Below are 72,089 nucleotides of genomic sequence, written 5' to 3'. Positions count from 1 at the left end.
TTGGACCTGCCCAGGCTCACTGTACTGGTCTCTGCTGACTCCCCATGGGAGACCTCGATTTGGGGATGTGGGGGATGCAGGGTGTCTAGGGAAAAAGAGCATGGAGTGGGAGGAGGGAGGAGGGGGAATCTGTGGGTAATATGAGGAGTAAGTAGAAAATATTTTAATAAAGAAAAATGAAAAAGAAAAGAAAATGCCAAGGAATGTTAAGAGCCTTAGCTAATGTCTGGGAAATCTGAGAGGTTAACTCTGGGCCATTGTCAGATTGAAGACAAGCATGAACCCCAAACCGAGGAATAATTTCTTGGAGAAGGAGATCTGCAACTGTCTGAGATGGCTTATTAGAAACTGGACATGCCTCCACCCAACTTGAAAATGAGTCCACCATCACAAGAAGATATTTAATTTTCCTGATGGTGGGCATATGGGTAAAATTGAGCTGCCAGTCAGTACCTGGAAGGGAACCTGTAACCTGGTGGGTGGGTAAAGGTTGATACCAAGTACAAAAGTACTTGGTATTAGGATCTGTTTGGTTTTTTTGTTTTTGTTTTTTGTTTTTTTTTTTTTTTTTGGCAGATCTCACAAGAGGCAGTAATAGTTCTTAAGAACTGTAAGTCCTCAGAGGTGGGCTGCAGGTGGGCTTTTACAAATTAAGACAGAGTAAGATTATTATGGTGAAAGAGCTGGTGTAGATAGGAAAGAATTTGCCTAGTGTCATGGGTTCCTTGTGAGGGTGTAAGCTGCATTGAAAGACAGAATTTCCTGTTTAGTAGAAGGGACTGCAAGAGACTGGATTAGATGCTTTTTGTCTATAGTAATAGCCTTGTGGTTTGGAGTAATGGTTAGACTCAAATAGGTGACCTGGGGAGTGGACAGCTGAACTTTAGAAGGAGATACCCTGTAATCTCAGCTGGATAAGAAATGTAGAAGAGCAGAGGTGTTAGTTTGGCTAACTTGTAAGGATGGGCTATAGAGTAAATTATCATCTACATACTGTATTAGTTTGGACCCAGGGAGAGTCAGAGAAAGCAGGACAGAGGCCAGAGCCTAACCAAATAGGTTTGGACTGTCCCTGAATCCCTGTGGCAGAACAGTAAAGGTCACCTGTGTGGACAGGTGAGTGTCAGGGTCAGTCCAGGTGAAATCAAAGGTATTTTGAGACTGAGGACTGAGAAGAATAGAAAAGAAGGCATCCTTGAGATCTAGAACTGAGAAGTGAGAGGTTCCTGAAGGGACAGTGGACAGGAAAGTATAAGGGTTAGGCACTACTGGGTGGAGGGGGACCACTGCAAAATTAATGAGCCAGAGGTCTTGAACCAGGCGGTAGGTTCCATTGGACTTTTTAACTGCAAGTATGGGGGTGTTAAAAGGTGAAGAGGTTAGGCAGAGCAACTTTTTTCTGAGGTCAGAAATGATAGGTTTAAGTCCTCTTAGGCTCTGGAGTGAGAGACGGTACTGAGCTTGGGTGATATATCTGGTAGGGTCCTGTAGCTGGATAGTAATAGGCTGGTGGTGCCTAGCAATAGAAGGGTTCTGGGTATCCCAGACTTTTGGGTCTACCTGAGAGGCTGGCAAGGAAAAAGAATCGTTACAGTCAGTAGAGTGGGTGTCTAGGAGAAGAAGAGGAGCTGCTGGCAAGTTGGGGTGAGGCAAATGTGGGGAGCAAAAGAAATGGATGCTCCTACCTTAGCTAGAAGATCCCTTCCCACTAGAGGCACAGGGCAGGTTGGTACCACTAAGAATGTATGTGTGAGAGGGATGCCTCTGAAAATGCAATTAAGTGGTAGTGTCTGATGAGGTAGAAAAGGCTGTCCCCCAACCCTGACAATAGGAAGATGAGAAGGAGAGGTAGGCCCCCAAAGCTTTCTCAGGACAGAATAGGTAGCCCCAGTGTCCAAAAGGAATGAGATGGGGCGCCCATTTACTTTAATCACTACCCTTGGTTCCCTGTGTGAGATGGGAGTGGCCGGGGCAGAAACTGGGCAGCTTCAGTCATCGCTGTAGGCCAAGCCTAGAAAATCAGCCAGAGGATGGTCTTTGTCTGGCATTCCTATGCTGCTAGATGCATTAGGACAGTCAGCTGACCAGTGACCCTTTTGGCAACATTTTGGACAAGGCCCCATCGGTGCCCTTCATGGGGTGGTGGTGCAAGCCCAGGCCCAATGGCCATCTTTACCACACTTAAAACAGGGACCAGAGGGCTTTCAGGGAGCCAGTTGGATAGTGTGTACCAGCATCTGGCAATTCCTTTTCTGGGCCTTCTCATCTCTCCCATGGTAAACCTTGAATGCTACCATTAGCATATCTACCTGTGGGGTCAGAGGGACATTCTCCAAACATTTAAGTTTTGCCCTTATGTTGGGGAAGCTCTGTGAGACAAAGTGGGTCATTAGGAGCTGCCTGCCCTCAGGGCTCTCAGGGTCTAAGCTAGTGAACTGAAGTAGAGCCTTGGTGAGCCACTCTAAAAAATGAGATGGATTTGCATCCTTATCTTGTATTATCATCTTTAGTTTTTCATAGTTTCCTGGTTTTAGAGCAGCCTTACAGAGGCCTGTCAGGAGACAGGTAATAAACCTATCTCTGGCTAGAGACCCACCCTGGGTGTTATAATCGCAATGTGGTTCTTGATCAGGAACCACCTCAGCCCCTGGAGGTTGTGCGGGGTTAGTCTGGTGAACCTCATCTGCATGAGTCCTAGCCTGCTCCCACACCTGCCTGCACTCCTCAGGAAGTAGATTATTAGCAAGTATCATATATCCATCATGAAAGGTGAGACTATAAGACTGAGTTATATATTGAAACTGTTTAATAAAGGAAGCAAAATTAGAGGTATAAAAACCCAGCTTCTTTTCTATCTGAGAGAGTTCTGCAAGAAAGAATGGAACATGGACCTTAATCAGTCCATCCACACTGGCCACCTCTCGCAAAGGGAGAGTGGTTGGTGGGTTTGAATGGCTGGGGTCGGGCCCTTTAGCAGTCCAAGAGCAAGAGGCAGGAGGAGTGAAGGTTGGAGCCAGGGCAGGGTCTTTGGAAACAGCCGTTGCTAAGGAAGAAATGGCTTTAGAAGAAGAGGAATCTGGAGGTGGAGCTGAAGAACAGATGCCCTGGGAGAAGGGGTGGATGCAGAAGGTCAGATAGGTCAGGTTCGTTAGCAGGATCTAGAGCCAGAAATTCTGGAGTCAGAGAATCATCCGGTTCAGGCATAGCTAGGAGTATATGAGCAGGAGAGAAGGAATCCAGACGAGATGGTTTGGCACTGAGAAAGAAGAAAGCTATGACATAGGGCAACTCTTTACATTTGCCTGTTCGCTGGCAGAAATTAGATAATTCCCATAAAATATCGGCATCTAAGGAGCCACTCGGCAGCCAATTTTTTGTTATTTTGTAAGGCATATTTGGGCCATCTCTAAGTACAGAGATGGATAAGCTTAGGAATCTTTAAATAAGGCATTAAGCTGAGAGGTTTTAAAGCTTCAAGAAGACATTCTAGGGGAGAAGTAGGACTGATGGAATTGGAAGCCTTATTTCCCATGTCTGAAGCAGAGAGGCAGAAAAATAAAAATAAAAAAATTAAAAAACAAACGTGATCCCAAGCCAAGGCCCCAGGCATCCCTAAGGCCAAGGACAGAACTTTACCAAGCACAGACTGCCACACAGCTCATCAGCTGAAAGACAGGGGCCTGCACTGTGTGAGGCAAGCATTCCCCAGGAATCTGGAACAGCATTCACCGCTTTGTCAAGCCAGAAAAATTGTGTCGGCCTCACACAGCCTGAGGATGCACCTCAAGGCAGTGGTCCGAAGGGAGGAATATCTCAAACTGCAGATGTGGGGATGGCTAGATATTCAAGCCTGCAATAGGGTCTGACCCTAGCCAATAAAGACCATGGCCAGGAGTTCCCCCAGTTTCAAGAAATCTCAGTGGGATGCTGGAGGCTCAATGGTCATTCCCACAGATTCAGGAAACCGCTTACACTGACTGAAAAGTGGGAGGACTCACCAATCGAAGCAGCGGTGTTGCATGCAGGTCCTGTGGCCAGGTAAATGGACAGTGGTCTGTTGCAGATGGAGGGGACTCCCTGGTTTAAGGTCATGGCTCCAGATGTTGGTTTTTACAGCACTCTTACCTTCTAAGGAAAAGTCAGGAAACATGACAGAATCCACTAACAAGAGTTTTATTGCCGGGCGGTGGTGGCACACGCCTTTAATCCCAGCACTCGGGAGGCAGAGGCAGGTGGATCTCTGTGAGTTCGAGGCCAGCCTGGTCTCCAAAGTGAGTTCCAGGAAAGGAAGGCGCAAAGCTACACAAGAAACCCTGTCTCAAAAAACCAAAAAAAAAAAAAAAAAAAAAAAAGAGTTTTATTAAGAAAAAGGAGAGGAGGACAGATGTGCATAGGCCTGCAAAAAGACACATGTATGAAGAAGGCCTGGGAATCACGGCACCAGCTTATAAAGGTTGGGCTGCACCTATGCACACAGGCCTATGTAGCTATTCTACGCATGTGCATAAATCATGTGGTTGCGTTGCACGCTTTACGCAACTGCATAAAGCCACGGTCCTGGGTCATGCAAGATGTTTGACCCAGAAATGACTAGGCAGAAGTGACTAGGTCCCACTGGGCATGCCCAACCATGCCCAACTGTGGGGGAGTGTTGTGAATTCATATCAACCATGGCTGGGCATACCTCTGCCTGTAAGAGTACCAGAGGGGTGCTGGACACTCAGGTCATTTTCTCAGACTCAGGGAAATGTTTGCACTGACCCAAGGGAAAACTTTCCTAATTGCTACTGATGGATGGGGTGCTGAGAAATCTGTTACAGGCAGACTGGAGATGAAGGATAGGATCCCAGTGCATCTTAAACCATGAGGGGAAACACAGGCACTAAGCGAGTCTATCCAAGTTAGGACACCAAATGTAAGCATTGCAGCTCAGATAGAAATGTATCCTGGCACCAGGAGCCAAAGAATACCACAAAGTCACACAGAAAACAAACCTCACACAAGAGATTTATTAGAAGTGGGAAACAAACAAAACAGGAGGGTGGCTGTTTCTGCTTGGACCAGAAACAGCAGCAAATTGAACAGGATACAGGGCTTATGTTGAGTTTCTTGGGAAAGGGGTTGGAGCTTTCCAGGGTGGAGACTGGTGGGCTTTTAACTCTGGAGGGTCGGGGCAGGGTTCAACAGTGAGTACAATTTGAATATCCGGTGGGTAGAACCTGCCAGTTAGAGGTCTTCACAGAGGGGCCTTACCACTGGTGTGGCTCTGGGCTTACACAGACAAAATCCACTCTTAAGATTTTCCTGCCTCCACTAACCCATACTAGAAATTTCCTTATAGTTATATCCAGAAAGTTGACTGTAGTGGTATTTGCTCCACCAATGACTTTGGGCTATATCACCTGAAGGAGGCAGTGCTTCTTGTTCTTTTATATGACCTCTTACAAGGAGAGGAGAGAGCAATCATGATGTCCCTTCTCCCTGCTTCCTGCTTCCTGGTTTGATCAAACTGTCAGGTGGGTTTGCTCCTGGTCAGATCAGAGAATGACTTAAGTTGTCTACTTGGTTCTGTATTTGTGAATTTTCTTAATCTATATCCTAATAAATTCCAAAAGTATTTCTTAAGCAGTCTCCTGTGGATTTCTTGTATTATCTGGCACCCAGGTTAAGAGCAATGACTGATGTTCCAGAGGACCCAGGTTCAATTCCCAGACCATTGGATATTCAATCACACCAGGATAAAAGGAAGAAGGAAACATATGACCCCTCTCTCCTCTTCTTTTAAGAGGTCACATACAATGGCAAGAAGCACCACCTCCTTTGGGCCCTATAGCCCAAGGTCATGGGTGGAGCAAATACCACTACTCCTGACCCCTATTTGATTCTATATACATCAAAGTGCAATTAATATTAACTATCTCAACTCCAGATTCTCAATAAAAACAGAGGACAAAGAAAAACCGAACCAAACCTTTAGGCCTTTGGAACATTATCCCACATATGCATTACATTACTATTTGTCTATCATACACTACATTCTTGCTTCTGTTTCACTTGTTGAACAAACTAATAAAACTATTAAGTGTTTTGTTGCAATTCAAAATCCTTTGTTAAAACTCCCTCTTTTTTAAGTGAAATAAAACTAGTTTAAAGAGAATGGAAGGGAATATCTTTTCTCAGAAAGTTCACCCACAATTTTCTTTCAGCAATGAATTACAAAACAAGCAAAAAATAAAACAACACAATTTCCTCCATTTCTCAAAGAAAGATTCTAGATTTACTATTAAAAATATCTTTATTTTAGAAGGGAAAACCAAATTTATTTCTGCATGTATTTCTATATAATTCTCCACAGATGGATATTAATAATTCAATGAAGAATGGAAGATTCATTATGACTTATTAAGTTGGGGCCCTTGTGGGTATCCCATGTGTGCAGGGAGTCATGCTGACATGCTGTGCAAATTCAGTGGTAGGCTGGTGGGCATGGCAGTGGTGCAGCAGGTGGACATTCACAACCCAAAGGCTATATACAAGTGGAAATGGTTTCTTATAATGAGGGATGAAGAGAAAGATAGGAAAAGACAGAAAGGAGAAGGAAAAGGAGGAAGGGGTGGGTTCAAGGGTGTGCACCTTGTGGAAGAGAAGCAAAAGAGAAGAGAGAAATGGGTGGAGTTTTTCCTTAAAAAGGAGACTTTTATGTCAGGACACAGGGTGGCACCAAGGGGTGGAATCAGAATATTAACATTTCTCCAGTTTGATTATTATGAAGAGGTGAGTTATGGAAGCAAATGGCAAAACAAGGATGCTGAATCCTCGAGACTATGTCAAGCTGGCAAAGGATGAAGGGGCAGGAGGTGTGAGTGAAGAAGCACTATTAGCTGTCATTATAGAAATCTTCTTTGAGGTTTCTGAGCCTGGTAGAGGTGGTACCAGTAGTAAACTGAGGGACGTGTTCTTCAGGACTGTAGGAGCCATCATATCTGTCATTTCTCTGGATATAGAGGTACATCCATCCCAGTCAGCATCCTAAGTTGGAGATTGGCATCCCCAGAGCTGGTGCCAGTTGTTGCAGAGGCGTATTAGAGAGCTGCTTGACCCAGGCAGGAGGAGGGAAACTGAAAAATATTCTTGAAAATGGATGAGGTTAAAATGGGCTCTGGAGACTGATTTTATCAGACCTGATTTTTTGATACAGTAGCAGAACTTTTCCCAGGGACGTGTAGGTATCTGTAAGACAGCTGAAATAGATTTATATATCATAGATAGATAGATAGATAGATAGATAGATAGATAGATAGATAGATAGATAGATAGATAGATAGATAGATAGATAGATAGATGATAGATCATAACAAAAGGGTTGAAAATCCATAGAAATTTAAGGACTCTTAAGAACTGTTTGTAGTCAATGTTCTACCAGTTTATCAAAGCTGCATTTATCAATATTAAAATTTTGAACCTCTGAATTAGGCATAACTGTCTGTAATTTTAATAAGAAATTTATTAATGAACTGTCAGTAATCTTGGGGTTGAGGCTGTCAAATTGATACACCCTAGTCATCGAACATCATCAGATCTGAGGATAAATGCAAAAAGTAAGACAATTTTCCAGCTACCTAGGCAGCAATCCCAAGACTCTCTGTGGTTGCCGGGGAGGGGAAGAAGCTCCAAAGGAAGCGTTTGTTCAGCTGATAGGCCCCAGAAGACCTTACAAATTTTTTTCTGTGAAGTAGTAATTTGGGGGAGGTCATTCTACCTATCTTGGCAGAGAGGACAATCTATCCCTGTTGCTCCTCTTTATTCATGGTCTGGACAGGATCTCTCCTTTCTAGATATTGGCCATTCAGTATTGAGTACTTGGGGGGCATAGCCCCTCGATAGTCCCCTCCCAGGGTCCAGGAAGAATATACAACCAACTGATAATGAATCTTTTATGAAAGAAATGAATCTATGTACATGAAACTCCTTAGTCCATATACTAAGCAATAGCAATCCCCCAGTCGAGCAAGGTCACCAGGCTTGAATTCTATGGGGTCATAAAGGTAAGTAAGAATTTTCCTCAGCCAATGTCCATCAGGCTTTCTTTTACAATCCAAAATGGGAGTGGTAAAAGAGGAGGTCAACTGAGTGCTAATGACCAGTTAGTATATGAAAAAGGGGATCTATGTGCTCACTCTATATTCTGAGAAGTGGTTAGGTAAGAAGATAGGGGTCTATAAAGTTATTAAGGCTGTAAGAAAGAAGGGCCTGAGCTAAATTGTGTAATGCTATTATGTTACATCCACCTGACTGAGGTAGGCGGTGTCTCCTTGTGAAATTTACCTTAAATTAAGAGACTAGCATGTAGACTGTTATTTCTATCAGTCCTTGAAAGTGGCTAAGGGAGATATCTGATTCCAGTGCTGAAAGGGGAGAAACAGATGAGCTGGGGGGAAGGAAGCCTTTCCTGAGGTAGTTCTTCAAATACCTTGAATGTGAATGTTCAGAGAGTGATCAGTCCACACTGTTAGTCATTCTTAAGGAAAAATCAATGGGAAAACTATGAAGGCACACATGATTTTCATAACAAAAGACAGCTGATATATAACAAGCCAAATAACACCAAAAGCTCCTTGGAATTTGGCTTCCTCTGAAGGAATTCCTTGATCCCTTCAGGTGGTGACTTTGCCATAACCAGCTGAGTTCCTATAATATTTTCCTGTGGCCCACAGCATATATGGTTGTCTGACCTGGCTGTAGAGGCCAGGAGACAATTACATTTGGCTGTGGTCCACATCACATAGACAAGAGTCTCTGTTGGCATTCATGGCAGGGAAAGTGCTATGGGTTCCATAATTGCTGCTTTGATTACCAGCCTGCTGGAATATAGACTAGAGATGGGAGTTAAAATTTATTAATTTATTTGGAGTCTTCAGGTCTGTAGTTTTGGTAACTGGAGACCAGGAGAGAAAAAAATGCCATCTTCAGGAATAGGCATGAGGCAGGGATGGGGCACCTGAAAAGCAGCAATAGACTCATACCTATAGGTTTAAAATCCTGAGCTTGTGACCCAAATAATATCAGAATTGTATTAATGTTAAAATCAGAAATGTAAAATATGGTGATATTTTATTTGTGCTGAAATGTGACTTTATTTGTATGTTAATAAAGTTGCCTGGGGATCAGAGCTAAGAGAAAGCCATTAAGCAGAAGTCTGGTAGTGGTAGCACATGCCCTTAATCTGATCACATGTCAGGCAGAGTCTCTGTGTGTTCAAAGACACAGCCAAGCAGTGACCTGAACCTTTAATCTCAGTACCAACCATAGAGACCTGGAGGTCTGTATAGACAGGCAGTGATGAGGAAGTCATGGGGTTGGGTTTACAGCCAATGAGAAGGCAGAACAGAAAGGCAATAAAAATACAGGGCACAGGAAGAACGTCTCTCTCTTGGGGGAAGGGCAGCAGCGAGTGGTAAGATAAGGTGGTCTTAGCTCTTGGCTACTGCTCAATCTCTGGGCTTTTAACTCTTTATTTGGCTCTATATTTCTTATTTAATAAGACCATTTAGAATTACAGCTACAGTAAAATCTTAAGCATTAGTGCTGCTATCATATTCTGGCATAAGAGTGTACTCTCCCTGCCCACCCTAGTGGCTGTAGGGGAAGAAATGCCAGGATGAGACTGAAATTCCCTCTGCCTGCTCAAGGCTGAGAGTGGCAACTGAGGACTACCAGGCCAATGAGCTGGCAAGTTGGCTATCTGGGCCAGAGGGGAGCTCTGGGCCCTACTCACATGAGAGAACTAGCTGTCATGGAGGAATGAACAACAGACTGAGACTGGACCTCTCTTCTGCCCAGCCCAGACAATTCAAATGCCTGGTGCCTTGCCTATGCTGCCCTTAGTAAAGATGGCGGAGAGATCATATGACCAGCCTGTTTTGACCTTAGCCAAAATGGAGGCTAGACCATGTGGTTGCCCTTATTTAAATGGCAGCTTAATCATGTGGTTTCCCTTATATAAGATGGCCTGCCTGATCATGTGATTGCCCTATCAAATATGGTGCCTAACCATTTTTTTTTTTTTTTTTGTCAAGAAAAACTGAACAGATAAGGAACAGGTAAAGTGGAGCATTTAAAATCAGTCAGAAACAAGTTAACATGGCCATCTCTCAAGCCCCAGTAATGGCAGCAACACCAGAGGAAAGTGAGCTGCAGGAGAATGAGGCCGGAGGGGGGGGGGGCGCAAAAATACAGTCAAGTAACCAGATATTTTTAAAGCTAGTCCTTGGGCTGTTGCAGGGGCAATTTTACATGTTGTGCAAAGGAACCCTTTGACGGGTGATGATGTAACTGGTTAGCAGACTCTGGAGGAGCATGGGGAGGGGCCTGAGATAGGGTAGATGCATTTTTACATAATGAGGTATAGTGGCACAACATAACCAAAGGACTATCGTTACAGAGGCTATGGGCTGTGGAATTCAGGGTACAGGCTGCCTCCATATGCCATCACAAATGGGCAGCCTGACAGCAAGCAAAACAAGCCTCTCCTACATTGTCCCAGAGAGTCCGAAAGAATGAACAGCTCAGGACAGCTAATGGACCATCATCCAATGGCTGTAGGCTGTGGAGGAGGCATAGGCCTGAGGGGCATACAACCTGAAAGAGAAGTGGTCAGCACCAGGATCAAGAGAGAGGAGTGAATCAAGTGAATCCTCAGTTATGGGAAAATGGTCAAAAAGGAAGGGAAGAATCTTACCTATCCAATAGGGTAAAGAATTTCCAGTGGTCTTCCAGCCAGAAAAAATGGTGGGTAGTACAGGGTCCCAAAAGCTCCTCAAGATTTCCAGTGGGCAGGAGAAAGCAGTGGGATTGCCTGGCAATGCTGGGTGCCAATGTTATGAATTATTATGTGGGGGTTCCCCGTGGGTATCTCACATGTGCAGGGAACCATGCTGGTATGCTGGGCAGATACAGCTGGCAGGCATGGCAGTGGGGCAGCAGGTAGACATTCACAACCCAGAGGCTGCATCCACATGAAAATGGTTTATTTTAATGAGGAATAAAGAGAAAAATAGAAAAAGACAGAAAGGAGAGGGAGAGATAGGGAAAGAGAGAGGGGAGTTCAGGGATGCATATCTCATGGGAGAGAAAAGGAAGAAGAGAGAGAGAAATAGGCAGAGTTTTTCCTTAAAATGAGACTTTTATATCAAGATACAGGGTGGCGCCAAGGGGCAGGATCAGAATATTAACAAGATTAATATTAGAAAATAGAACAGTCTAATCTTCACACTGCTATACAAATATTATTAAAGGGCTTGTGCAATGTCTTAGTGGTTAAGAGTGCTTTCTGCTCTCCCAGAGAATCTGAATTTGACTCCTATACCCATGTGGGGAAGTTCAAGATTGAGTAAGTCTTAAACTCCAGGGGAATTAAATGTCTATGATGACCTTGGTAGGCAACCACAGTAACAGTCACACTTTTACACACATAAATACATGCACCCCAAATAGTTGAAAATAATAATAAAATTAATTAAAAACAAAAATTTTACAGAACATGATTAACTTGTATGCATGCCAATAAATAGCATGCTAAAAACTAATACTGGAGGCACATAATAAAGCATAGTTTTCTTCTAGCCATACAGTCACTTCACATATAAGTTAAAATTTAAGAAATACTAACTTGCTCAAGTATGTGTTTTATGTCTAAACTTTTGAATTGAGTTCTTGTCTGGTCTTAACAAAAATAATGTAGCGTTTGGGGACAATGATACAACCTAGCAGCCCTACACTGGAGGCCAGAATAGAGAACATTTCAACTGCTACCATGACTTTCCCCTTGGTGCTATGGTAGACAGGGAGGAAGGTGATACAGACACTGGAGAATACCAGCATGCTGAATGTTAAGAACTTGGCTTCATTGAATGTGTCAAGCAGATTTCCAAGAAAACCACTGCGAAGTTCCCTAGGGCCAGAGGTCCTAGGTATCCAAGAACAAAATAGAATGCTGTGATTGAGCCTTTGCTGCATGTGATGATAATGTAGCCATGTTTAGAGTGTACATCAATGTCAACAAAAGGAGGTGATGTCACTAGCCAGATTCCACAGATAGTAATTTGGATCAGTGTACAAATGGGAATTAATGCATTTGGGTATCTTTAATATCAGCAATCTTTATGTTCTCCCTAGAACAGTGATCCTGAAGGCCAAAACCACAGTAATAGTTTTGGCCAAGACTGTGGATACTGCCACAGTGAACAGAATTCCAAATGTGATTTGCTGTAGGATGCACATGGTAGTATTCAGATTTCCAATGAAGAGCAAAGAGCAGAGAAAACAAAATGTGAGGAATATTAGCAGAATGTAGCTGAGAGTTCGGTTATTAGCCTTCACAATGGGAATATCTTTGTGCCTCACAAAGACCTCAAGAACAAGAGTGCAGAGAAGCTTAGGGTGAAGCAGTGGAGAGTCATCCCCAAGGTATCTTCATAATCCAGAAATGTCACAACTTTTGGCAGGCAGCAGGTTTGCTCTGTGTTGGCATACCAATCATCTGGACACTTCACACACTATTCCACATCCATTGGTAAAAGAAAGGGGTCATCAGTATATTTTTATACTGTCTCTTAATTATATGGTACCTCAGCCAAATATTTGGAAGAACCTTAACACAATTTGCCTTTTTTGCTATAAATAGCCATTGACATAGATAGCTCTAAAGCAGCATTTCATACCTCATACTGTCTTTTGTATTTTTGATATGAATAAAACTTTATTTACCTTGCATATTTATGATATTTTTTCACTATCTTGAAATAAAGCAAAATTATATTGCATCTTAGTAAACTCAGTATTGTAAAAGAACATAGCTTATAATTGTTCATTTACAATTGTCTAAATTTTACATATAATGTTTATGAGAATGTGTCAGTTGGGCTCTCAGAGAAAGCTGGATTTATGTTAGGTGAAATCTAACATAAATCTGTGTTCACATGGTCACAGGGATATAGAAATATGATTCCCTCTAAATTCTATTTACAGGGGGCAAAGATTCTATTGTTGAAGATTAAAATCTTGGGAAATGACTGCTGTACAAAGTTCTACTTCATGATTCCATCACTTTGGATTTCTGTTTACACATACTTATTTTAGGGAGGCATAGCACATAGGTATATCTTTAAATTCTACAACTATGAACTTTGATCTGTGTTATTATATAAGAGACATGAACTTACTGAAAAAGAACAGCATGAAAATAATTTTCTAAATTCTAGCAGAAATGACATGTAAATACCTTTTAACTGTTATTGTTCTTATCACCTGGATATATCTGATGGTCCTTAGACTTTAGTTCTATGGTGATGCTGTAACAATTAGTTAATTAGAAGAAAGAATCTGGAATAGAAAACCTTGTTGGGTGAGACCTCATTTTTCTGGAATTGGTGACAAGGCAGTGGATCCTGTTGTCTTCTGGAACTTGAGAGAGAGCAGGGCCCTGTCTTTGTCACTGTGCATGCTGCTGACTGGTCTGGAGTGTGACACATGGAGGGATCAAATGAAATGAAAGCTCCTACTTTAGCTGGAAAATCTTTTCCCATTAAGTAACTCTGAAAGTACAATTAAGTCTGGTGAAGTGGGTAAGAGTGTCCCCCTATCCTGACAATATGGAAATGAGGAGAGGTAGGACACCAAAACTCCCTCAGGAATGAGTAAGTGACTTAGTGTCCAACAGGAAGGAAACAGATCACCCCATGCTGCATTCTGGGTTCCCTGTGAGCCTGTGGCCAAGCCTAGGAGGTCTGCTGGAGATCTTAGTTTGGTGTCTCCATGCCACAGGGTGTATGGTGCTGAGCAGCTGAGCAGTTATCTCTCCAGGTGGCATTTTGAACAAGGCTCAATTGGTGGCCTAACAGGGCATGCACTAGCCACTAGCTGGTGTGGTCTTCCAAAACAGGGACCCAGAAGCCCTTTATGCAGCTGCTTGGATAGCATGTGCCAGCATTTGGCAATTTTGTTCAAGGGCTTTCTCATCTCTCCCATGGTACACCTTAAATGCCACAGCTGAAACTTCTGCCTGTGGTACCAAGAGACCTTACTCTCCAGATGCTTAAGTTTAGCCCTAATGTCAGGGAGCTCTGGGAGACAAGAGACTAATTTTATTCTGTATCTTGAATTGTTCTGATAGTTTGCTGGCTTGAGGACAGCTTTAGGAATACCTGTCAGGAGGCAGGCTGTAAACTGATCTCTGGCTAGAAAGCCATCTAGATTATTATAATCCCAGTGTGGGTCCTGATTGTAAACTTATTTGCATGTATCCTAGCCTGCTTCCAGACCTGTCTGTGCTTAGCAGGGCAGCAGAGAATGGGTGACAGTAAGAGTGAAAGTGGAAGCCAGAGTTGGAGAGTTGGATAGGCCTGACCAATATCAATATCAGAGAAGAGAGTGGAGGTCAGATGAGTGAAGATTTTTGCAGTCAGGGATCACTTAGGTTGAGGAATGCAAGTGGGCAGGAGAGAAACACTCAGAAAGGGATGTTTTAGAGCTTAGGTAAAAGTGTGGGGATAAGTTAATTCTTTTCATTTGCCCATTTGCTGGCAGAAGTTAGATAATTCCCATTAAATATCGGGGTTCAAGCAGCCATTACATGGCCAAATTTACTTGTATCTGGGTATATTTAAGGCATTTCTCAAAGGAAGAGTGGAATCAAGAGGAGGAAGCCTCCATGTCCCATGACAGCAGCCAAGAGAAAAATTCAAATTAAAATAACAAACGGGATCCTAGGATTCCATCTCAGCTATCGCTGAGGATAGGTAATCTCTGGACCAGCATAAATTATCAGCACAAGTTACCCAAACCATCATCGTGAGAGGGGCAAGGGCTGAGAGGCGTACATGTGAGAAGGACTCCCTGGGAGTCCAGACAGCATTCAATACTTTGTCAAGAGAGAATGTATCATGGTCTGAAGCTGAGGGCTTCCTAGGGGTCCAGCATGAGAAATATATCTCAGGCTACAGTTGTGGGAAATGGTGGGAGATTGGTGAGTGATGCCAGCAGCTGGGCAAATGAAAAGAGTGGAGGTTGCAGTCATAGGTCCAATAAACCTTGGTACAGGGTCCCGGAACCAGAGCCCCAGATGCAGAGCACTGGGAGAGCCTGTCTCATCACAGCACTATGTTGGTTTTAAAAAATGGTAAGCGGTGCTGTTACCAGGCAAAAAGGTCATGAGACATGACAAAACTCAGTATCAGAGCTGTATTAGGAGGAGAAGCGGGGGGAGGGGTGGTTGATGACTGAAGAGAGTAACCAGGCTCACGTGTGTGGAGAGAGAGAGAGAGAGAGAGAGAGAGAGAGAGAGAGAGAGAGAGAGAGAGAGAGAGAGAGAGAGAGAGTTGGGGGAGGAGAGAACAGAGAGAAAAGAGAGGAGGAGTCTGTGTCTGTTTTTAAAGATTCCCATGCACATGCACAGGTGGGCTTATGGAGCTATGCCACTCATGTGCTGATTGCATGACTGCTTTGCACTTGTTTGCATGATCACGCAGCACACCAACGATGCAGGATGTAAGACCTCTTACTTAGCTACTGACTGGGCATGTGAGGTCACACAGCTGGAAAAGTGGCCTGAATTCTAACAGTCAGGATCTCACTTTTTTAGAAAAGTTAACTTGTAAAGAGTAAGTATGGTGTCTTATGTTATAAGGAGTCCAGCTGTGTATTAAAGCTATACCTTAATCAGGCCAAGGGTCAGTCAAGTGGGAAGCCATCTAGCATGAACTGTTGGGTGTTGCACAGCTTAATATTCAGCTGTGCCTTTTTATGAATTTCTTGTGCTCACAATTCCCATAGAATGTGTGTGTGAACTTCCTGCTTGGGCCAGTACTTAGATAAGGTCATATAGGCAAAGCCAAACAGACCATTCCCTTGCCTTGAGGCCTAGTGGCTCTCAAGAGCAATTGACTGAGGAAAAAGAGGTTTTTACCTATCAAGTTGGAAGGTAGGGTAGAACAACATTCCTGAGGAGGCCAAGAACTGTGTGGCCAGGGGAAGAAGACAGGCATTTTCTGTAGAGGCAGACAGACTGGCATGACCAGAGAGAAGGGAAGAACACAGAGGTTTTGTAGATGGTAAGGCAGAACTCTTGTAGGGTTCATCAGAGCCAGGAGTAGAGAGCAAGTAGAGATGCAGGGCAAAGGAACAGAGGATAAAGACAAGGCTGAAAGCATAAGAGCTTAGCTTTTAGCAGGACTATGAGAGGGCAGTAAAAGCGGGGACAAAGAGGAACTGAGTGTCAGGATGGACCTGAAGCTATATAGACAGGATTTCATCCCAGAGAAATAAAGTAGATGGACAAAGAGCTTGGTGTATCTAGATTTATTCCTGCCCTGAATGCCTGATGGAACTGTAGCTGTTTTGATAGAATTTTGTCTTAGAGGAATAAAGTTAACAGACATAAGAGCATAGTGTACGTGGATTTTTTTTTTTTTCCTTCAGATATCCCCCGCTGGATGCAGTGTCTTCCCCAGACTCTGGTCAATCCATGTCTGGTGCCTTGAACAGGTTACTAATAGAACCAGGGGAATAGGTAAACAAATACATCCAGGGAGAGATATCACTTGGCGGAGGCTGTCCAGAGAGAGGCAGTTTCCCAGAGGTGATCATAGAGGTGATCTCTGAAGGTTTCAGCTATGTTGCAGATTTCACCAAGGGTGCTGCAGACCGGGTATCTTCATATCTCGTGAGTGGTAACTATCAATAACCCTTTTCGCTTTACCAATCTCTTCCCTAATAATATTAGTTCTTGCACCATTGGCCAGAACCACTCAAAAAAAAAAAAAAAAAAAAAAAAAAAAAAAAAAAAAAAAACAGTTTTTGATAGAAGTTACAGGACACAGACTTAAAATGAAAGGCATTTCAGTCAGCTCCGGCCAGTTTACAGGCTTAGATATGGAAAAGCCGCTGACCTTATGGAATGGCTTTAGCAACAGAGATCCTAACACCTCCCTTCTAGGGAGAAACTTGCCATTATTTCCTTAGGGATCTTACAGAGAGATTACACCACAAGACCTCCTGAGAATGTGTACTAGAGTAAATGAGATTTGCTGTTTTCTCTGAGATGGCAATTCATGTTTCAAACAAATTTTTTTCTGCTAAAACTCACTGCAAAACTGAAGTATTAACTTGAGCTGAAACCTCCCTGCAGCTAGCTAGGAGCTTGGTTCCAGCAGCCTTCATTTAAATAATAATACAAGCCTCACAACCCCACCAGAGTCTGTTTAAAAACTAATGGCAACCCCCATCTCTCCTATCACTGTTTCAAAAAAAATGTCTTTTTCTCTATCCTTCTCTTTCTGGACTTCTACAAAGTTCTTAATTAAAACCTTGGCCAAGTCCCAGAATCTCTAACTATCAAATATGAAGGAAGGGACACCTTCCGACTATCTGAACTCTTACAGGTTTTCTCGGACATCCGGAGATGTCTGGAGACTAAAAAATCCTACCTAAATAAGTGCTTATTTCTCTTTAAACATCTGCTTTCCTTTTTCTCTTAGAATCTAACTCTCTGCCACATGTGCCTCAGCTCAACATCTCCATCCCTATCTCCACCCCTTCCCTCACATTGCCATTACTGGCAACTGGTGATGAACTTTATACAGGCTGCAACTTTACAAATGCAACTTGAGGCTGGAGAGACAGCTCAGAGGTTAAGAACACTGGCTGTTCTTCCAGAGGACCCAGGTTCAATTCTCAGTACCCACATGGCAGCTCACAACTGCCAATGCTAGCTCCCCAGGAACTATTTGTAACTCCAGATCCAAGGGATACGATATTCAACACACAAGTGTACATGCAGACAGGACACCAATGCACATAAAATAAACATAAAAAAGAAAGGGACCCTCTCCCCTTTTTTAAATTCATATAACAATTATTTGGGGTTTTTACTATGCTTATATTAATTCATGATATACCATAGAGGATTTATAAATTGTTACTCTCCTTATATGCTATATTTCTATATAAGAGCTCCTGTTTATGTTTTAAAGTAACTTCAAGTACAATGTTTTTAAGCCTAACCTATAGGTATAAAACTTAAAGTTCTAAGTTTATAAGAACAGCTAACTTATAAACTATTAAGAATAAGTTTACTTTAATTATAATTTAAAGATAATTTAGAAATACAACCTACTGATATATTGGTCAACTTAACTGTAAACTGTTAAGCATCAATTGACTTAAATTATAAGCTATTAAAGATAATTATTAAGATACAAACTAAAGCTTGATCATGTTAATAATGATCAAGTTCTCTAACATATAAAAATCATATTTATAGACATGCTAAGTATGCCAAAAATAATCAATTCATTACTTAGCCCCCCTGGCATTTTAAAAATGTTTAAGCTTCCCACTTTAAACTTTGTACTGCCAGGGTTTAGTCCAAATTACATCTTGAGATCATTTAGATTATATTTCCATTTGCTAGGTCTAAAGATAATTTACCTTTTTATCCAATTTCAAATAAAAGATAGCTCACCATACTGATTTCAAAATGACCTTTTATTGTTCCTCTGATTAAAAGAAATTCACTTTACATTGTCTGTTCTCAATAATCAATCACCTATATCTCCTGATGAATTAAATATATAGATACTTTTAGATGTAAAGTTTTTATAAGGATATAAAGATATAAAAGATATTTAGGAAGGTTAAAAGATAACTTATGACATATGAATTGTCAATTATTATGACAGATAAATATAACATAAATATCCAGATATATTATAAATGATATATAAATCTCATTATATAACCTAGAGTATTGAGGATGTATACCTAAGTTAGATCTATGCATAAAGTTGTTTTTTTTTTTAGAGTTTATTATGGGAACGTTTTGTTTGTTTGTTTGTTTTTAATTTTATTTTATTTTACAATACAATTCAGTTCTACATATCAGCCACGGATTCCCTTGTTCTCCCCCCTCCCGCCCCTCTCCCCTTCCCCCCAGCTCACCCCCATTCCCACCTCCTCCAGGGCAAAGCCTCCCCCCAGGACTGAGATCAACCTGGTAGACTCAGTCCAGGCAGGTCCAGTCCCCTCCTCCCAGGCCGAACCAAGTGACCCTGCATAAGCCCCAGATTTCAAACAGCCAACTCATGCAATGAGCACAAGGACCCGGTACCACTGCCTGGATGCCTCCAAACAGATCAAGCCAATCAACTGTCTCACCCATTCAGAGGACCTGATCCAGTTGGGGGCCCCTCAGCCATTGGTTCAGAGTTCATGTGTTTCCATTCATTTGGCTATTTGTCCCTGTGCTTTATCCAACCTTGGTTTCAACAATTCTCGCTCATATAAACCCTCCTCTTTCTCACTAATTAGACTCCTGGAGCTCCACCTGGGGCCTAGCCATAGATCTCTGCATCCAGATCCCTCAGTCCTTGGATGGGGTTTCTAGCATGACAATTAGGGTGTTTGGCCATCCCATCACCAGAGTAGGTCAGTTCTGGCTGTCTCTCAACCGTTGCCAGCAGTCTATTGTTGGGGGTATCTTTGTGGATTTCTGTGGGACCCTCTAGCACCTTGCTTCTCCCTATTCTCATGTGGTCTTCATTTACCATGGTCTCCTATTCCTTGTTCTCCCTCTCTGTTCTTGATCCAGCTGGGATCTCCTGCTCCCCCAAGCTCTCTTTCCCTCCACACTCACCCTGCATTACCCCCACTCATGTTCAGGCTGTTCATGTAGATCTCATCCATTTCTCCATGATTGGGTGATCCCCGTGTCTTTCTTGGGTTCCTGTTTTCCAGGTAGCCTTCCTGGTGATGTGAGTAGCAATCCAGTCATCCTTGTTCTACATCTAGTATCCTCCTATGAGTGAGTACATACCAAGTTAGATCTATGCATAAAGTCTTTATTGAGGTCTGAGATATACAGTTTTTAGGAATGGACTTATATATGCCCTATCACAGAGTCTGTGGACATCCCCCTAATATAAGCCATAGCTCCTCTGTTGTACAAGATATAAAAATTGTCCCAGGAATGGTTGATTCCTGAGTTTACTGAGAAAATTTAAATTATTGTACAACCCTCAATAAAAACAATTCAGATCCATACAGGAGAACTGTAGATGAATTTCTAAATGGTCTTATTAAATAAGAAACACAGAGCCAAATATAGTGGTGAAAGTTTTAGAGATCAGGGAAATAGTGATAGCCACCAACCTTACCTCTACAGCTCTGCATCTACCAAAACGGCTGCTTTCTGTCTTACCCACACCTTTATTGCATTGCTGTTCTGCCCTCTCATTGGCTCTTTGCCTAGCTACCTCACTTCCTTGTCACTGACTGTACAAACCTTCAGGTCTCTCTGGTTGGTACTGGGATTAAAGGCATGTGTCACCACACTTGGCTGTTCCCTAGTGTGTCCTTGAACACACAGGGGCCCTACCTGCCACGTGGTTGGATTAAGGGTGTGTATTACCATTGCCTGACCATTTCCTCTGATCTCCAGGCATGCTTTATTTATTAGCATACAAATAAAATATCATCACATTTCAACACAAATAAAATATCACCACAGGCAATCCCATGTGGGTTCTAATGATATGGCTTTCAGGGTTCAGAAATTAAATATTCCAGACCAACTAAATGCTTAAAATATAGGGAAAGAAAACAATTAAAGTGCTAGACATAAGTACAGACATTTCTTACATTTCAGGAAAAGATTGGACAAGTACCTAAAATGATTATTACTCCTTCATCTCTTAGAGGCCTAGGTCAAGCTAGTATTGTAACCAAAATCTCAGGAATATTACAATGGTCAGATGTAAAAAAAATATGATATATTCTGCCCATATGTCATCTTCCATACTTAACACACTATGGAGAAGAGACATGATGTAACAAATGGATGTACCATTAACCTCTGCTATGGAATAATGTCAGCTCAAATGCCATAGATGGGTTTTAAGCTTAAAACAAGTTGGGTAAACAAGTCCAAGGGCATAATGGAGCCCAGTATTCCAAAAATTATAAATAACAGACATGACATGGGATATCAAAATTTTCCTAGGGACCACTGGCCATGGCTGACCCCATTACTTGTAAATCTGATGCTAATCAATGACTTATAAATATTAAAAAAAATTGTAATTGCCACCTGTCCGGTGGAGGAAAAACTTAAATATTGAACATATAAAGCTCCCCACCAGCCCGTAAATCACCCCAATATTTTTTTATTTAGGAAAATCAGGCTTATAGAATGTTACAAGACCTTAAGAAATGAAATAGGCCGGGCGGTGGTGGCGCACGCCTTTAATCCCAGCACTCGGGAGGCAGAGCCAGGCGGATCTCTGTGAGTTCGAGGCCAGCCTGGGCTACCAAGTGAGCTCCAGGAAAGGCGCAAAGCTACGCAGAGAAACCCTGTCTCGAAAAACCAAAAAAAAAAAAAAAAAAAAAAAAAAAAAAAAAAAAAAAAAGAAATGAAATAGAATTTATTGAAGCCAAAGGGAATCCCAAAGCTTAGCTTGCCATCTCTAACAGCCATCCCCCGGGGGGGGGGGGGGGGGGGGGGGGAAATCATCACAGATTTACAAGGTTGCTTCTTTACCATATCTCCTCACTTTAAAGATTGTCAGCATTTCACTTTTAGCTTACCTTCTTGCCCTGCCATGATGGAGGCCAAAACTGACATACAGAACAGGAGATACAAGTTCTATTTATCCAGGGCTCATTTTATTGGGCAGAGTTCCTCAGTATACATATACATTAACAATCAGAACTGTCAATTATAGTTCCTTCACAGTCCCCCAACCCAGTAATTTTATATATATATATATGTGTGTGTGTGTGTGTGTGTGTGTACATATATATTATAATACATTTATTGCACAGATGATATTATATTTATATCAAACTATAAAAGTTATGAGTCTATAGATTGACAGATAGGTTTACAGAATATATTTTCACTTTCTTATGCCTGACTAACAATTACAAATTCTCTTCCTATGAAAGCTCACCCATGAGGCCTATGTCCTTATGATTTATGGCTATAAAATAATACACCATTTATTTCACTGCTTTTCAATCTTAGGAGTGCCTAGAGCTCATATATGGACAGAGGTCTTACATATACTCTAAGAGCTCCTAAGAATTGGTGTTTATCTTTTCATATCTCCCACTAAAAGTATTCCTTATTACCCCTAGGCTAAGCCATAAAGTTACACCCAAGATGCTACGACCTTCTCACTGATATTTTCAAAGGTCCTGGTGGCTTTTTTCCATATGTAAAAGCAAAGAATCTTTATTTTCAAGCTCTGAGCTTGGTCTCTCTGTCTGTCTGATGTAGCAGTGAGAGCAGAGAACCCTGAGCTCAGGTGGGGCACAGGGTTTTTTTTATTTTTATTTATTTATTTATTTATTTTTCTATTATCAGCTTGATGCACTATAGATTCTTATCATAATAGTGATAGTGAAATGTTTCATTGAGAATTGGCCAGTAATTGACTAAAACCAAAACTTATTATAAGCCACAATCATCCTAGTGTCCCCCCTGCTATGTAGCCTCTCTGGTTCTGTGGGTTGCAGTCTGATTGTTCTTTGCTTTATATCTAGTATCCACTTATGAGTGAGTACATACCATGTTTGTCCTTCTGGGTTTGGGTTACCTCACTCAGTATGATATTTTCTAGTTCCATCCATTTGCCTGCAAACCTCATGATGTCATTGTTTTTCTCTGCTGTGTAGTACTCCATTGTGTATATGTACCACATTTTCTTAATCCATTCTTCAGTTGATGGGCATCTAGGTTGTTTCCAGGTTCTGGCTATTATAAATAGTGCTGCTATGAACATAGTTGAGCATGTGTCCTTGTGATATGATTAAGCATTCCTTGGGTATATGCCCAAGAGTGGTATAGCTGGGTCTTGAAGGAGATTGATTCCTAATTTTCTAAGAAAGCACCATATTGATTGCCAAAGTGGCTGTACAAGTTTACATTCCCACCAACAGTGTAGGAGTGTTCCCCTTGCTCCACATCCTCTCCAACAAAAGCGCTATCTTCAGTGCTTTTGACCATAGCCATTCTGACAGGTGTAAGATGGTATCTCAGAGTCTTTTTGATTTGCATTTCCCTGATGCTTAAGGATGTTGAGCAATTCCTTAAATGTCTTTCAGTCATTTGAGATTCTTCTGTTGAGAATTCTCTGTTTAGCTCTTTAGCCCATTTTTTAATTGGACTGTTGGGTATTTTGATGTCTAATTTCTTGAGTTCTTTATATATTCTGGAGATCAGCCCTCTGTCAGATGTGGGGTTGGTGAAGATTTTTTCCCATTCTGTAGGCTGTCATTTTGTCTTATTGACTGTGTCCTTTGCCCTACAAAAGCTTCTCAGTTTCAAGAAGTCCCATTTATTAATTGTTTTTCTCAGTGCCTGTGCTACCGGTGTTATATTTAGGAAGTGATCTCCAGTGCCAATGCATTCAAGACTACTTCCTACTTCCTCTTCTATCAGGTTTAGAGTAACTGGATTTATGTTGAGGTCTTTGATCCACTTGGACATAAGATTTGTGCATGGTGACAGATATAAATCTATTTGCAGTCATCTACGTGTTGACATCCAGTTATGCCAGTACCATTTGTTGAAGATGCTTTCTTTTTTCCATTGTACAATTTTGGCTTCTTTGTCAAAAATCGTATGTTCATAGGTGTGTGGATTAATGTCAGGGTCTTCAGTTCAGTTCCATTGGTCCATATGTCAGGGTTTATGCAAGTACCAAGCTGTTTTTATTATAGTAGCTCTCTATAGTAGAGCTTGAAGTCAGGGATCATTATACTGCCTGAGGTTGTTTTATTGTACAGGATTCTTTTGGCTATCCTGGTTTTTGTTTTTGTTTTTGTTTTATCCATATGAAGTTGAGTATTGTTCTTTCTAGTTCTGTGAAGAATTGTGTTGGAATTTTGATAAAGATTGCATTGAATCCGTAGATTGCTTTTGGTAAGATTGACATTTTTACTGTGTTAATCCTACCTATCCATGAACATGGGAGATCTTTCCATTTTCTGACATGTTCTTCAACTTCTTTCTTCAGGGACTTAAAGTTCTTGTCATACAGGCCTTTCACTTGCTTAGTTAGAGTCACCCCAAGGTATATTATATCATTTGTGGCTATTTTAAAGGGTGACATATCTCTGATTTCTTTCTCAGCCCATTTGTCATTTGTATATAGGAGGGCTACTGATTTTTTCTTAGTTAATCTTGTATCCTGCTATATTACTGAAGGTGTTTATCAGCTATAGGAGTTCCCTGGTAGAATTTTGGGGTCACTTATGTATACTATCATGTCATCTGCAAATAGTGAAAGCTTGACTTCTTCCTTTCCAATTTGTATCCCCTTGATCTTCTTATGTTGTCTTATTGCTCTGGCCAGAACTTCAAGTACTATATTGAATAAGTATGGGGAGAGCAGACAGCCTTGCCTTGTTCCTGGTTTTAGTGGAATTGCTTTGAGTTTCTCTCCATTTTCTTTGATGTTGGTAGTTGTCTTCCTGTAAATTACCTTTATTATGTTTAGGTATGTTTGCTGTATTCCTGATCTCTCCAAGACCTTTATCATGATGGGGTTTTGAATTTTGTCAAAGGCCTTTTCAGCATCTAGAGAGATGATCTTTTTTTTTCTTTCAGTTTGTTTATATGGCGTATTACATTGACAGACTTTCATATGTTGAACCACTCTTCCATCTCTGGGATGAAGCCTACGATCATGGTGGGTAATTTTTTAATGTGTTCTTGGAGTCTGTTTGCCAATATTTTATTGAGTTTTTGAAATCAGTATTCATGAGGGAGATTGGACTGTAGTTCTCTTTCTTTGTTGTATCTTTGTTTGACTTGGGAATCAGGGTAATTGTAGCCTCATAGAAGGAGTTTGGTAATGTTCCTTTTGTGGAACAATTTAAAGAGTATTGGTATTAACTCTTCTTTGAAGATCTAGTAGAATTCTGTGTTGAAACCATCTGGTCCTGGGCTTTTTTTGGTTAGGAGATTTTAATGACCGTTTCTATTTCCTTAGGGGTTATTGGTCTATTTAAATAGTTTATCTGGTCTTGATTTAACTTATGTATGTGGTACCTATCCAAAAAGTTATCCATTTATTTTAGGTTTTCTAGTTTTGTGGAGTAGAGGTTTTTGAAGTATGACCTGATGATTCTCTGGATTTCCTCATTGTCAGTTGTTATGTCTCCCCTTTCATTTCTGATTTGCCTAATTTGGATTCTCTCTCTCTCTCTCTCTCTCTCTCTCTCTCTCTCTCTCTCTCTCTCTCTCTCTCTCTCCCTCCCTCCCTCCCTCCCTCCCTCCCTCCCTCCCTCTCTCTCTCTCTCTCTCTCTCTCTCTCTCTCTCTCTCTCTCTCTCACTGCCTTTTGGTTATTTTGGATAAGGGCTTGTCTATCTTGTTGATTTTCTCAAAGAACCAACTCTTTGTTTCATTGATTCTTTATGTTGTTCTCTTTGTTTTGATTTCACCTCTCAATTTGATTATTTCCGGGTGTCTATTCTTCCTGGGTGATTTTGCTTCTTCTTGTTCTAGAGCTTTCAGGTGTGCTGTTAAGTCACTAGTGTGAGATTTCTCCAACATCTTTATGAGGGCATTTAGTGCTATGAATGTTCCTCTTAGCACTACTTTCATAGCATCCCATAAAATTGGGTAAGTTTTACTTTCGTTTTCATTAAACTCTAGGAAGTCTTTAACTTCTTTCTTTATTTCTTCCTTGACCCATTGGTGATTCAGTTGAGCATTATTCAGTGCCCATGAGATTGTAGGCTTTCTGTAATTTTTGTTGGTGTTGAAATCTAACTTTAAATCATGGTGGTCTGATAGAACACAAGAGGTTATTCCAGGTTTTTTTTTTTTTTTTTTTTTTTGTATCTGTTGTGATTTGGTTTGTGGCCAATTTTAGAGAAGGTTCCATGGGGTGCTGAGAAGAAGGTATATTCTTTTTGTTAGTATGGAATATTCTGTTGATATTGATTAAGTCCTTTTGAGTCATAATATCAGTGAATTCCCTTATATCTCTGTTAAGTTTCAATTTGGCAGATCTGTCCAGTGGTGAAAGTGGAGTGTTGAAGTCTCCCACTACTAATGTGTGGGGTTTTATGTGTGATTTAAGCTTTAGTAATGTTTCTTTTACGTATGTGAGTGCCCTTGTGTTTGGAGCATAAATGTTCAGAATTGAAACTTCATCTTGGTGGATCTTTCCTGTGATGAGTATGTAATATCCTTCTTGATCTCTTTTTACTGATTTTAGTTTGAAGTCTGTTTTGCTGGATATTAGGATGGCTACACCAGCTTGCTTCTTAAGACCGTTTGATTGGAAAGACTTTCCCCATCCTTTTATTCTGAGGTAGTGTCTATCTTTGAAATTGAGGTGTGTTTCTTGTATGCAGCAGAAAGATGGGTCCTGCTTTTGTATCCATTCGGTTAGCCTGTGTCTTTTTATAGGTGAATGAAGTCCATTGATATTAAGGGGTATTATTGACCAGTGATTGTTAGTTCCTGTTATCTTTTGGTGGTAGTATGTGTGTACTTCTCTTATTTGGGGTTTACTGCTGTGGCATTATCTATTGCCTGTGTTTTTGTGGGTTTATCTGACTTTCTTAGGTTGGAATTTTCCTCCTAGTGCTTTCTGCAGGGCTGGATTTGTGGATAAGTATTGTTTAAATCTGTTGTTTTTTTTTTTTCTTGGAATGACTTGTTCATTCCGTTTATGATGATTGAAAGTTTTTCTGGGTATATTAGTCTAGGCTGGCATCCATGAGCTCTTAGTGTCTGCATTACATCTGTCCAGGTCCTTCTGGCTTTCAAAGTCTCCATTGAAAATTTGGGTGTTATTCAGATGGGTTTGCCACTTGGCCTTTTTCTTTTGCTGCTCTTAATATTCTTTCTTTATTTTGTAGGTTTAGTTGTTTAATTATTATGTGGCGAGGAGACTTTTTCTGGGTGTCTAGTCTGTTTGGTATTCTATAAGCTTCTTGTACCTTCATAGGTATTTCCTTCTTTAAATTGGGAAAGTTTTCTTCTATGATCTTGTTGAATATATTTTCTGTGCCTTTGAGTTGGTATTCTTCTCCTTCCTCTATCCCTATTATTCTTAGGTTTGGTATTTTCATGGTGTCAGATTTCTTGGACTTTTGTCTTATGACTTTTTTGGCTTTTGTATTTTCTTTGATTGACAAATTTAATTCCTCTATTATATCCTCTACACCAGAGATTCTCTCTTCCATCTCTTGTATTCTGTTGGTTATGCTTTGCATCTGTGTTTCCTGTTCATTTACTCAGAATTTCTATTTCCAGCATTCCCTCTGTTTGTGTCTTCTTCATTGTTTCTATTCTTTTCAGATCTTGAACTGTTTCCCTCACCTGTTTAATTGCTTTTTCATGATTTTTTAAAGGGATGTATTGTTTTCTTCCAAATTTTTATTTGTCTTTTCCTCTCTTTATAGATTTCTTCCAATTTTTTTGTTTGTCTTTTTCTCAATTTCTTTCACTTTTTTGTTTGTCATTTCCTCAATTTCACTTTTCATTTTTCTTGAAAAACCTCTTGCATCTCATGATACTATTCTTAACATCACTTTCTTCTGGTTCTTCTACCTTGTGATGTTCAGGTCTTGCTGTTGAAGGAGGGCTGTGTTCCGGTGATGCTGTATTGCTCTTTATGTTATTGTATGTACTTCTGCCTTGACACCTGCCCATCTCCTCCTCTAATGGGTGTAAGAGGTGGCTGTGTCTGAGCAAGTTGCTGTTGGTCCACTCTGTGTTTGTTGTGTCTGTGTCTCAGGGGACCCATCTGGGTCCTATCTTAGCTCTTGGTCTCATTGGAGCAGGCAGATTGTTTGTCTCAGGGAGCTTATCTTGGGTCAACCCAAGCTAGTTGATTCTGTGACTCACTGATCCACTCTTGATCTTATCAGGGCTCTTGGTCCAGTCAGAGCTGACAGATTCTGTGTTTTAGGAAGCCTCTCTTGGTCCAATGAGAGGTGGCAGATTCTACTTCTCAGAAAGCCACTCTTGGTCTAATGAGGGCTGGCAGATTCCCTGTCTCCTGAGGTTACTCTTGGTCCAATGACAGATCTTTGTCCAATGAGAGCTCTCTAGACCTGATGAGGGCTGGGGGTTGGTTTCCAAGCCTCAGGAAGTGGCTGGGGTCTCGGGCAGATGGGTATGGGGTCAAAGTGTGTAAATTGCAGGGTCCGCTGGGAGGTCTTGGTGAGGGAGGGACTTTCCCCAGGAGCCCTGCCTGCTGGCCAGCAACAGGGGCTGAGTTGGGCGGGTGTTCCCCGGGGAAATGGCTGGGGCCCAGGAATGGGTCCTAGGGGCAGGGCTTGCTGGGTATGAACAGAGTCACTCTCCTCTAGGCCTGATGAAGGCTCATAAACATTTATTATATCAAAAATTAAATAATAACTACAGCAGCTTTGGCCCAAGGATTTTTCTTGGGCACTCTGACCATTAAGAGTTAATAATACACTGTTCAGGACATGGCAATCTGCCCAAGCTGGCTTGGGGATTTCTTCCTGTCTAGCATCCTTGAAGCTACAAAGGTGGCAACCTGAAAACAGGTTGTCATATGCCTCTAGACACTTAAAAATTGGGTTATGGGGTTTTTGAGTAAAAATGATTACAAGAGATAATTCTGTTTACCAATGATGACTAAACTTGAGGGAAAACGATTATAAAATAACTTTGTTCTGTTATTAGTTATCAATGATGAATAAACTTAGGACCCCACTTGTGTAAGAAAAAAATTAAACACATTTCCAAACCCGCAAATGATATGATCTATGTTTTGGAACAACATGAGTCTATTGCTGTTTACTGAATTCTGTATAGATAAAGATGTACTCTGTCTGCTAGATAGTCAGGCTGCAAGATTCTTGCCACCACCATGGCCTTGTTCACTTCTTCCTTTGCTGACTCCTTACCTCCTCTCTGGGAACTGGCTACCACTGGGGACACACCCCTTGCAGAGATCCACCTGCCTCTGCCTCCAGAGTGCTAGGATTAAAGGTGTGTGCTACCCCTCCCACGGTCACAATGCATATTTCTTAAACAAAATATAAAAATCTTTGAGCATTTGATCATTTTTGGTAATCTAGCTGGGAACTAGTACAATAGGACTGTGGAAAGCTTATGTTTTCCATCTGATCTATATGTTGGTGGAAACAATAGCAAGTAATTACATATGTGAAATTTCTAAGAAAATTAATAGTTGCCTTTATATTTAGCCAGTTTATCTGAAATAATACACTCTATCCCAGGTCAAGAAATAGCCAACAAATGTGACTAAAGGAACAGAATGAGTATTTTATCTAGGGACAATACTATTAATCATGTCAATTCTGCAAATTAAGTGATTAAAATAGGAAGAAATTTTATCGATAAAGTTCCCTTCCAGGGTCCTTCATGTTCATAACAAATGAGGAACATGATAGTCAAGCTGAAGAATTTTCTCCCAAGGCATGAAATGACCTGTGGTATTGAAAATCTCATTGGCAGGACATCAAGAACACTCAACATATCAGTCTGATTTTCCTTCTTGGTGGGATTTCTTGAAACCAGGACAGCAAGATGCACTGCACACAGAGGTGAAAACTGAGGAAAATCAGATATATGTTGTTAACAGAAAATTTTCTCCTTTCATATCCAATTTCTTTTACCATATTGACATATGGATTAACATATTGACATACAGGATTAATAAATCTTATATTTTTCAGAAAGACATTTTCTTAACAATGTATAATCTTATGATTAAATATGCTCACACATTAAGGCAGAAATATTCTATGGAATATGTTCTTTACTTTTTAATCTCTCCCTTAAAATGCTACTACTTTAGTACAGGTAACTAACCAACATGGTAAAAATGGTGTGTGTGTGTGTGTGGGTGTGTGTGTGTGGGTGTGTGTGTGTGTGTGTGTGTGTGTGTGTGTGTGTGTGTTTATGTGTGTTTCATACACATGCAGGTACCCAACAACATGCATAGAAGACCAGACAATGGCATCAAGTATCTTCCTTTATTTCTTTCTGCATTGAGTTTCTTGAGATAGCCATACTGGTTTTTGGTCCTTGTGGTTAGCCACTGAGTTTTTAATATATGCCTGTTTTTCCCTTTCCAATACTGGGATTATAAAAATACATATACATTCCCAGTTTTTAACATAGGTGTTGGTATTAAGTCTTAATTGATGCACAGTGTGTTAATTTTAAATGTCAACTTGCCACAAACTAGAATCACAACCTCCATGCATCTAGGCTTTATCCCTTCCCAACTTTCCGTTACTTGAATATCTAATTGTTGTAGATGCATGTTGTGAAAGGCATCAGTATCAATGTAGACACTAAACTTCATCCATATATGACTTCTAAAGTGTTGCATACATTCTTTTTAGTCAATTTCCAAAGATAAAGATCTTGTAATGAAACACATCTTCACTCTGAATTCACTGGCCACTTTGGCCAAGGAAGCAGATAGGCTAACTGGAGATCTTCATCTCTTCCTCCATTCCTCCAAATCCAACTCCCAAGTCTCATTCCCAGATTTGTAGCAGGCCACCCACTGAAGCTTCCTCTAGACTCTACCTGCCCCTCCATTTCCAGTGGATCACACAGATCTTTCCTTCTAAAGTTTCTTCCCTACAGTCATTTCTTTAAAACAGTTCCCAACTCCAGCAGGCACTACCTGGGAAATTTTAGGTCACTCCAGCAAGGGAAGCAAGTAGCCTAACAGCAAACCTTAATCTCTTCTTCCTCTCCTCCAAATCCACTCCCTCAGCCTCATCCCCAGGTCTATAGCAGACCACTTCCTGCAGACTCCCTTTCCTCTCTGTCCCCATCTTCAGTGGATCACAAAGTACTTTCTCTCCAAACTTCTTTTCCTAGACATATTCCTTTATCCCAGCCTCTAACTCCAACAGGCATTCTCTGGAAACCAGACAGCCAAGCCTGACAGAAGAGTGAGTAGGCCAGCAAAACAGGTAAATGAGCTTCAGGACTTCATTCTCCCTCCTCTCCTCCATAAATAATCCCCCAGTCTCATCACTGTTTCTGTAGCAGACTACTTGATGCAGCCTCCACTTTCTCTCTGCCCCTGTTATCAGAAGACTAAGTAGATCCTGATAGTAGACTCTGCTTTCTTCCCACCTGTAGATTCTCTTAAGTACCTGCCCCCAAGCCCATCCCCATTCCTAAGTGTTAGCTCCCTAGACCTAGAAACACATTTTATCAGGAACCTTTTAGTGGCCTTACTGAGGAGGATGTGAGAAGAAATTTCCTACAAGGCAACAGACAACCACCACACTTATCTAACATATGCACCTTAACACCAAGGTGACATTATTTCTGGGTAAAAGATATTCCATGAAAATGAACCTAAGAAGCAAGCTGGTATTTAATATCTGACAAAATAGGCTTCAAAACAAAGCTAATCAAAAGAGATAGGAGAAAACATTATATACTTATTACAGAAAAAACCACCAAAGGGACATTGCAATTCTTAACATCTATGCACCAAAAACAAGGGCACTAAACTTCATAAAAGAAACATTACTACAACTTAAATCACATATTGATCCTTACACACTGATAGTGGAAGACTTCAGTGCTCCACTCTTGCCAATAGACAGGTATCCAGATAAAAACTAAACAGAGAAATGCTAGTGCTAACTTAAGTAATAAACCAAATGGACCTAATAGATATTTTTAGAACATTTCAACCAAACACAAAATAATATACAGTCTTCTCAGTACCTAATAAAATATTCTCCAAAACTGGCCACATACTCAGACAAAAAGAAAATCTCAACAGATGCAAGGAAAGTCTGAATCCTGACTGACCACTAAAAGTTAAAGTTGGACATCGACCACAGAAACAACAGAAAGCTTACAAACTCACTGAAACTAAGTACCTCACTACTGAAAGAAAAGTGGGGTAATAGAGAAATTAAGAAGTAAATTAAATGTTTTTTTTGGAACTGAATAAAAATGAAAATATACCCAAATGTGTGGGGCACAATGAAAGCTATTCTAAGAGACAAGTTCATAACACTAAGTGCCTATATAAAAAAGTTAGAAAGATCTCATACTAACAAATTAACACACACTTGAAAGATCTAGAACAAAAAGAAGAAACCTCATACAAATAGAGTATACTGCAATAAATAATGAAACTCATACCTGAAATCAATAAAATAGACTCAGTCAATCAATCAAACAGACAAACAAAATTACAAAGAATCAATGAAATAAGGAATTGGTTCTTTCAGAAAATCAATAAACTTGACCATCCCTTCTCCAGATTAACTAAAAGGTGGAGAGAGAATACCCAAGTTAAAAAAAATTAGAAATCAAAAGGGGAACATAATAGACAACAAAGAAATTCTGAGAACCACAAGGACATTCTTTAAAAACTTGTACTCTGCCTGATAGGAAAATCTAAAAGTTATGGATAATTTCCTTAATAAATACCTCTTACTGAAGTTAAATCAAGATCAGCTCATCTATTTTGGCAGTTTACAGCAAGCCCATAGCCAATATCAACTGAAATGGAGAGAAATTTAAAGCAATTCCACTAAAATCAGTAATAAGACAAGGTTGTCCACTTTCTGCATGTCTATTCAACGGAGTACTTGAAGTCTTTGGTAGAGAAATAAGACAACTGAAGGAGATCAAGGGTATACAAATGGAAATGGAAGAAATCATAACTTTATTTGTAGCTGATATGATAGTATATATGAGTGACCCAAAAAAATTGCACTGGGAAACTTCTATAGCTGATAAACACTTTGAGTTAAACAGCTGGATACAAAATTAACTAAAAAAAAATGAGTAGCCTTCCTATGTACAAAAGACAAATAGTCTGAGAGAGAAATTAGGGAAACAATACTTTTCACAATAGCATCAAATAATATAAAATGTCCTGGGGCAACTCTAATCAAGGAAATGAAAGATTTGTATGATAAAGTTCAAGTTTTTGAAGTAGTAGAATTTAAGAGATTTTAGAAGATCTAAAGTTTTCCAATGCTCATGTATTGGTAGGATTAACATAGTTAAAAAGGCAATCTAACCAAAGCAATCTACAGATTCAGTGCAATCCCCATTAAAATTTCAACCCAATTTTTCTCAGATATTAAAAGAACAACTTTCAGCTTCATGCGGAAATACAAAAATCCCAGTAAAAAACTATAGCAATCCTGAATAATAAAAAACTTCTGGAAGTACACTATCCCCGGTTCATGTTGTACTACAAAGCTATAGTTTATACATGCTATAAAAACAGCATGGTGTTGGCACAAGAACATACCTGTTGATCAATGGAATTGAACTGAAGCCCTAGACACAAATTTACACACCTGTGGATACCTGACTTGAACAATCTAGATATATATGTACCAGATAAAAGACAGCATCTTCAACAAATGGTGCTAATCTAATTGGATATCTGAAAGTAGAATAGTGAAAATAGATCCATACTTATCACCCTGCATAAAACTGAACTCTGAACAGAGTGAAGTTCTCAGCACAAAACTAGATACTGAACCTGACAGAAAAGAAAGTGGAGAGTAGGAAAAGACTTTCTGAGCAGAACACTGTTAGCACAGCATCTAAAGTCAACAATTAATTAATCTGAGAAGGTTCTACACAGCAAAGGACACTGTCATGTGGACAAAGCAGCAGCCTCTAGAGTGGAAAAAGATTTTTACCAAGTACATGTTATCAAAAGATCATATCTAAAATACATAAACAACTCACAAAAATAGAAATCAAGAAAACCAATAACTCAATTTAAAAAGGGGGTACAGATCTAAACAGATAATTCTTAAAAGAGGAGACTAAAACAGCTGAAAAGCATTTACAAAAATAACATCCTTAGCAATTTGGGAAATGCAAATCAAAACTACTTTGCTGTTTCTTATTACACCCATGAGAAAAAGATCAATAAAACAAGTAACAGAGATGGCAGAAAGCGTGTAAGACTGAGAGGGGATGGAGGACACCAAGAAAACTAGGCCCCCTAAATCAACATTATTAAAGCTCATGCAAACTCACAAAGACTGGAGCAACATGCAGAGGGCTGCACCAATCTGTACTAAGTCCTATGCATATATATCATGGCTTCCAGTTTAGTGTTTTCACTGAATTACTGAATATCTGAATGAGCTGGTATCTGATTCTTACGCCTTTTCTTGGGGTCTTTTCCTTCTATTTGCTTGTTTTGTCCAATTCCAATATGTTAGTTTTGTTTTGTTTTTTGTTTTGTTTTGTTTTGTTTTGTTTTGTTTTGTTTTGTTGTTTTCCCCTAGAAGACGGTTTGTTTTCTAATAAAAGAAAAAAAAAAAGGAGTGAGTCCTGATGGGAGGGACAGTGTTGAGGAAATGGGAAGAGTAGAGGGAGGGGAAGGAGATATTATGTGGGAAAAAATCTATTTTCATTAAAAAGAAAAAAGAGGGGACTTCCCTTCTGGACCAGAGGTGAGTACCCGGGACCCCATCCCTGGGCACCAGCCACTCCGGGGAGGCCTGCACAGCTTGGCGCCGGGTTCTGGCCACCGGGCAGCTCCCCTTCTAGCCCCACTGGAAGGGATCCCCTTTTCCAAGCCCCCCGACAGCCCCTGCAGTCTCCGCGCCCTGCCCCCACGCCCATCTGCCCGAGACCCCAGCCACTTCCTGAGACTTAGAGACCGGCCCCCTGCTCCCAGCCTGCCCCCGACTTCCCTTCTGGACCAGAGGTGAGTGCCTGGGTCCAGCCCGGACCCCATCCCTGGGCACCAGCCACTCCGGGACGACCTGCCCAACTTGGCACCAGGTTCTGGCCACCGGGCAGCTCCCCTTCTAGCCCCACCGGGAGGGATCCCCTTTTCCAGCCCCCCCCCCGGAAGCCCCTGCAATCTCCGCGCCCAGCTCCCACGCCCATCTGCTCAAGACCCCAGCCACTTCCTGAGACTTAGAGACCGGCCCCCAGCTCCCAGCCTGTCCCCGACTGCCATTCTGGACCAGAGCTTGCCCCTGACTTCCCTTCTGGACCAAAGAGTTGGACAAAAGAACTCCCTTTTGGACAAGAGAGAGAGTCTTCCTGAGTCTGTCAGCTCTTTGTGAAACAAGTACACTGATAAGACCAAGAAGGAACCACAAGGAGATGGGCAGACGTCAAGGCAGAAGTACATACAGCAAAATGAAGAGCAATACAGCATCACCAGAACCTAGCTCGCCTCCAACATCTAGACCTGAACACCAAAAATTGGAAGAAGCAGAAGAAAGTAGCCTTATGAGTAACTTCATGAAGAAGGTAGAGGCTTGTGTAGAGGAAAAGACAAGAAAATTGGAAGAACGCTGTAAACAACTAGAGGAAAGGGCAAACAAATTAGAAGAAAACAATAAAGCCCTCCAAGAAAACAATAAAGTCCTGGAAGAAAACATTAAAGTCCTGGAAGAAAACAATAAAGCACTGAAAGAAAATCATGAAAAAGCAATGAAACAAACAAAGGAAACAGTCCAAGAACTGAAAAGGGAAATTGAAAAAATAAAAAAGACACAAACAGAGGGAATGCTGGAAATAGAAAACCTGAGTAAAAGATCAGGAACTTCGGATGCAAGTATAACCAACAGAATGCAAGAGATGGAAGAGAGGATTTCTGGCATTGAAGATACAGTAGAAGAAATAGTTCCATCAGTCGAAGGAAACACTAAAGCCAACAAAGTCATGAACCAAAATGTCCAAGAAATCTGGGACACCATAAAAAAACCAAACCTACGAATTATAGGGATAGAAGAAGGTGAAGAATACCAACTCAAAGGCACAGAAAATATATTCAACAAAATTATAGAAGAAAACTTTCCCAACTTAAAGAAGGAAATGCCTATGAAGATACAAGAAGCCTATAGAACACCAAACAGACTAGACCCCCAAAAAAAGTCCCCTCGACACATAATAATTAAACAACTAAATGTACAGAATAAAGAAAGAATATTAAGAGCAGCCAAGGAAAAAGGCCAAGTGACCTATAAAGGTAAACCCATCAGAATAACACCCGATTTCTCAATGGAGACTTTGAAAGCCAGAAGGACCTGGACAGATGTAATGCAGACACTAAGAGACCATGGATGTCAGCCCAGACTAATATACCCAGCAAAACTTTCAATCATCATAGACGGAAAGAACAAGACATTCGAAGACAAAGCCAGATTTAAACAATACCTATCCACAAACCCAGCCCTACAGAAAGCACTAAAAGGAAAATTCCAACCGAGGGAAGTCAGATACACACTTGAAAACACAGGCAATAGATAAAGCCATAACAGTAAACCCCAAAGAAGAGAAGCACACACACACTACCACCAAAAATAACAGGGATGAAGAATCACTGGTCATTAATATCCCTTAATATCAACGGACTTAATTCACCTATAAAAAGACATAGACTTACGGAATGGATACGAAAGCAGGACCCATCTTTCTGCTGCATACAAGAAACACATCTCAAATTCAAAGATAGACACTACCTAAGAATAAAAGGCTGGGAAAAGACTTTTCAATCAAATGGTCTTAAGAAACAAGCAGGGGTAGCCATCCTGATATCCAACAAAATAGACTTCAAACTAAAATCAATCAAAAGAGATCAAGAAGGACATTACATCCTCGTCACAGGAAAGATCGACCAAGATGAAGTTTCAATTCTGAACATATATGCCCCAAACACAAGGGCACCCACATATGTAAAAGAAACATTACTAAAGCTTAAACCACATATAAAACCCCACACATTAATAGTGGGAGATCTCAACACCCCACTTTCACCACTGGACAGATCTCCCAAATCGAAACTTAACAGAGAAATAAAGGACTTAACCGATGTCATGACCCAATTGGACCTAATAGATATCTACAGAACATTCCATCCTAACAAGAAAGAATATACTTTCTTCTCAGCACCCCATGAAACTTTCTCTAAAATTGACCACATACTTGGCCACAAAGCAAATCTCAACAGATACAAAACAATCAGAATAACCTCCTGTGTTCTATCAGATCACCATGGTTTAAAGCTAGATTTCAACAACAACAAAAACTACAGAAAACCTACAACCTCATGGAAACTGAATAATGTTCAACTGAATCACCAATGGGTTAAGGAAGAAATAAAGAAAGAAATTAAAGACTTCCTAGAGATCAATGAAAATGAAGACACCACATACCCAAACTTATGGGACACTATGAAAGCAGTGTTAAGAGGGAAATTCATAGCACTAAATGCCCACATAAAGAAGTTGGAGAAATCGCACACTAGTGAATTAACAGCACATCTGAAAGCTCTAGAAAAGGAAGAAGCAAAGTCTCCCAGGAAGAATAGACGCCAGGAAATTATCAAAGTGAGAGGTGAAATTAATAAATTAGAAACTAAGAGAATAATACAAAAAATTAATGAAACAAAGAGTTGGTTCTTTGAGAAAATCAACAAGATAGACAAGCCCTTATCCAAACTAACCAAAAGACAGAGAGAGAGAATCCAAATCAACAAAATCAGAAATGAAAAGGGGGACATAACAACAGACATTGAGGAAATCCAGAGAATTATAAGGTCATATTTCAAAAACCTCTACTCCACAAAACTGGAAAACCTAAAAGAAATGGACATTTTTCTGGATAGATACCACATACCTAAGTTTAATCAAGACCAGATAAACTATTTAAATAGTCCAATAACCCCTAAGGAAATAGAAACAGTCATTAAAGGTCTCCCAACCAAAAAAAGCCCAGGACCAGATGGTTTCAGCGCAGAATTCTACCAGATCTTCAAAGAAGAGTTAATACCAATACTCTCTAAATTGTTCCACATAATAGAAACAGAAGGAACATTACCAAACTCCTTCTATGAGGCTACAATTACCCTGATTCCTAAACCAAACAAGGATGCAACAAAGAAAGAGAACTACAGACCGATCTCCCTCATGAACATTGATGCAAAAATACTCAATAAAATACTGGCAAACAGACTCCAAGAACACATCAGAACAATTATCCACCATGATCAAGTAGGCTTCATCCCAGGGATGCAAGGGTGGTTCAACATACGAAAGTCCATCAATGTAATACACCATATAAACAAACTCAAAGAAAAAAACCACATGATCATCTCACTAGATGCAGAAAAGGCATTTGACAAAATCCAACACCCCTTCATGATAAAAGTCTTGGAGCGATCAGGAATACAGGGAACATACCTAAACATAATAAAGGCAATATATAGCAAACCAACAGCCAACATCAAATTAAATGGAGAGAAACTCAAAGCAATTCCACTAAAATCAGGAACGAGACAAGGCTGTCCACTCTCCCCATACTTATTCAATATAGTACTTGAAGTTCTAGCCAGAGCAATAAGACAACATAAGGAGATTAAGGGGATTCAAATTGGAAAGGAAGAAGTCAAGCTTTCCCTATTTGCAGACAACATGATAGTATACTTGAGTGACCCCAAAGATTCCACCCAGGAATTGATAAAGCTTATAAACACCTTCAGCAACATAGCAGGATACAAGATCAACTCAAAAAAATCAGTAGCCCTCCTATATACAATGGACAAAGAAGCTGAGAAGGCAATTAGAGATACATCACCCTTTACAATAGCCAAAAATGACATAAAATACCTTGGGGTAACACTAACCAAGCAAGTGAAGGACCTATATGACAAGAACTTTAAGTCCCTGAAAAAAGAAATTGAAGAAGATCTCAGAAAATGGAAAGATCTCCCATGCTCATGGATAGGCAGGGTTAACATAGTAAAAATGGCAATCTTACCAAAAGCAATTTACAGATTCAATGCAATCCCCATCAAAATACCAACACAATTCTTCACAGATCTGGAAAGAACAATACTCAACTTCATATAGAAAAACAAAAAACCCAGGATAGCTAAAAGAAACCTGTACAATAAAACAACTTCTGGAGGCATCACAATCCCCGACTTCAAGCTCTACTATAGAGCTACAGTAATAAAAACAGCCTGGTATTGGCATAAAAACCGACATGTGGACCAATGGAATCGAATTGAAGACCCTGACATTAACCCACACACCTATGGACATATAATTTTTGACAAAGAAGCCAAAAGTGTACAATGGAAAAAAGAAAGCATCTTCAACAAATGGTGCTGGCATAACTGGATATCAGCATGTAGAAGGCTGCAAATAGATCCATATCTGTCACCGTGCACAAAACTTAAGTCCAAGTGGATCAAAGACCTCAACATAAATCCAGCTACTCTGAACCTGCTAGAAGAGAAAGTAGGAAATAGTCTTGAACGCCTTGGCATAGGAGATCACTTCCTAAATATAACACCAGTAGCGCAGACACTGAGACAAACAATCAATCAATGGGACCTTTGAAACTGAGAAGCTTTTGTAGAGCAAAGGATACGGTCAACAAGGCAAAGCGACAGCCTACAGAATGGGAAAAGATCTTCACCAACCCCACATCTGACAGAGGACTGATATCCAGAATATATAAGGAACTCAAGAAATTAGACATCAAAAGGACCAACAGTCCAATTGAGAAATGGGCTTTAGAACTAAACAGAGAATTCTCAACAGAGGAATCCCAAATGGCTGAAAGACATTTAAGGAATTGCTCAACTTCCCTAATCATCAGGGAAATGCAAATCAAGACAACTCTGAGATACCACCTTACGCCTGTCAGAATGGCTAAGATCAAAAACACTGAAGACACTTTATGCTGGAGAGGATGTGGAACTAGGGGAACTCTCCTCCACTGCTGGTGGGAATGCAAGCTTGTACAACCACTTTGGAAATCAATATGGCGCTTTCTTAGAAAATTGGGAATCAATCTCCCCCAAGATCCAGCTATACCACTCCTGGGCATATACCCAAGAAATGCTCAATCATACCACAAGAGCACTTGCTCAGCTATGTTCATATCAGCATTGTTTGTAATAGCCAAAACCTGGAAACAACCTAGATGCCCTTCAACTGAAGAATGGATAAATAAATTGTGGCACATATACACAATGGAATACTACTCAGCAGAGAAAAACAATGACATCACACGGTTTGCAGGCAAATGGATGGATCTAGAAAAAATCATCCTGAGTGAGGTAACCCAGACTCAGAAAGACAAATATGGTATGTACTCACTCATAGGAAGATGCTAGATGTGGAACAAGGATGACTAGACTGCTACTCACATCACCAGTGAGGCTACCTGGAAAACGGGACCCCCAAAAAAGACACGGAGAAATGGACGAGATCTACATGAATAGCCTGGTCATGAGTGGGAACAATGAAGGGCGACAGTCGAGGGAAAGAGTGGGAGATCCTAGCTGGATCAAGAAAAGAGAGGGAGAACAAGGAATAGGAGACCATGGTAAATGAAGACCACATGAGAAGGTGAGAAGGGGAGGAAGCAGAGAGCTAGGGAGGCCCACGGAGATCCACAAAGATACCCCCTCAAAAGACTGCTGGCAATGGTCGCGAGATGGCAGGAACTGACCTGCTCTGGTGATGGGATGGCCAGACACCCAGATAGTGGTGCCATAAACCCCATCCAAGGACTGAGGAATCTGAAGGCAGACATCCACGGCTGGGCCCCTGGTGGAGCACTGGGAGTCTAATTAGTGAGTAAGAAGAGGGTTTATATGAGCGAGAATTGTTGAAGCCAAGGTTGGATAAAGCACCGGGACAAATAACCAAATGAATGGAAGCACAGGATCTATGAACCAAAGGCTGAGGGGCCCCCAACTGGATCAGGCCGCCTGAACGGGTGAGACAGTCATTTGGCTTGATCTGTTTGGGAGGCAGCTGTGCATTGGTGCCAGGTCCTGGGCTCGTTGCATGAGTTGGCTGTTTGAATCCTGGGACTTATGCAGGGACACTTGGCTCCGTCTGGGAGGGGGGAATGGACCTGCCTGGACTGAGTCTACCAGGTCAACCCCGGTCCTCGGGGGAGACCTTGATCTGGAGGAGGTGGGAATGGGGGGTGGGCTGGGGGGAGGGGTGGGCGAGAGGGGGAGAACAGGGGATTCTGTGGCTATTATGTTGAACTGAATGGTGTTGTAAAATAATAATAATAATAATAATAATAATAAATAAAAAAGAAAGAAAAAAGAGGAAAAGAAAGAAAAATAAGATACAATATACAATATGTTTGTTCAAGAAAGTACCACATGGAACAACTGTGAATGACCATCTACATCAGAAAAATGTTTTTAATTCTCTAGTGTTTCCTTGTATCCAGGAAAGCACTGTGCTCAGCAGCTCTTAGTAAAACTGTAATTTTCATTTCAGTGTCTATTGATGTTCACACATGTAGCTCTGGACTTCTCACTGGAGGAGTAGAAATGCCAGAACTCTGCTCAAAGGGATTTATACACGATATGATGTTGGAGAATTACATTAAGCTGGTCTCTGTGGGTGAGAATATTTTCTTGCTGAATTCCTGTTTGATCCTTTGTATAAACCTGGTTCTTGGTGTGTAGACTGTCTTTGAAGTTGTCTTAGAAACTATGGAGTGTTAGGGCAATTCCAGTAGTAGAAAAGAACTTTTTCATGACATTTGATGTTTTCTTTATATTTTCCTTTTGAGGTACAATGCATCCTTCATTTTGGTTCCAGGATGCACTCAGAAATTCAATAAAATGTAATTTCCCCACCCACATCTTAAATTTTGTATTCACAATTGTATTTTACATGATTTTAATTAGGATGAGGCTATGAAAATAAACACCATACGGTGAGTTCTTAAGGGAATATTTATTTCTTCAAGAGAAATGCATCGATAAACAAAAGAGCATCTGATTGCAGTAGGAGATAAGTGAAGGCTTATTATTTTGAAGGCCCTCATCCCCAGGACCATCTGATACTCTAAAGGAACTATATTCAATCTGGAATCTTTGTTGTTGTTGTTTTTCAAAAAGAAATGTTCAATGATCTGGTCATTCCTGGGCCTTTGGTGTGTGCCACAGCATATTAACAAGAGAAAACAAGCTCATAAAATGGTGGCTCATGTTCCATGGAAGTAAAGTACTTCATTCACATTAAGTACTGATAAAGCCAAATGACTGAGAAGACCCAGAGCATCCTCAGCTTGAGGCAAAACAGATATAGAATTCTGGGTAATACTGCCATAATTGAACACCCAGAACCTTAATTTAAATTTAAATAAAATTTAAATAATTTTAGAAAGAGAAAAGGAATTAAATGTTAAGTACAAATCACAATTAATTTATGCATTTATAGCCACCTGATAGAATGAAAACTTTGCCAGAGCATGTTCAAATAATAAATAGAAGGTGCATGTATACATAGGAGAGGATCATGGGGTTTGAAATAGCTGATGATCTGAGATGATTATTATCTAAACCAAAGGTGCCTAATCCTAACCTAATGTCTTAGAGGGCTGGTGGAGTGAAAGAAGAAGCTTCACAGAGAGACCACAGCATTTTTGCAAACTGCTTCGACCTAAGGAAAAAGGAGTCAGACATTCACTCTAGAGATGGTGGTACCCAGATCTAACCATGACCACATGCATTAGTCCTGGTCATTCTACAATTGATGTGCAACACACGCAGGCAGAGAAAAGGAGCTGGTTGGAAAAGAAGGGATCATATCTCATATTTTGAAGTCTTCATTTATATTTTATCTTCAACTGTATTTTTAATGTTGCACATAGAGTTCACTCTGAAGGCCCCTGAAACAAAACAAAATTATACTTTATTTTTGTTTCCTCATTTTCTTGTCAGTTTCACCCCATCTCTCATTTTACCCTGACTTAGGAGTCCACAAATTTCATCAAAATATCTGTGCTCATGGACTTGGACCTTTCTAGAGGGACGCTTAGGGCTGGGCTCCTGATGAGCTGTGACATCACATCTGGTGCCCATGACTCTCTAAGGAGGATTATATCATAATTCAACTCTGTCACACATCCGTATTCCTAGAGCTGCACTATAAAGTGAGTATCTTCATTGGGACAAGCTTCACTTTCTCAAAGAGGATGTTGGGTAAAAGCTGAAGAAAAACTTAAACATGACTGGGCAGATGTTTCAGAACACAATGATTATTCTCTCTGTGTTATTCTAACTGTAGGTGTGTGTGCTATGCTATATTAAAAATTCTTTATATTTGTGTGTGAGTGTTAGCTTCCATGTATGTATGTGCCCTATGTGAGTAAAGTGCCTGAGGAAGCCAGAAGAAGGCATCAGACCTTCTGAAAATTGAAGTTACAGGTGTTTGTAAGCCATTGTAGGTATTGGGAACCAGACCTAGGTCTTCTGTGAGATGTGTTAGTTTTCTTACTAACTGAGCGTCTTTCCAGATCCACCCTAAAAATTTTAAAGATACTTACAGGAAATTGCAATTGAGGAATCATTTCTAGAATCCCTTATTGTTTCATCTCTGCATCTGCTGAGCACAGTACTATTAGATCTCCAAGTACCTTTTAAAGAATTAAGCAGTTATTTTTGCATTCTTGATATATTCTGAATAGTAGCCTATTTCCATATCAAGAGCTGCTAATTAATTTATCCCATATCTAGGCTCCCCTTTCTCTCTGGTAATTACTCCCATTGTTTCCAAAGGTTTATTTATTTTATTATTTTGTTCTTTCAAAATTAACCCTATATAGGTCCTTGAGACAGTGATAAAGAGGTAGTTTTGTTGGGTGAATCTGTCATATTTTGAGCTTCCTTCTTCTGATCCTTATTTATACTATCAACTCTAGTACCTGCCCCATTTCAGTTACCATATACACAACCATCTCACACAGGATTTGTTTGCTTTTCAAAGCAGTGGACTTTCTGCCATTGACTCTTCTTGATTGTACTAGTCTAATTGGTGAAAGAAAGGACTATTGTCTGAATATATAAGATGCTGTGACTAATGATTCCATGCATGTGGAACATGATCAGGTATCATGTTCTATTACATGGAGACAAAATCTTACCATTTTAGAGATCTCACAGAGCAGTGTTGTTAGTGAATTTTGTCTTAGTTTAAATATTTAATGCCAGTCTGAGGACACCTTCCTAATTGTTGTATGTTATAAATCTTACATAAGTCCATGAAATAGGATAATTATGGGATTTTATTCCTTGAAGATGTTTCTTCATATTTTAATTTATCAACTTTTTCATGGGAAAACAGACAAAGATCCTTCTAGAAAACTATCACCCAGTGTCTGGATCAACAGCAAGTAGTGAAGCATGAAGATGATCAGTTTCAGTTGCTACAGGCCCACCACCATCATCCAGTGGTAGACCTGAACTACCTGGGGGATGGAGGCTGATAGGAATGTGGGGGGAGGTTCTTTCTGTGATAGGGGGACTTTATCACTTCTTTGGAATTTCCCACTTGAAACATTTATGGCTACTATATCTCACCAGCTCCATGCTGCAACCTCCTTGCCCAGCTGTTCCACACAAGCATTGGCCAGGCATAGGTAGGCCTGCAAGTGTAGCTAGGTAGGTCATGGCCAGTTGCAGCCTACACAGCACTACCAGCACCTGGAGGCACAGAAGATGCAGCAGAGGTCAGCTTGTTAGGGGAGAAAATAAACTCTCCTTTCACTGGCTAGGGTCTTCTCAGATTATCCTAGGCCTCAGACACCCACCACATGCACCCAGTCTCTTCACAACCTCTACCAAAACAAACCCAGGGAGGTTGTGTCACACATGAGTACCTGTTGCAAGAGTTCCCAGGCCTCAGCCTTCATTCAGAGCCACAGGGAGCATAGGGGAACAGGAAACTAGTGTACAGAATTAGTAAGTTACCAATGAATTACAGCCCCAGCCCTCTACTTTTTTCTTTCTGGTGTAAATGAGTCTTTCTCTGTATCACCATCCCCCAAATAATGACAGTGAGACTTATTATTAATTATGAAAGCTGAGCCTTAGCTTAGGCTTGTCCCACTAGCTCTTATAACTCAAATGAATCCATTTATTTTCATCTGTGTTCTATCTAGTGGCTCCTTACCTCATCTCTCCATACAGCCCATGCTGTTTCCTCTACATCTGGCTGGTGACTCCACCTTCTTCTTCCCAGAGTGTTATAAATAAATAAATCTGCCCTGAAGTCCCCCCTATACCTCCTCCCTAGCTATTGGCTGCTCCTTTTTTTTATTACACCAATCACAGCAATACATTTTCACACAGCATACAAATATCCCACAACATTCTGATCTGTTTTCCTCATTTCAAGTTCAAACTCAAAAAAGGAAAAGAAAATGTCCCAAATGGTTCTTTCTACACTCAGGGTTGGACTAGGTTTTCCTTTCTGGTTAAGCATGTGCCCATGGGTTACACCACATCCTACATGTGCTTCCTTCTACTAGGATTCAGCACATATGCATGTACTACACCTCCATAGTGTCACAGGAACTTTGGCCAGTCAGGACACTTGTGCATTACCCCTGTGGCTTTGTGACCGGATGACTGATGGTGTTGAACTAAATAATATTCTCTCTCTACACTTTAACTTACACTTTTCAAAAGTGCTGGCACATGCACTATAACTCCTTGGTCTGTGTATTGTCATCCACTTTTTAGTACACTGCTTCTGGGCTCACATTAGCTTCTACAGTGCTCAGTGGATCACCTCATGAGCAAATGACAATCACAACAGTCATGTGAATTGTGAAATTAAGCAATAAATAGATCTGAATGTTTGAATGTCCTATGACATTCAAAAAGCCAATAACCAGGTTAGAATGGTATTTTTGTTGTTGTTGTTGTTGTTGTTGTTGTTGTTGTAGTTTCCCCCTGATTTCTCTTTAGTTCCTTCCTGAAAGAAAGCCTTTGCAAACCAAAGAGGTTCTCACACAAGTGTCCAGTATGGAAACTATGAAAATGGTCCTTTTGAGGCTGGAAAGGTAGCTTGGTCAGTACACTGCTTGCTGTGGAAGGGGTGAAGACCTGAGTTTGATTCCTTAGTCCAGCCCAAGCCTTCCCACCTCAAGACCTTGCTCTAATCTTGTATCTGCTGGTCTAGACAAACCACGTATATATGTCTCACTCTCATCCTCTGTTTCTTGTCATGGCCTTCCCCTCTCCATAGGTCCAGCTCTCAGTACAGTTTGAGGATGAGCTGCATCAATGCTACAGGCTTACCACTGTCACTTAGCAGTAGACAGGAACCACCTGCTGGAGCAGGCAGTGGAAGCTGCAGGAGGTCTTCTGAAGGCCAGGGGACACATCTAGGTCCCCTCATTCCCTGGGTCCTCCTGCCTGAGTGCTTACCTACCTCTGGTTCTTTCTCAGGCATCCTTCTTACACAGCTGGCCAGGCTTAGGTAGGTCTGCAGGTACAATAGGGTCATGGCCTCTATCAGGAGGTAAAGTGCCACCAAAACTCAGATGCACAGAGAGTAGAAACCAATGTTCTACAGCCTGCAGCAAGATGCCAACCATCAAGTGAGCACCCTTTCACCTGCACCAAGTCTCCCTAACTCACCCCAGGTCTCAGACACCAATATCTGAAAAGAAAGTCCACTAAGGCACAGACAGAAGGCTGCATCCTCCACAGGTATCTGCAAGAAGACCCAGGCTACAAGCTTCCTTTTGAGTCACAGGGTGGACAGGAAGCTGGAGTGCAGCAGCAGCCTAGGGATGAGCATCATGGTGGGACCAGACTCTTGACTCCCCCAGCCTTTTTTGTAACCCTCACTCTATTCTACCAGAGAACGGCCCTAACTGCATCAATGGTTGGTCTACAGATAGGGTAGAGCATTTGGGTTTGTCTGGGCCAGTAGCAGGTCTGGTGAGGAAGGTGCCTTAAGATTAGCCCCAAGTGAGTGACCAGCTTAGCTATGGGAAACCTAAAGACAAGAGAAAGTTTCAAGTACCCTATAGCTGCTCAGAATTTAGCTTAGGTGCCTCTGGTTGCTCTCTCACACATATATATCCTTATCCTCCAAAATCCAGTCCTGGGGATTCACACCCAGTCTTAGCCCTTCTTCTTCACAACCAGTTCTAAGTTATGGGTCATGAATACCATGCCTGGAAAAAGGAGAGAACCAAGTAGCATGTATTTCAAGGGTTTCAACCCCAGGCTGGCTGGTAGGCTAGTTCTCAGAACCTACCTGTCTCCACCTACCCAATGCTATAGTTACACACAATTGCAGACAATGCTGCTCTTCTCTCTCTCTCTCTCTCTCTCTCTCTCTCTCTCTCTCTCTCTCTCTCTCTCTCTCTCTCTCTCTCTCTCTCGTTTGTTTTTCAGGACAGGGTTTCTCTGTGTAGCTTTGTGCCTTTCCTGGAACTCACTCTGAGAACCAGGCTGACATGGAACTCACAGAGATCTGTCTGGCTCTGCCTCCCAAGTGCTGGGATTAAAGGCATGCATCACCACCACCCAGCCGATAATTCTCATTTTTAACTGGGTACTTAGGATTCCAACTTGGGTCATCATGCTTGCAGAGGAAGTACTGATACCCACTGGCCAACTCCCCAGCTGAGACTACCTCTAATTTTAATTTTTTGGTGCTATAGCATGGCAGCACAAGAGCTAGGCTGATACATATACTTGGTAGGGAGGATATTTACATCCAACCCCTTGTCTGAATTGTGGGTTGTCTATGGCTTGTACCTAGGAGAGTTCGAAGCTGGAAGGGGCTGTGCCACAAACATACCAGAGCAACCTTTCTCCCTCCTCCCTCCAGCTTGAGCCCTTATTGTCAAAAACACTTAGGAGCTTTTGTGGAAGGGAAGAATCAAGTCCAGAGACCTTTTTATTTTTTTTTAAACATTTTCACATTTAGATGTATGTGGGAAAGAGGCATGTCATCACAAGCACATGGAAGTCAGAGGACAACTTGTGGGAGTCTATTCTCTCCTTCCACATGTGAATCTCAGGGTTTGTACTCTGGGTATCAAGCTTGGTGGCAAGCGTATTGATGTGCTGAGTACATCTTGCCAGCTCTAGATACCTATTATTCCTCCCTTGATGTTTTGGTTTGGTTTTTTTTTCCCTCTTTTATAATCTGCGATGTATTTTATGTGTGCCAAGGTGGTAGTGTGTGTGTGTGTGTGTGTGTGTGTGTGTGTGTGTGTGTGTGATCACACGAGTGTGTGCCTGAATCTACTCTCCTGTCCCCTCACAGAAGCCATAAGAGGACATTTGGTGTCCTCCTCTATCACTTAGGTAGGGTCTCTCCCTGAACTTGGGGCTGAGTTCATTAGGCCAGCAAGCTGAACAGATCCTCCTGTCTGAGCCCACCCAACTCAACCTCCAGCTTGGGTTCCTAGCATATGAAAGACACCAGGCTAGTTAAGTAGTTGCTGGGATCCCAAATCCAGTCCCACTGCCCCACAATAAGCATACCGACCTCTGAGCCATCTCTTCAGTCCAGGACACAAATGAAAGAGGACGGGTACTGCGTGAGGCCTGGCCTTCCCAAGTTGAACTGATTTTTCCCATTTTTAGTTGTTTTAATAATTCTATGTGGGTCTACTCCTGTGAAGGTGCCTGTTCACATCTCTGATGTCAGAGAAGAGCATAGAGTATCTTATTATACCATTCTTGGCCTATTTCCTTTCAGACAAGTTCTGTCACTGAACCTGGAGCTGAGCCACCATGCCCAGCCTACTCCTAACCCCACCCTCTCCATGGTACTACCATTACAGGCACCCTGTTTGGATTTTAATTTGTTGCATGTTTGTGCTTGGGGATTTAGGTTGTTAGCTTTCTTTTGGCACATATTTTTTCCCTAAGGGGCTGGAATGCCTTGTTAGGCTGGATCTCTTGTATCTGAAGTCGTCAGAGACCAGGGTGAGGGGTCAGGACACGACAGTGTCCTTCTGGATCAGGGTCTGCTCCAACCCGAAAGAAAGCATGTGGAGTGGTTGTATAGGAGAGAGGCCAGGTGCAGCAGCTGTGGGGTAGGAAGCCAGACACAGAGTGGGCGTGGCCGCTCTCAATGGGGAGGAGAGACGTTCATCCACGTGACAGGAGTGATGGGGGCGGGTAGAGAAACAGTAAGGGTGAACTTGAGAAATTCAAGCCTGTGGTGTGGGCGGGAGTCAAGGCTGTGACGTTCCGGAACTGATGGCGTAGTGGGAGGAGCCAGAGAAAATTAGCAGAGGCTACGGGGACTGGAAAACTCAGGGATCCAGACTAACCCCCTGCAGCTAGAGTAAACGGCAGAGGGGGAGCCGAGACCGGGTTCCAGCGAGGCAACCAGGACGTGAAAGCTCACCCGAGCTACGAGAGTCACGTGGGACGGACTGCAAAACTCACCCCGGTCAGAGCATCACGGTGGCGGGAACCACAGGCCGGGGTCTGGAAAACTATCAGGTCAGCGCAGCGGTGGGTTTCGGAGGAAAAGGACCAGGGTTTGATGTTCATTAAGGAAACCAGCTAGAAAATACTGTTTGCTAATATTTTATCCTTCAGTGTAAAGTTTTGGTAATAAGAACTGGGTAATCCTAGTTGTTATTATTTATCTCATATGCCTGAATATTTTCATAACAATAATCTCGTAGATAATTTGAATGTACTTGTTGATGTTTGTAAATTAAGAACAGCGCCTGTGAGACTGTAAGAAATACTTTAATTGTTGTTCTTTTTGCTGTTGTGGAAAAACAAAGCGTTTCCTAATTTAAAGTCATCCATGAATTCTAACGTCCTTTTCTCCCAATCTGATATCTAAGGCCATATCATTAGTACCTGGCACTTTGGCCAAGAGAGCTTGTTAGTTTGTCAGGTAGGAAAGACTCCGATTTGACTGAATGAGAATAAATATGTGAGCAAGCCCCACAGTTACAGTTCTAAACATTAATTGTTAGTGTTCCATCTGAGATACATACACTCTGTGATGTAAATACAGCTATCAGAAATGCACATTCTTATGCTGAGGTCTTAATATTACACTTTAGGGTCCAGACAAACACAGCGTGCATGCTGAGTGTGAGGAGATCATTTCCTACTATTTTTATAGCCAGAAAATGCACTATAGAACAGGATGATGCCAGAAAGCATCTTTTGAATAATTATGATAACTCATCTTCATCAGAAAGATGTCTCTTTTGTTTCCTTGATTCAAGAAACGTTCTCTTGCAGTGGACAGACACATGCCCAAGCTGTTGTGTTTTATTTCATTGTTGACATGCAGTGATGTGACTGTGGACTTTGCCTGGAGAAGGAGGAATACTTAGACCCTGCCCAGAGAGCTTTGGACAAAAACCTGCTGATAGAGAACTACAGCAGTGTGATTTCTGTGGGTAAGAAGAGATTTTGTTTGTTTTTCAGTGCTTCTTCCTTATTCTCGGGTTCCTTGGCAAATAAATGGTTCTGCATGTGTGTTAGGTGTGAGCTTTGTGTTGATGAGTCTTACATTTCATAGAGCAAAGTGAAAATCTCAGAGGAGAAAGGAGTGATTTCATGACATTTTGTCTTTTCTTCATGTTTGTCCTTTTGGAGGGGTTAAACTTCTTCCATTCTGTTCCATGAATAATTAAGAAACTCAATAATGTACAGTATTATCGCCCAGTCATAAAGTTCTGTTTCTACTCTAGAATTTTGACTGAGCTGTAATTAGAATTGGGACTCAAGATACACATATGAATCTAAATATTTTCAATATTCTGACAGGAAATAACAATTGGGAAGTAATTTCTAGAGTCCTCTTTTGTTTTCTCTTCATAGGGCACAGCACTGTATTTGATCTAAGTACTTAATGAATCAATCTGTTTCTCACATGCAAATCTCACACTGATGACACCTGGTCACCTGTCTGGAGCAAAACAAAGAGCCTTGGAAAGTGAAGAGGCAGTAACAAAGGTACCAGGGAGGGTAGAGGCAGGGCCCAGGTTCAGGTTTTCATGAAAGTGGAAACCTGATGTGAAAAGGGTTTGACCACATTTTGTTTTACTAGAAATGATTATAGACAAGACTGCTGAGGAGAATCTCTTCAGGATTGCCCTGTTGTAGACATTAGACTTTCTATGTGTGGATATACATATACATATAGTTTTACTTGACTATGCTTGTGAGTTATGATGTCCCTGTTCCATTCATGTCTCTGTGCTTTCATACCAGTATTACATGGTTTTCATCACTATAATTTTAATATATTGTAAAGGAAAATTGATGCCTCTAAATTTGTTCCTGTTCTCAATTTCAAAGCTATTTGTAGTTTCTTCAGATTTTTATATCTGTTAGAGTTAATTTCTCCATTTTCTCTAACAATTCTAGGAGAATTTTGATAAGAATTGCTTAGTATCTTCACAAAGTGTTAAACTCCATACATCGCCTTCCCCTTCCTATCTCTGGTTGTCCGTCTTCATGCCAGTACCACGTGATTTCACTATAATTTGAATGTATTTTGAAGTCACCTCTAAATTTTCTCTTTTTTTTTCAAAGTTCTTTGAACTCTGTGTTTTCTCAAAATTGTATATCCTTCTAGGATTAATGTCTGCAAAAAAGATGTCAGTAGGATTTTGATACAAATTGCATTAAATCTTTTCAGAGGACTAACTTCCTCCTACATTTTGTTCTCTTGTATGATTAAGAGCATGTTAACCATGTGTCGGTATTCACATACCATTTATGTATTATGTTTTCTATCTGCTGTTATTGTCTATACTCTAGCTGCTATTGATGTCCTTATTCCAGATTGGTTGTTTTATATATGAGGCATTACAGTACAGAAGAGTGTTACTTGATGGTTCAGAAGTTTGAATCCTTCTGCTGTTGTGTGTCTGATTCTCTGCAGGCCTGCTAGGCATAATTGGCTCTGTGTACTGTTCATGGTCTGCTTTCTCTACTAATATCCTGTCTGATTTCTTTCTCTTCAGTGACTGTGGAGTATTGACTTTTCCCAGCACCACTGTCCATTTTTTTTCCCTGAAAATATACCAAGGCTTGCTTTATCTTAGAAAATGTTTTGTAAAATGTGTCCATATTGATCACATAGTCTTTTTTTTTTTTTTTTTTTTTTTTTTTTTTTTTTTTTTTTTTTTTTTTTTTTTGGTTTTTCGAGACAGGGTTTCTCTGCGTAGCTTTGCGCCTTTCCTGGAGCTCACTTGGTAGCCCAGGCTGGCCTCGAACTCACAGAGATCCGCCTGGCTCTGCCTCCCGAGTGCTGGGATTAAAGGCGTGTGCCACCAACGCCCGGCTTGATCACATAGTCTTATAATGAATGGGCCATTTTGTCCCTGGTTAGTAATATTCTTTGTTTTGTATTTGAATAGATTTTTCTTTGTCTATTACCTACTATGATTGTGACCATGACCCTTCCTTCTTGCTGAGGGTATATCTTTTTGTTTGGTTGGTTTTATTTTGTTTTTCCCTCCCTAAGGGACAATAATAAAGTGAAATATAAGAACATAAAACAAAAACTAATGCATCAGACTACAACAAAACAAACAAACAGAAGGAAAAGAACCCTAGAAAAGACAGAAGAAACAGGTACAGACAAGTTCCACTTGTTTGGGTAGGTCTCAGAAATCCTATAAAAAAACACTAAACTGGAAACCATAATATATACCCAAAGAACCTGTAGGGTAATTAGAGAGAATATATTAAAAATAAACAAAAAAAATAAATAAAAGTAAGATAAAATTAAAAAGAAAACAAATAAACAAAAAACAAGTATAAAGCCCTGACACAACATTATGAGATAAGGAACATCCAAAGATGCCATTGTGTTCATTTTCTGTTGGCTTTGTACTGCTGTTAATGTAGGCTACCCTTAAGAGTAGTTTCCCAGTGAGACTCCCTTGGAGCAAACTAAATTTTTTTTTTTTGGTTTTTTCGAGACAGGGTTTCTCTGTGTAGCTTTGCACATTTCCTGGGACTCACTTGGTAGTCCAGGCTGGCCTCGAACTCACAGAGATCCGCCTGCCTCTGCCTCCCAAGTGCTGGGATTAAAGGCGTGTGCCACCACCGCCCGGCCTGAGCAAACTAAATTTTTATTAGCAGATGATTATCAATTGGAGATTGCTTCTGGGTTAGAGATGGGGGCATATGTCTACTTTCAGCTCTAGGATTCAATCTGGTGCAGACCCCTGCAATCCCAGTGCATGCTGCCTCAATCTCTGTGAGTTCACATATGCTTCAGTCCTGTTGATTTGGAGGTTTGTTTTCTTGGGGTCCTCCACCCCTCTGTCTCTTATATTCTTTCTGCCTCCTCTTCTCTTAGTCCTAAGGAGAGGTATTTGATAGAGACATCAAGTTTAAAGCTGATTGTTCCAATGTCTCTCACTCTCTGTATTTTTTGGTTGTGACTCTGTTTATTCCCATCTGCTATAGGAGGAAGCCTCTGGTGATAGCTGAACAAGGCACTGATCTATGAGTATAGTAGAATTATACCAGTCTTTTTCTTTTGTCTTTTGTATATAGTTGGGCTACTCATTTTTGTGAGTTGTTTTTGTATCCAGGTATTTTGCTGAAAGTGTTTGTGAACTGGAGGTTTCTCCTGATGGAATTTTTGGGTCACCTGTATGTACTATCATTTGCAAATAAAGATACTTTGACTTATTCCTTTCAGATTTATATCCCTTTGATCTCTTTCTGTAGTGGGTAGCCATTCCAGCTTGGATCTGGAAGTTACAACCCCCATTGAGACTCTGGCACCTGTCACGCCTACGAGGTGGGGCGAGGGGAGGCGCCTGGAGACCCGAGAGCTGGATAGGCCAGCTCTCTCTCTGTGCCCTCTCTCTGTGCCCTCTCTCTGTCCCGGGAGGCTGAACGGTGCAGAGCTCCGGAGAACACCGCTGGACTGCGTTACACCTTCCCCAGACCCTGCGACCTACCTATTACTTAATTTGTGAGTTACGCCATTAAATAAATATCCTTTTAACTACGTGGAGTGGCCAAAATAATTTCTCCAATATCTGGCGCTCACGTGGGGCAAACTCCAAAGGCCTGGACAGCTCCCACCCTCTCCTCCCTAGCTGGCGGGTACCTAAACCCGCCTGCAAAGTTCCATATAACCAGGGAACACCTACACGGTTCCATTCCCTAAAAAGGGAGCAGCTAGTCTGATCTCAATTCCCTAGCTTAGCCCCAGACCAGCGAAAGAGGCAGGGGAGTGCTAGCTCTGATTTCCGCCATCTCCCTCCGACTCCAGCCAAGATTGCCAGGAGGCCCTGTTTTGGAGCTGTACCAATGCCACCTGCTGGCTGAAAAGTGCTACTACACACCCCAAAAGCCACGAAAGGTAAGCATATTGTTTCAAGTAAAGGTACTTGATAATTTTACACCTTAAAATTGACTAACAAATTTTGAGTAATTCGTGTAATATGGCCGACAACATTACCTCACAAGAATTTAAAAACCTTTTGCCTGTATGATGAGTGACATCTTCCTGGAAATATACGACATTCCTAAGGCATATCTGGGCTATACCATTTTGGCATTCATCATAATAATTCACACAGTGTTCAAACACTGGTTTAAGAACAAAGATGAGTCGTTATTGGGACTGATACAGGCTTTAAAAGATAGCAATGAAGGCTTACAGAAAAAGATTCTTTCTCTAGAATCTGCTAATCAGGATTTACAAAACAGGCTTGTACCCAAAATTGATTTTATTGATAATAAATATGAATATTTAATGGATAGAACACTAACTCTCCAGAGTGAAGTTGTGGCTACTCAGACAGTATATAAGGAAGAAAGATTATCGTTAATTGATAGGATAAGGTCCATGGAATCATGTTTTTCTGAGGAACATAAAAACTTCTTTGATTCCATGAGAAATCTGGAGTCCCTTGCAAGAGAGGAGGTTCACTCCCTAGAACAGACCCTAGGTGCTCGTTTGCAAGCCCTAGAAGAAACTCTCAGTAAACATGACAAGGGAACTAATAAGCAGAAGGTCAAGACCATAGAGGTTGTAACATCTCCAAATGGCTCTCATACAATGGCTTATCCTGTTATCGTCCATGAGAAGCCAGCAGATGAACACACACCCCGAGCCATATATGACATATACATTACAACCAATTTCAACAAGGGACTTTAAAAATATAAAGGAAGCAGTAGTTATGTATGGGATACATTCCACATATGTAAGACAAATGTTAAATTTGTGGTCTACCTCACATAGAATCATTCCAGATGACTGGCATCAGTTAATTTCAGCTGTTCTAGAATATATCCAGCAGTTACAGTGGAAAAGCTGGTTGAGAGAAGAGGCAAAAAATTTAGAACAAGGTAAAATCAGAGGTTTTGTGATCTCCCAAGATCAAATACTTGGTGAGGGATGTTTTGCTGACAGGAATGTACAAGCTACTTATGATGAGCATACAATATCCCTATGCCGTACAGCAGCTCTAAATGCTTGGGAAAAAATTCCAGAACCTGGAAAACCAACTGAGGTATACACAAAGATATTTCAGGGACCGCACGAACCCTTCACTGATTTTTTACAAAGGCTGAACACAGCTATAACAAGAGCTGTGTCAGACAAAGAATTAAGAAAAGTATTAACTGAGTCCTTGGCGTTCGACAATGCTAATGCAGAATACAGAAGAATACTTACACCATTAAAGATCAGATCAGCTCCTTTGGAAGAATGGATTCAATATACTAATGGTGTTCAGTCTCTTAACTACAGTAATGAGGCTTGGATAGGAGAGACAAATCCCAGAGGTGAAAGAAGGCCCCGTGTTACCAAATGTTTTAAGTGTGGTACACCAGGTCATATAAGTAAAAACTGTACATGGGGTTCTCCTAGAAGTAATACTCCTTCTAGGAATAGCCTAAACAGGAGACCCCAACCACCTCCTGGATTATGTAGAAGATGTGGCAAAGGCCGACATTGGACCAGTGAGTGCAGATCAATAATAGATATACAAGGCAACCCTTTACTGGCGGGAAATGCCTCAGGGGGCCTCTTGCAGGCCCCCAAACCAAACGTAGTACGAACATTCCCAGCCACTGTGGAAGAAATTCCTCTCCAGGACAACTGAATAAACCAATGCCTAATGTAAAAACCGATACTGCAATGGATGATAAAACAGCTTTGATAGATGGATCACAGTTTACAAAGAACACTATAAAACAAATATTTTGGCCACTCCACATAGTTAAAAGGATATTTATTTAATGGCGTAACTCACAAATTAAGTAATAGGTAGGTCGCAGGGTCTGGGGAAGGTGTAACGCAGTCCAGCGGTGTTCTCCGGAGCTCTGCACAGTCCACCTTCACCGTTCAGCCTCCCGGGACAGAGAGAGCGCACAGAGAGAGAGCTGGCCCATCCAGCTCTCGGGTCTCCAGGCGCCTCCCCTCGCCCTACCTCGTAGGCGTGACAGTTGCCTACTGGGGCTTGGAACTTCCAGATCCAAGCTGGAATGGCTACCCACTACACTTTCAGTTGTTATATTGCTCTAGCTGAGACTTCAAGTACTGTATTGAATAGACATGGAGAGAGTAGATAACCTTGCTTTGTTCCTGATTTTAGTGGAGTTTCTTTAAGTTTCTCTTCATTTAAAGTTGATATTTGCTTTGTGTTTGCTGTAAACTGCTTTTATTTTGCTGAGGTATGTTCCTTGTATCCCTAATCTCTCCAGGTCTTTTATCATGAATGGGTGTTGTATTTTGTCAAAGGCCTTTTCTGTATCTAACCAGATGATCATGTGGTATTTCTCTTTCAGTTTGTTTATATGGTGGATTACATTTATTGATTTACATATGTTGAACAATTCCTGCTGGGATGAAGTCTACTTGATCATGGTGGATGATTATTTTGATGTGTGCTTCAATTTGATTTGCAAGTATTTTATTGAGAATGTTTGCATCTATGTGCATTATGGAAATTGATTCACAGTTCTCTTTCTTTGTAGGTCTTTATGTGGTTTGAAAGTCTGGTAGAATTCTTCACTGAAATCATTAGTCCCTAGGCTTTTTTGGATTCATAGGTTGTTAATGACTGCTTCTATTTTACTAGTGGTTAAGGGTATGTTTAAATTGCCTACCTGGTCTTGGTTTAACTTTTGTAGGAGGTGTAAATAGAGAAAATGATCCATTTCTCTTAGATTTTCCAGTTTGGTGGAATACAAATACAAAATGATTCTCTCGATTTTCTTAGTTTCTCTTGTTATGTCCTCTTTTCCTTTCTAATTTTGTCAACTTGGATATTCTCTTTCCACCTTTTAGTTAATTTGGATAAAAATTTGTCAGTCTTATTGTTTTTCTCTAACCAATTCTTTGTTTCATTGATTCTTTGTATTGTTTGTTTTTTCTATTTTCTATTTTTGTATTTTCTATTTATTGATTTCAGGCTTGAGTTTGATTATTTCTTGCAGTATACTCCTTTGGTTGTTAATTCTTCTCTTTGTTCCACATCTTTCAGGTGTGTTGTTAAGTTACTAGTATGAAATCTCTCCAACTTTTTTGTGTAGGCACTTAGTACTATGAACTTGCCTCTTAAAATTGCCTTTATTGCGTCCCATAAGTTTAGGTATGTTGTGTATTCATTTTCATTCAGTTCTAGAAAGTTTTAATTTTTTTTTTATTTCTGTCCTGACTCGTTTTTCATTCAATAGAGAATTGTTCAGTTTTTATGAGTTTGTAGGCTTTCTGTTGTTTCTATTGTTGTTGATGTCCAACTTTAATCCATGGTATTCAGATTGTTTGCAGGATATTTTAATTTTCTTGTATCTGTTGACACTTACTTTGTTTATGAGTATGTTGTAAGTTTTAGAGAAATTTCCATTAAGTGCAGAGAAAAAGATATAGTTTTTTGTGTTTGGTTGAAATGTACTGTAAATATCTGTTAGGTCCATTTGGTTTATAATGTTGATTAGCTTCAGCATTTCTCGCTTTAGTTTTTATCTGGATGACCTGTCTATTGGCAAGAGTGGAGCATTGAAGTCTTTCACTATTAGTGTGTAAGGGTCAATATGTGATTTAAGCTGTAGTGTTGTTTCTTTTATGAACTTATTTGCCCTTGTGTTTGGTGTATAGATGTTAAGAATTGCAATGTCAGATGAGTGGCAGTGGCACGTGCCTTTAATCCCAGCACTTGGGAGGCAGAGCCAGGCAGATCTCTATGAGTTTGAGGTCAGCCTGGTCTACAGAGCAAGAACTAGTACAGAAACCAAAACTACACAGAGAAACCCTGTCTCGAAAAACCAAAATAATAATAATAATAATAATAATAATAATAATAATAATAATAACAACAATTTAAAATGGCATGACTGACTTGCTTCCTGGATCCATTTGTCTCTAATTTTTGTTATGGATTCCCGTATCTCTACATATCTCTACAGTCCCTTCTAGCTTTTAAAGTCTCCGTTGAGAAATTAGGTGTAATTCTGATAAGCCTACATTTATGTCTTGGTATTTTTCTCTTGCAACTTTTTTTTTAAGAGTGTGATAAAGATTTATTTTTTATGTGTTTCATATTTTCTTTTTTTTAAATTTATCTATTTATTTTTATCTTTGTTTTTATTAAGAGATTTTCTATTTGTTTTACATATCAACCACGGATTCCTTTGTCCTCCCATCTCCCATCCCCCCAGCCTTCCCCCTCTAGTCCACCCCCCACTCCTACCTCCTCCAAGGCAAGATCTCCCTTGGGGAGTCAGCAGAGCCTGGTACATTCAGCTGAGGCAGGTCCAAGCACCTCCTCCCTGCACCAAGACTGAGCAAAGTGTCTCAGCATAGGCACTAGGCTCCAAAAAGCCAGCTCATGCACTAAGGACAGATCCCGGTCTTACTGCCTGCCCCCTAAACAATTCAAGCTAAACAACTGTCTCACTTATCCTGAGGGCCTATTCCAGTACCATGGGGGCCCCTGAGCTATTGGTTCTCAGTTCAAGTGTTTCCACTAGTTTGGCTAGTTGTCTCTGTACTTTTTCCAATCATGGTCTCAATATCTCTTGCTCATAGAATCCCTCCTCTCTCTTGTCTATTGGACTCCTGGAGTTCCACCTGGGGCTTGGCTGTGAATCTCTGCATCTGTTTCCATCAGTCACTGCATGAGGGTTCTATCATGACAGTTAGGGTGTTCGGCCATCCGATCACCAGAGTAGGTCAGCTCAGGCTTTCTCTCGACCATTGCCAGTAGTCTATAGTGAAATCATCTTTGTAGATTCCTGTGAACCTCTCTAGTATTCTGCTTTTTCCTATTCCCACGTTGTCTTCATCATCGTATCTCTTTCCTTGTTCTCCCACTCTGTTCCTGATCCAGCTGGGACCTCCCACTTCCCTAAGCTCTCTTTCCCCCAACCCTTGCCCTCCACTACCCTTCCTTGCCCCCATTTTGCTCATGTAAATCTCATCCATTTCTCTGTCACTGGGGGATCGCTGTGTCTTTCTTAGAGTCCTCTTTACTAGATAGCCTCCTTGGAGCTGTGAGTTGCAGTCTGGTTATCCTTTGCTTTATATCTAGTATCGACTTATGAGTGAGTACATACTATGTTTGTCTTTCTGAGTCTTGCTTACCTCACTCAGGATATTTTCTAATTCCATCCATTTGCCTGCAAACCTCATGATGTCATTGTTTTTCTCATGGTCAGTTAGACAAAACGACAGCCTACCAAATGGGAAAAGATCTTCACCATCCCCACATCTGACAGAGGGCTGATGTCCAGAATATATAAAGAATTCAAGAAACTAGACATCAAAATACCTAACAATCCAATTAAAAAATGGGCTATAGAGCTAAACAGAGAATTCTCAACAGAGGAAGCTCAAATGGCTGAAAGACATTTAAGGAATTGCTCAGCATCCTTAGTCATCAGGGAAATGCAAATCAAAAAGATTCTGAGATACTATCTTACACCTATCAGAATGGCTAAGTTCAAAAACACTGAAGACAGCTTATGTTGGAGAGGATGTAGAGCAAGGGGAACACTCTTCCACTGTTGGTGGGAATGCAAACTTGTACGGCCACTTTGGAAATCAATATGGCAGTTTCTCAGAAAATTGGGAATCAATCTCCCTCAAGACCCAGCTATACCACTCTTGGGCATATACCCAAGGAATGTGGTATCAATCATACCACAAGGACATGTGCTCAACTATGTTCATTGCAGCTCTTAATACTCTTTCTTTTCTTTTTGTTTGTTTTTTGTTTGTTTGTTTTTGGAGACAGGGTTTCTCTGTGTAGTTTTGGTGCCTATCCTGGATCTCACTCTGTAGACCAGGCTGGCCTCAAACTCACAGAGATCTGCTTGCCTCTGCCTCCTGAGTGCTGGGATTAAAGGCATGCGCCACCATTGCCTGGCCAGGTCTTGTATTCGTATTGCCCCCCCCCCCTTCTGTAAAATTCTTTGTGATTTGGACAGAATAATGTAGCTTTCACATTTGTGTCTGTGTACTCAGCAGCCACTTATTCTCAGTATTTGATAAGTTATGAGTCTCTGAAATATCTGGTGCCTGTTGCTGAAAGCAGCATAGGCTATGGGTTTAAGCAGAATCACTTGAAGGAGATTATATATATCCTCTCATTGTGTCTACCACCTTCCCTTTCCATGGGCTTTTGCTAGGTTTATTGTGCCTTGTGTGTTTTTCCTTCTGTGGAGAGGGCCTCAAATTGAATCAGAAAGCACGTGGTTACCAGGAAACAGTCTTGGGACCATTGCAACAGTGAACATACCTTGCCAGGTAGGGTGGAATTATAGCACACAGGGTCCACATCTGGGTATTGTCCTGGTCACTCTTCTTCTCCAGCAGCCTGCATACCACCTTTTGGTGCTATGATTGCTAGTCATCAGGGAGTCTAAGATTTTTTTAGGACACTCTGAGTGTTCAGCTGACTTGTCAGCACATTTTATTGGTATGTACAACACAAACTGACATTTGTATGTGGATTTTTAAGCTTATGAATAGCTTATTAAAGTTATGAAGTGTAACCTTAATCAGATGTAATATTCTGATGAATATTTATAGTCTCTGAACTGCAAAATTATATTTCTTGCTAATTGGGGTAACTTGCATTCTGGCTTTCCTATGTTGACCCTTTAAAACTTTTTTTATTCCAGCTTACTCTGGGTAATAATTGATGCACTATGTTGAATTGGTATGGATGCCTTTGTCTCTATCCTGATTAGCATGGGATAAGTCCAGTTTTGTCATTTAGTATTTGGATTTAGGTTTGTGGCTTATAGTCTTTGTTTTGTTGAGGTTTCTTCCTTCTGTTTTCAGAATGTTCAAAGCTATTAAGCAAATGTGAAGTGTGTTCCAAGGCTTCTTAGGAATCTCTGCACATGATTATGTTTCTTCTCTCACTGAGTCTATGCATTTGCTTTGTTTTTTTATTGATTTGTTTATGTTGAACAAATCACTCTTACAATAGGAGAATGAAATAAACTTTAATTCAGTTTTCATGTAATTTAGGGAAGACCTTTGTGTCTGTTTCCGTCCAGGCAACATATCAATTACATGTTTTACTGTAGGAGTAACTTGAAAAGTAAAGGCAAATTAATTGGAAATATATGGAAGAAAAGAATGAGTTCTTAGTAGCACATGGGGAAATAAATTTTCAGTGTTACAAAAGTAGAATTGATCTTAAGCAAGTTCCTTTCCACGTGCTTGTCCTTTCTACTTTTGATATCACAGTAAATCTGGCTTTGTACACTGAGTTTTCTGCCATTTTTTTCCCTTCATGTTTTAAGCAGTCTCTCAGAGAAGCATCAGTGTAATAATTTTATAAAGGACCTGGGGAATTCAGCACTGAATCTGTCCAGTCCTAGAATATTTTTAGAGGAAAACTGTTCCTGCCTCAATCTCAGAACTTGCTTAACATCAATTCTACTTTTGTAACACTCAAAACTTTATTTCCCCATGTGCTACTAAGAACTCATTCTTTTCTTCCATATATTTCCAATTTATTTGCCTTTACTTTTCAAGTTACTCCCACAGTAAAACACGTCATTGATATCTGTTGCATGGTTTTAGCTCTAATTTATGGTCCTCACCAGTATGTGGCTCTCTCATGTTGTATGTCATGTATGCCATGTTGAACTAAATCCAGGTGTAAATTTTCCAACACCCTGTTAAAAGTTATGAAAGTTTGATACTTTCTTTGCTATGGGATTTCTCTGAAGACTCCTTATGAGATTTCTCTCAAGGCTCTGCTCTGGCATTCCCTCCTCTACTTTCTCACTTATGACAGTTACTATCTCGATACTTGCCTTATTTTCACTCATATTGAAACTCCTTGGCAGGACTTAAAGGAAAACCTCTCTTCCCCTTCAAGGCCTTGTTCTGTTAGCCTCTTGATGGTATATTATTGTTTCTCACAAATGCTCTTCTATCTTAAGCCTGGGTCATGGTGTTAAGGCCCTTTTCCTAGCAAACCTCATTTCTGAAGGGTAATTATGTGCCCTCTTCCCTTCCAGCCTGTCACTCCATTATTATCTGTAACAGTCAGAGCAATCAGAACAAGAAATGAGAAGCTAATGTCTAGCTTCACAGAATCAACAGAGATTGGCTCACTCCTTACTAACTGAAGCAGTCAGTCATGAAAAACTGAGCCTAACCAGTATTTACAATTTTACTATTTCTTGGTTCATTAAGAGCTACATCAATGGGTTCTGCATGTTTATAAAGTCCCCATTAGGGATTATTTTAGCAAACAGATGCATTCATTTACTGAGCTAAAAAAGAAGTTTCTTGCAGTATTACTTGCTGCCCATTTATAACACTCTGGTCTCCCAGGGACTGTGAGGGAATGTACAATGATAGTGATGTTATTTTCATGCCTGCTTATAAATCATATGGATGATATCTCTTCTGCAACCTGTTGATCAAGGACTCATTCTGGTGTTAAAGCTGTGTGTTGAAGAATTACTGTTCATTGTTTCTTATATGACACAGACAGTAATTCTTCCAACTGACCTGGACAGGGAACACAAACATCTGCAATGATTCAGCATTGTAGATGGCAACAAGAAACTCTGAGACACCAGAAACGGCAGAATTAAGTACCACTTGAGAATAGAGGATTTTTTGTGGTTTTCATGAGAAATGTCTCCCATAGTCATATGAATACATGGTCTTTAGTTGCTAGTATGGTTTGAGGATGTTTGTGTGTGGCCTTTTGTAGGAAACATGTCACTGGAGGAGGGCTTGGAGAGTTTAAAACCTTTTCCCAGTTTGCTTGTATTTGAAGACGTGAGTTCTCAGCATCTTGCTCCAGGCATCATGACTCCTGTTTGCTTCCATTCCTGCCTAACACAACAGACCCTTATCCTGTCACTATAAGCCCAAATAAACCCCGCCTCCTATTAAGTTGCCTCGGTATGGTTACCTTATCATAGCAACAGAAAAGTAATTAAAACATATTCCTATAAAAATCTAGTTTAAGGGTTTACGATACAAGCTAAGGAACGATCTTGAGAGTATCTTTGTTCTTGTGACAATTAGAAATAAATGTGGAGCCTGCACTGTAGCTGGAGAATTTCTCTCCAGCTCCTCCAAGTTCCGCCAGTCCTGGAACCCATTTATAAAATAAACACACAGACTCTTACATTATTTAAACTGCTTGGCCATTAGCTCAGGCCTGTCATTGTCTAGCTCTTACTCTTATATTTAGCCCATTTCTATTAATCTTTACTTTGCCACGTGGCTTGTGGCTTACGGTACTTTACATCTTCTTTGTCCTGGTGGGGGCTCCAGGCGGTCTTTCCTTTTCTTCCTCCTTCCTCAATTCTCCTCTCTGTTAGTCCCACCTATACTTCCTGTCTGGCTATTGGCCAATCAGTGTTTATTTATATAGAGTGATATCCATAGCACTGCATATGTGATGAGATTGCTGATACCTCCTGACAGCATCAGAAAGAAGGTTCCTCACAGATAAGGAATGAGCTTCTTTTGTTCATGGAGTCCAGAGCTAGTAAATACCCATTGTCATGTGAGAATATAGGGTTTATCATATGGATGATGTAGGTAGGAATGCAGGAATAAGTTCTGAGAGGATCTACCCTAATTATGAAGGAATTTCTAGTACAGAGAAGTGCTGTCACCTAGCATCTTCTATGACAGAGAAGTCTTACAGAAGAAAAGGTGAATTGTATTTGATATTCACAGTTTTCTTATTCTACTATGTAGCCACAGCACCCAGATCTTCAAAATCTCCACAGTGATCAGTCAGTTATGATCTGTTCCCACTGTCCATAGCTTATGATTGCAAAACAGAACTCATCATCTGCATCAGAAAGTTAAGTTTTTTTAAAAAAAATTTAAGGTCTGTGTATTCATTTTGACCTAAGTCACCTTCAACAAACTGTTCCATATTCTTCATATATATTTATTTTTAAATCTAAAAATATTTTATGTGTATAGGTGATTGGGTTGCATGTATATCTGTGTACTGTATGCAAGCCTGATGCCCCTGGAGGCCAGAAGAGGGCATTATATCCCTTGGAACTAGAATATAACTGGGTACAATTGGTTTCTCAGTGTATTTAAATGTATAAAGAGGGATTAGAGAGGTGACTCAGAGATTAGGAGCACCGGCTGCTTTTCCAGAGGGCCCATATTTGATTCTTAGCACCCACATGGCAGCTCACATCATCTGTAACTCCAGTTCCGGGGAATCTGTGGTGCCCTCTTCTGACCTCTGCATGCAGCAGGTGCAAAATTTGTGCACATGCATACAGACAAACACACACATGGAATTAGTATAGAAATAATTAAAAAAGAAATTATTAAAATATCCATTAGCAATCAAAAGACTAAAAGTATGATATACTTGTAATGTATATGTATATATAATGGCTCCATATTTATGTAAACACGAGATTAGCAATAGTATTCAGACATTCTGAATATATCTTTATTTTGTGATACATAATGAACATAAAATGGAATATATTGTTAAATAAGCTGTATGTGATTAGGAAAATGTCATACATTTGTTTTGTGGAAGTACAAAGTTGACCTTAAATCCCAGTACTCAGGAGAAAAAAGCAGGCCGTCTCTCTATAGGACCGAAGAAGACAGCCAGCACTACTTAGTGATATTTTGACTCTAAAGCAAAGGGGATATGGGGAGGGACTGAAGAGATGGCTCAGCAGTTAGAAGTATTGGCTGTTCTTGCAGAGTACCTGAATCTATTTCCCACATGTTGCTCAAAACCATCTATAACAATAGTTCCAGATGATCTGACATCCACCTCTGGCTTCTGCAGGCACCAGGCATCCATGTTGCACAGACATACATGCAGCCAAGGACTTATATATGTAAAAAATAATAAAATAAATTTTAAGCCATTATTTGCTGACAAGGATTGCACTGATTACTTAGACTATTATTGGGAATATGGCCACTTGTACATTGTCATTTATCTTAGTCAATGTGCATGGAAACCCATTTTCTTATTTATATCTTTCCCTCCCCCCCCTTTTTTTAATTTAGTACCTTAAAAATTTTATCACAAGTGACAGTGTGTATAAGATCGGCACAAGAGTTCAAACCAGACAAAAAAAAAAAAAAAAAACAGCATTGAGAAATGGAAGCGGGCACACATTCTCATCCCTGGCCAAGAACTTTGTAATTGCTATCTGCTAGGAAAGCGAAAATGAGTTTTCTCCAATGAAGTATTACTGGGTATCAACCATATTCCAGGGCAGACCCCATGCCAAGGAGTAGTTGCCCAACATAAAACAGATTCTTCTGTGTGTGTATGTGTGCATGCACACGTGTGCATGTATGTACCTTTTGTTTTAGATTTTTTTGTCATATTGTCCCTTTTTGTTTGTGGATTTTCATTTTTAATTTTTTTGTTATTTTTCCTGGTTTTTGTTTTTTCATAAGAGAGAGAGAAACATGAAGTTAGGTGGGGAGGGAGGGAAGGAGGATCTGAGAGGAGTTGAGGGAGGGATGAATATATGAAATATATGTAAAATAATTTTAAATAAAAATTTTACAGTTCATCTTAGAAGTTATTTAGCTCCATAGTTAAGCTTATTCCTGTGCCTTTTGAAAAGTACTGTTAGCGGATTAATTTCCTAATTTATTTCTGCATGTGCTCATTTTAGGCACATGGGAAAATTAGTAATTTTTATATGTTAATTTTCTGTTCAGTATTACTTAAAGCACTTATCATATCTAACAGTTTCTCATGGTATCTGTGGGACTTGTATTTATATGATCATGTCATCACTGAAAAAAGTAGTTTGATGTATTTCTTTCCTACTTTCATTGCTTTTTTTTTCTTTTTCAGTTTTCTCATGCTAACTTATTTTGTTGTTGTTGTTGTTGTTGTTGTTGTTGTTTTGTTTTTCGAGACAGGGTTTCTCTGTGTAGTTTTGGTGTCTGTCCTGGGTCTTGCTCTGTGAACCAGGCTGGCCTCGAACTCACAGAGATCCATCTGGTTCTGCCTCCCACGTGCTGGGATTACAGGCATGCACCACCACCGCCCAGCTTCAAGCTAACTCTTAATACTGTTTATTAATTGAAACTGAAGAGAGTTTGTATATTTTTCTTGTTAAAATTTTATAGGTAAAGGCTGGAGAGATGGCTCAGCAATTAGCACTTGTTGCTTTCAGAGAACCAGGGTTCAGTTCCAGTACCCACATAACCCCCCACAAGCAGGGGATTCAGCACTCTCTTCTGAACTCCAGAGGCACCAGATACACACACATGGTGCACATACATACTTGCTGGCAAAACACTCATAAAATAAATAAATCTTAAAAATTGCAGTGTTAGAAATAATAATATACATATTTTTCTTTGCCCTGCACTGTTGTCTTAATTTTGGCATACACATCCTTTATTGTGTGAGCTCTGTTCCATGTATTCCTAGTTCCTTTAGAAGTTTTATCATGAATACTTGCTAAGCTTTGTGAAATGACATTTCTGTTTCTATTGAGAATTTTATTCCAGAGGATTTCTTCCCTCTGATTCATTGCTATTCTTGGTGATTGGATTATTGGTAGTACATTTCTGTCTTCCTTCTCGAAATCAATCCTTTGCTGTGTTTGGACACATTTAGTTACTGCATTTGTGTATTACACAAATGAAATGTATCATTTCCTATCTTCTCATAGATATTTTCTCTCTAATGAGTCTGTTTATGGTTTGTCCCTATTTGTTATCTGTAGTGCTACTTTTGGCTGAAATGAATTATGTTAATTTGTGTTTATCTTTATCTCCATCAATTTTACAAGGCAGTTTTTCTGGGTGCAATAATGTGGTTGACACTTCTTTGTTTTCAGGCCTTTAAATATATATCCCATGCTCACCTGGCTTTAGGATTGTTGACACAGCATCTGGCATTATTCTGGGGGTTTGTTCCTCTTATGTTGTCATTGTGTCTTAAAAAATTTTAGTATTAATTTTAGCATTTTATGTTTGACATTTTGATATGGAAGGACCAGAAGAATTCCTATCATTGTTCTTAATACAAAAGGCTGAGAGAAGAGAGCAACAAGGAGAAATGGATGGTTCTCTGGTAAACACATCTCAGGTGGGTAGTAATGTCTACTTTTCTGTTAGAAATGTTATATATTGAAACCTTGCGAACCTTTAATTATGTGCTTCTGATAATGCTATCTAAAGTGTTTAATTTCCATAATTTTTTGTCTTCTTGTATATAGAAAAGCACTCTATTTAGTATAGTAGTTCATGATAAAACTATGGTTTGTTATTTCAGGGTCTGTTGACATTCAGGGATGTGGCTGTGGACTTCTCCCAGGAGGAGTGGGAATACCTGGACTCTATTCAGAGGGCTTTGTACATTGATGTGATGATGGAGAATTACAGCAATCTGGTCTCTGTGGGTGAGAATATTTTTATTGCAGAATTTCTAGGTCAATCTGTCACTCTTTGCATGGCTCTAGGTACTTGACCTGAGTAGTGGCAGTGAAAGAATAAAGAAAGAAAAACAAACACATGAACACCCAGAAAATCTGAGATCAGGTGGGCTTAGTTCTTAGATGGAGAAACCACAGAACCCTGGAAACTCAGTGTGTTTATTACATAGAGTTGAAGAAGGAGGTGGGGCTACTGCATAGAGCTGAACAAAGTGTGATTTTATATGAATAAACAAGGAAGCAGGATTATGGTATACAAGGAGGCAGGTTTATGGTATACAGTTGAATCAAGGGGACAGATTTAGTTAAATTTATTAGGAGCAGTCACTGTAGGGGAGCAGTCTTAAGGCCATAAACATATAGGAGAAGAAAGCTAAAGCGGACATTTTCTGCACACACGGTCATTGTTTCCATATACACCCCAGAGGAAGGCTTTACTATCTTTCTAAGCCTCACCCTGAAGATGAAGACTTCATCATTTTCCCATAGGTCTGAGACTGTGGTCTTTAACATGGCCAATTCTGTAACAATGGACTCTTACTCAGGACTTCACAGACTCAGGGCTTCCTCAGCTCCTGACATTCATTCTTTGTATGCATCAGCTTTTTAGTGTGTAGACTCTGTGAAGCTGTCTCACAAACTAAAGGAAATTATCAAAATTTTGGTAGTAGAAATGAAGTTTTTCTTTGCATTATGTGTTTGTTTTGTCCTCCCTTTTGGAGGTATTATGCATCCTTCATTTTTGTTCTATGATACATTTAGAAACTCAAAAACATATAGTGTGCCCACCCATATCTTAAAGTTCCATTTTCATCATTCATCTGATACAGTTTTAAAATCCAAAGGCTGAAAATATTTCCTAAATATCTTCAAGATACTAACAGGAAATAACAATTGGCAATTTGTTTCTAGAATTCTTTAGTTTGTGCTCTGGTCATCTACTGAGCAGAGTATTGTGTTAGCTTAGATGTCCAGGTAATTTTTTAAAGAATCTAGCAAGGGTTATGTTCCACTTTACAAAGCACAGGAATTGTCTGTAAGGTAGACTTGGTCACTTCTTGGAAGCCAGACAAAGTATCCTTAAATGTGAGGAGAGAGGAGACGATAGCCAGATAGATAGAGAACCAGGTGGTGTTGTGAATGAATGAACAGGTCCAAAATAAGGGGTTCAAGTAAAACAGGAAGTACTGTCTGAAAAGGCTTTACCACATTCAGTTCTACTCACAGTAATTCTTGAAGTTACAAAATGGTTTCCTCAAGATACATCAGAAGACTCTCTGTCTTATTATATCTGAGTTATATTGACTTAATACTAGTATGCAAATGCTGTCATCTTGAAATGATTGTGTTTTATAATCTGTCATAAGTCCATGAAGTAGGATTATTCTTTAATTACCTTCCTTGTAAATATATTACACCCTTTATTTTTAAAAATAGTATAATCTATCATGACTCCATGTAATTGCCTTCGTTGTAAATATATCAGCATGTTGAATCCTTCATTTGTTTTCTTAGTGGAATTGCCCTTCCAGAAAGTTATCTCAAGAACCAGTGAAAGCAGTGGTCTGGGGAATTTCCATTTAAGGAAATAGGGAAAACAGTAGTATGTGGATCTAAGTCAACATAGGGTTAGAAATAAACAATTACTGATAATGATGTCTCTTCCTCTAATGATCTACAGCATATGATACCTAGCAGAAATATTTATTTTGCCCTCACTTTTGAATACTCAACATATCTTTGAGAAAAATGCCCCATGAAAGTTTTAAGGAAGCATTTAATTTTAAAAGAACTTAAGTATTCTAAAGATTAATCTTTGCTGCATATACTTAAGTAAATATTATAAATGCAGTATTGAATTAAACTATTTCTTTATTAATTTTTTAAAAAAATAAATAAGTAATGTATTCTAAATATAGTCAGAAAGCTCCATCCCAAATTTAATTACTGATTCCTCAGTAATTACTGTGTACATTTTTGTGGGAATCCATAACAATCATACTGGGCAAAAAATCTCCACTACTGAGAGCTCTATTCTAAATTACTGGTTTACTTAAAAGAACTTAGGGAAACAATTATACATTGAATCTGTTTAATCTTATATCAAACCCTATTAATGTACTCATTTTTCAGAGAACTATTGCATGTGTGAGATTGTCCATCAACATATGGATAGTGAAGAGATATATTCTAAATGTAATGATGTTGATGAAATCCTTCATGAATCCAACAGATATACAGTTTATAAAACAAGTAATACTACAGAATATTTTGATAACTTTAGCTGTGATTGTAGTCACAGGAATACCTCGATTGAATCATCAAATCTAAATAGAGATAAAAGCATGCACACTGGAGAAGAAACTTGCAAATGTAAAAATTCATTATTTGCCACTACCTACAAACTTATGCAACATGCAGTCTGTATTGGAGAGAAACCACACAAATTTAGGAAGTGTGGGAAATGCTTTGGTTCCTGTTCAAGCCTCACTGGACATCCAAGAATTCATACTGGAAAGAAGCTATATAAATGTGATGTTTGTGACAAATCCTTTACCCATTGCTCAAATCTTAGAACACATAAAAAAATTCATACTGGAGAGAAACCTTATAGATGCAATGACTGTGGTAAGTCTTTTATTCAGTTGTCGGCACTTAAAAGCCATTTCATTGTCCATACTGGAGAGAAGCCTTACAAATGTCAGGAATGTGACAAATCCTTTGCCCATGGTTCCACTTTCAGGAGACATAAGAAAATCCATACTGCTGAGGAACTTTATACTTGTCAAGAATGTGGCAAAGTGTTTTATCAGTTACTATACCTTAAAAGCCATTACAGAACCCATATTGGTGAGAAGCCTTACAAATGCAATGAGTGTGACAGATCATTTATTCACTGTTCATCTTTTAGAAAGCATCAGAAAATACATTCTATAGAAAAACTATACATGTGCAAAGAATGTGGTAAGACTTTCCTTGAGTTGTCACATCTTAAAAGGCATTATAGAACCCATACTGGAGAGAAGCCTTACCACTGTGAAGTATGTGACAAATCCTTTACCACAAACTCAATTCTGAAAACACATCACAGAATTCATTCTGGAGAGAAACCTTACAAATGCAAAGACTGTGACAAATCATTTACCCAGCATTCAAATCTTAGAAGGCATCAGAGAATTCATACTGGAGAGAAGCCTTACAAATGTCATGAATGTGACAAATATTTTACCCGATTCTCAACTCTTAGAAGACATCAGAAAATTCATACACTGGAGATAAAAATACCATTGTAAGTAAGTTGGCATATTCTTTATCAAGATCTTTATCTTAGCCGGATGGTGGTAGCTCACGCCTTTAATCCCAGCACTCAGGAGGCAGAGCCAGGTGGATCTCTGTGAGTTCGAGGCCAGCCTGGGCTATGGAGTGAGTTCTAGGAAAGGTGCAAAGCCACACAGAGAAACCCTGTCTCGGAAAAAAAAAAAAAAAAAAAAAAGATCTTTATCTTTTTGAGGCACAACAGGATCTATTATAGAGAGAAACAAGGACAAAATAAATTTTTGAAACTCTTTAATGAAGGTTGGAATCTTAGAAAATATCACAAAAATTTATACTGAAGAAAATTCTTTCAAGTGTAACAATGTGGGGAAATCTTTAACAAAAACATTTTTGTAGTACAATATCAAAAATAGATATAATGAGGACAAAATGTAGGAACCTGAAGAATGTGGCCAAGCTCTTAGATTTTGTACCGGTTTTGTTGTATATCAGAAAACCTATACTGAAGAGAAACCATATAAAATATATACCTATGTGCTATCCTCATGTCCTGCTCTTTATTGGAAATTCCACACACTACAGAACCCTCAAAATGCATTCAGTTTGTCAAATCTTTCTTCTAATGCTAACATTGTAGATACATTGGAAAACTCATCCTGAAAGAAACCCAAGAAAATGCCTTAATAAAAATTTGTCTTTTATTCCACCTTCAAAATATTCATTCTGGAGTAAAACTCTACAAGTACCAAGAATGTAAGAAACCTTGACAGAGCCATGTGAGTGTAACAGCACATGCATGCTTGTGGATAATAGCTCTGAAGTCCTCAAGAATGTGCAGGAAAATCATTTTTAAATACTCAACATTGAGAGGTATTTAGTCCTGCTTCAAAGTGCAATAATAGAAGAGTGATATTAGAAAGACCAAGGCATAAAGACTTGTAGACACTATAAAAGCCAGTGTGTTGTAAAGAACAAAACCAGATGAATACATGAATTTTTCATGTGTTTGAGTGGAAGTGAATTCTTATATTTGAGCAAATAAAATGGTGTTTGGAAACAT

The 72,089-nt window shown here is 40.1% G+C and overlaps 1 protein-coding gene across 3 annotated transcripts; it reads left to right on the top strand.

Annotated features, from left to right (window-relative positions):
- The first annotated feature begins 49,084 nt into the window (after window positions 1-49,084).
- On the top strand, window positions 49,085-71,735 carry LOC102925415 (uncharacterized). 3 transcript variants are annotated; one of them, XM_042267083.2, is made up of 6 exons: window positions 49,085-49,330; window positions 50,148-50,256; window positions 50,681-50,815; window positions 67,313-67,407; window positions 67,594-67,720; window positions 69,887-71,735. In XM_042267083.2, the coding sequence occupies exons 4-6, from the start codon at window positions 67,378-67,380 to the stop codon at window positions 71,044-71,046; spliced, it is 1,317 nt and encodes a 438-aa protein (XP_042123017.2). In that variant the 5' UTR covers window positions 49,085-49,330; window positions 50,148-50,256; window positions 50,681-50,815; window positions 67,313-67,377; the 3' UTR covers window positions 71,047-71,735. The 3 variants fall into 3 exon arrangements, with proteins under 3 accessions (XP_042123017.2, XP_042123018.2, XP_015864612.2); XM_042267084.2 differs by having other exon boundaries at window positions 49,085-49,342; XM_016009126.3 differs by lacking the exon at window positions 50,681-50,815.
- Window positions 71,736-72,089: the final 354 nt, after the last annotated feature.

Source organism: Peromyscus maniculatus, chromosome 22 (assembly GCF_049852395.1).
Source record: "Peromyscus maniculatus bairdii isolate BWxNUB_F1_BW_parent chromosome 22, HU_Pman_BW_mat_3.1, whole genome shotgun sequence".
NCBI lineage: Eukaryota > Metazoa > Chordata > Mammalia > Rodentia > Cricetidae > Peromyscus > Peromyscus maniculatus.
This window is presented reverse-complemented; position numbering and strand designations above follow the sequence as displayed.

Excerpts from the sequence above, each read along its gene's own strand:
- LOC102925415 (XM_016009126.3), top strand. The coding sequence starts at position 67,378 with ATGGATGGTTCTCTGGTAAACACATCTCAG. Across the intron at positions 67,408-67,593 it reads CTCTGGTAAACACATCTCAG|GGTCTGTTGACATTCAGGGA; the intron begins GTGGGTAGTAAT and ends TTGTTATTTCAG. Across the intron at positions 67,721-69,886 it reads CAGCAATCTGGTCTCTGTGG|AGAACTATTGCATGTGTGAG; the intron begins GTGAGAATATTT and ends CTCATTTTTCAG.